Source organism: Paramisgurnus dabryanus, chromosome 18 (assembly GCF_030506205.2).
Source record: "Paramisgurnus dabryanus chromosome 18, PD_genome_1.1, whole genome shotgun sequence".
Taxonomy (NCBI): domain Eukaryota; kingdom Metazoa; phylum Chordata; class Actinopteri; order Cypriniformes; family Cobitidae; genus Paramisgurnus; species Paramisgurnus dabryanus.
The window spans coordinates 13,449,010-13,521,098 of NC_133354.1; the positions used below are offsets into that span (position 1 = coordinate 13,449,010).

The 72,089-nt window shown below is 36.9% G+C and overlaps 1 protein-coding gene across 1 annotated transcript; it reads left to right on the forward strand.

The window, feature by feature from the left end:
• The first annotated feature begins 2,397 nt into the window (after window positions 1–2,397).
• rai14 (retinoic acid induced 14) lies at window positions 2,398–42,307 on the forward strand. Its single transcript, XM_065286758.2, has 18 exons — window positions 2,398–2,731; window positions 3,401–3,472; window positions 12,158–12,288; window positions 17,147–17,235; window positions 17,333–17,397; window positions 20,239–20,296; window positions 21,739–21,809; window positions 31,207–31,313; window positions 32,636–32,823; window positions 33,536–33,561; window positions 33,919–34,005; window positions 34,163–34,252; window positions 35,539–35,658; window positions 36,149–36,250; window positions 37,280–38,791; window positions 38,878–39,030; window positions 40,694–40,759; window positions 40,839–42,307. The coding sequence occupies exons 2-18, from the start codon at window positions 3,437–3,439 to the stop codon at window positions 40,914–40,916; spliced, it is 2,979 nt and encodes a 992-aa protein (XP_065142830.1). The 5' UTR covers window positions 2,398–2,731; window positions 3,401–3,436; the 3' UTR covers window positions 40,917–42,307.
• Window positions 42,308–72,089: the final 29,782 nt, after the last annotated feature.

Consider the following 72,089-nt stretch of genomic DNA (forward strand, 5'->3'; position numbering starts at 1 on the left):
ATTTTGTGGTAAAAAAAGGTCAGAAAGAAGATGCATTTTAGGTCTTTTTTAAATCTTCAAAGTTTATTAATGCATCTTCATGCAATGTGTCCACCATAGGTATTGGGACTGTAAAAACAAAATTGCTCTGTTATGTCATGTGACACTGTGTACTTTTACCTCATATTCATCTTTTATTATTAAGACACTTCTTGAGTCCACAGTAAAAACAGCAATTTTGCCTTTATTGTCCTAATACTTATGGAGGACACTTTATTTCATAATAACTTTCTAAAATGTGATCATCTTGTTATACAGTTTACATCTAGAGGGTGGATAGTCTATTATGGCATGGTGAAAATGGTGATGGCATGTATAATATTGTGTCAGGTATAGGCCAAAGCAAAATGTACTTAATGGGGTTTAATTGTGTTTCCTTAAAGTGAATAATTAACATGTCATGACGGAACCAACATGACTACTTTTAGGTTACACCAACTTAAGTGCTTTCATTTAGGATTAGGCTAGATAAGAAAAGGATGCTAAAGGCAAAAATGCAGGTTGCACCTCTGGCAATCCCTTCTACAAATATTTCTGCAAGTGCAAATCTCAGCAGATAAGCTTCATTAAAGAAACACCTGCCAATCATCTCCATATCTGTCAATGGAGGGGTCAAGTTGGAAATCATGGAAATCATGAGTATGCTGCAGATGCAGCATTTAATAAAGGAACATGGTGAACTGTGCAAACCTTTGGGCTCTTTAATGAGATATTTTGAGCCTAGGAAATCTTATGATGAAAAGCTGACCCTCATCCCACTGGTTTGTGACATACATATTGGCGTAAGTGCATTATTGCCAGCTCAGTGGAATCTACTGTACATGCAACTTGACGTGAAGTGTTGGTTTATGTTAACTGTACCCTATTTATAACAATAGGGTGAGAGGTGCTGAGGGCAAAAACTAGTATATTGGTAAATAATGATATGTTTGGAACAAACAATATGAAACAAAGAAAACTGCTTTTCCTCCTTGAAGAATAAAATAATTATGCAGAATCACATGGCTTTGGTACAGATGCTAATTATTCAGTACTGTGTAGACCGAAGATGCTAAGTTTTATTTTGCTTGGGGCTGTGTTGATTCTAATATGTTTTTCATTTTAAAATAATCTTTTCATAACAATGCATCTAAATACACTCTGTTAAAATGTATTGTTTTGTTTTTTCATTTCTCTGTCACTTGAGGCAATATAGACCACCAAAGCAAAGACCCACCACATCAAAGAGGCATGGGATGGGTGTTTTTCTTTTGGTTTTGTGTGACCACAAATGTGTTGAAGCTTTGTGCTGTGCTGCTGGTCAGTCTAGTACTTAATACTATATCACCACAGAAAATTGTAAAATGAAAGCCACAATTAAACAAAAAAGTAACAATGCTTTTGAGGTTAAGCAAGTGATCTTTCAGTAGCAAATTTATTTTTTTCAAGAGATTCACATTGTTTATGTGTCACATAGGCCTACACCGTTATATGAAAATACAACCTGTAGTGAAATGTAAATCTGGGATACCTACTCTATAGACTGTGAAAAAGAATAATACATATGATGAATGATCGAGGCCAAGAGAGAACATAAATAACCAACTCTAGTAAATTTAAGCCTATGCTTAATTTTTGGAAGTTTTGTTTAGGTCGCATTAAGAGCATCACTTTTGGCCTCTGTTGTATGTTTTCAGGGCTGTACTCTTGTAGAGGTTAAGGTTAAACTTGACCGCCGCGCGGCGCTCTCACTCGAGCACAGCTGCATTGGGTTGTAGGTCATTATCGAGTTTGTCCTCACGTTTGGCTTTAGACCCTGAGGACACTTGTGGTCCCCATTTAAATTAGGCTACTGCATATCAGTATGTCACCACTTCTATAAACAGCATACAGTACAGGATCGTACAGATATTTGCTCTTGGGCAATCGCGGATGTTTGTTAATCCTGATATGATAAACCTTGTGTATTTAACATGCCTTTACGTAACCATGGTGACAATTTCTGTCATAACATGTTCTGTGTGGGAAGCATCCAAAATATCTGTAATCGGAATCTGTAAAATTGTTGGCGAACACTATGCATAGCATTGAAAAAAGTGTGAGGTACAGTTAAATAAAACACGTCTAGTGTATGCCCATATTCAACTTGTTGGAAGTTTAAACACGTAAGAATACTAACAGGTTATAAAGGAAATGGGTTTACAGAAAAAAAATGAAAAATTAATATAAAACAAATAAATACAATATTGACAGTATTTTATTTTTTTTAAATGTAAAAGAGTCTATAAACAACAACAACAACAACAACAAGACATCAGCCATAAATACCTTTTAATAGTTTAAAGTTACTCTCTATATATTATGTATTTTAAATGTACCATATAAAAGCATAAGATTCACAATAAAATAATCAACAGATATGATACAGTAAACTCGGCAGTCACGAGGACACCTCGATGGTGACGTCACTCTATCTGCCCGGGGAACAATCAGAGGCAGCGCGAGGCGAGCCCCGCTTGAATGGATTTTGTCGGTGAATAACTTTGCTGCTGGTTTCTTCTCACTAGCCCACTTCTCACATTTACAACCGTTTTGTTGTTATATCCAACAGTCACTTAAATGTATCTAAAGCCCTAAATTCAACTGGGAAAAGTCTGTTAGCAACAATCCCCTGAGGTCTGTTTGTTTGTGCGGCTTAACTTTTGCAAAGTGGGTAAGTGCAGAAAGCTTTTATTTTTTCTTACACATTTTAACATAGTTTTAATTTCACGTGAAAACTTAGTAGAACGTGTCATGTAGCGGTCTAACGTCATTTTCTACGCTACATAATAAAGTGTATTTTCGCTACATTGCTACATTAACGTGCCAGTTTTGTTTACAATCATCATTCCTGTCAGCTATAACTGGACACAGTGTTGCTATTGTTTCTCATTGAAGCGCGCGCTTCTGTCCTGTTTGCTTTTCTTATCTTGTTGGTGGCTTCGCTCCATCTAAACATTTCGGTTTCCTGAGACTTCCCAAGAAGATCCAGGAATACCAGAGAGTACTGTTTATGTTTATTTTTTGATATCAGCAAGAGTCTGGACTTCTCACACCCTCTTTAACTTTTTGTACAACTTTAAAGAGAACACTTTATGCGTTAACACGTACAGTATAGTCACACAGTAGTCTACACATCTGATTCAAGCATAGTGAATGGCAATAACACTGCTACTGTAACTTGATCCATCTCTGTGTTTTGCCTCCAAAGATTTCGTCCGGGTTTTTTGCCATTAATAACAGTGCAGTTCTGATTCTTAGTTTCCGCTGTGTTAAGCTACAGTTTGCTTTGGAGTGTGTGTATGTCTGTGTGTACAACTTACCAAAGTTTGATTTTATCCAGGACTTTTGGGATCAGCTGAAATCTGAATGGACTAATATGAAGAGCCTGAAGGCAAAGTTTAGGAAGAGTGATGTAAGTACAAATATAACTTGACCTAGTGTCCATCTGATGATGAAAGAGATTGGTTTGAGAAGTGAGTAGTGTTGGTCCTACACAAATTTTGTCTAACACTAGATTTAATAGATATAATCTAATACCAGCCACACCGTATCTTCACATGTAAGTAATGTTTTTATGAGAACTATGTTTTGGATACCTGTTTTCATTTATTTGAAATGTAAGGCGATACTTCGTTGAGTTTCTGTGAGTTTTTTTTTAAGGACACGGCAAGTGAATGACTCACGATCAGTCACAATGTCTGAAACTTTAGTTTTATGACTGACTCATGACTGGGAGTATAATCTTAAAACTGAGAATTGCCTCACTGCCAAATAAAGGAAAAAAAACCCCAGGAACTTCCTTCCACCAGATGTGATTCAGCAGTCATTTCTAAACCAATAGTACAACATCAGTTCCAGTCTACAGTATAGGAATGTGCTCAAATGAGACGTTATTGTATTTAATTGCGTGTTTTGGCTTGCTAAATCACTACTGCTTACGCTGAGTAAGCAGATAATAATAATTGTGAAATTGTGTGTGATCATCAAACCACTGCACTAAGCAGGGTGTTTTATACTTTCTGCCAACCTATGGTCACAATGGCATTTTCAGCAATGTGCATGTTAAGACCAAGCTCACCATAGCCACATTTACAGCTCGTAATAATGCAGATTTTTCTGCTTGTATGGAGGTTGCAATGTTTTTAATGTTTAGTAAATGGTGGTGTAGGTTGCACAATCATTTGGTTGCCTAGGAACAATGCTTTGCCATAATTGTATAAAGATATCAAATTGCAATGCCTGGCTGTTGCTGAAGCATTGCAAAGATGTCTTTTTGTGCACACTTATTTAAGATGTGGTAAATAAAACTACACCAGAGGATTGTGTTGTACTGTTGTAAAAGTAATCGAGTCGTTTGTTTAGTTGTTATTCAGTTTGTTTGATTTGGGTAAACAAGAACCTCTAAACACCCTTCGCCAGTGTTTGTTTTTGTTGCTTTTAGCTGCCTTTTATCATCACTTCTGCCTGTAGTGTTGCTTGTAACCCATATCATCACCAATCAAGCATCTTGTTTCAGTACTTGGCCATAAACGGTGTTCTGTGGAAGAAGAGGTGATTACAGAACAAGCGAAAAATATCCTCTTGATTCTATTTTAGGTTTTGTGTGTCAGTTCACAACTGTACAGGAATTTTCATGTAAGGCCAGACTTTCATTCTTGAGCAGAACAGGGGATCAGAGCTGCCAGGATAAATACTTATAAGACTAGCTCATTGCCAAGTTCTTGTTATAGTGATATTACTCTATCAACAGTGTGTTGTTACCCTATTTGAACATTCATGGCGTACCGGCGGCAACAGAGCAATGCACAACAGAGACAGATAGAGAGAGTGCTATTTGCATGTTGGCATTTGTGGCATGTTCAAGTCAAGAGTATCATAAAATCCCTTTTCTAGCCTCTTGTTCAGGGTGGCATAAAATTCCTCTCCAGTGTAAGTTTAAAGTTACATCAAGAACAGCTTGCTGTAGAACAGATGTGTTTTATCTTAGTGGGATAGCAATATTATTTGACTTCTTTCATCCACTTAAGGGGACCAGAATAGACCTTTTGTGCAAACAAACCAATCGCAGACACATAGCTAATTTTGTTATGTTAACATGATGAGAACTCTCTTTTATCTTCTCATGGACTCACTTGAGAGTTGAGCATATTTTACTGGAGGGTCTGCTTAAGTCATTGAGAAAACATTTGGAAAAGCTGCTCTACTACTGCCCAAAGTTTTTAAATTTACGCTTCACATAAGACTAGATGTTAGCCAACAATGTACTAAAGGCTTACATTTACATTATTATTAATAGGGTTCCTTATTGTCTTAACTTATTAGTTACATTAAATTAGAATACACAATATGAATACAATGCAAAATAAATGTTTTTTTTTATGTATGTGGTGTATCTTGGCTGCATGCATTGTTTGCTTATAGCAAGGGACTGCATATTACATTTGAACAAGAAAAATATAAAAAGAGTGAAAGTGTACAAGCAGTATATTTTTATAAAAGGCCATGCACTATTATTCTGTTTACTAGACAAAGATGTTTCTAGTTGTTCTGATTTGTACTCGGTTATTTGTAGGAAGTTGATAGTAATGAAAAGGAAATGAAAACGACCTTGATTTGTGTTTGTTAGTTGTGTCATTTTCCCTTTTGTGGTTTTCCTTGGCAGGGTTAATAGATAATTGTTTACTAGTGTTTAGAGAAGGCATCATTTAGCACACTTCTGGATATTATATGTAACACTTAAATTGAATATTAATTCCAATTTCCAATGTTAATGTGAAGTTAAACCTATTCAAATGGTTTCTTTACTGCCAAACCTTTTCTACTGCCAAAAGTCAATTCACTGCAAGGCTCCCAGCAGGCTGGATTGATCTTATCTGGAATGCAGTCATGTCCACAGCACTTAATTAGTGTCCCTACTCCAGCCTTTTTGTGCATTAACTGCAACCTTCAGCATGATGAAACCCTCTCTGAAATCTATCTCGAGCTGTCAAGGAAGATAAGGAGTGATTTTACTCCTCACACCGAACTTGAGACTGCATGAAAACGTAAGGGCATCACAGTTTTGTTAATAGTGTTTTAGTTTCACCCTAGGTCAGTTTATCTATTCTGGGAAAAAGTTACTTGCGGAGGAGGGAGGTACGGTTGTCAGGATGTTGATAAGGTTAGCAGTGCTCTCGGTGCTTTGAAAACCTTGTTGAATTACCTCATCAGTAAGATATGACTGCCAGGGGATTAAAAACAGGGTCTCTTCCATGTGAGGGTAAAACACAGAAACCTTTCTCACACTGTATGACCTCAAATGGTAGAGGCTAATGTCTCCTCTGCATTATTTATTTTGTGTGTTGAATCAGAGTCTATGCTATTTCACAGGCCCTGTAGAAATTTTCACAGTCATGTGTTCTAAAGTGAGGTTACTTTGGCCTAACAACAATTGTACAAAAAACGGAAAAGATCTAGAACTACTAAAGCAACTAAACGCTGTATTATGGGTGCTAGGCTAGTAGTTACGTTGTAAAGAAGTAATATGCGCCTGCGCACATACACAATCTTCTTTAAGCACGGAGTATAGTCAGTTTTTACTTGTATGCAAACGTATGTGCACGGTTGAACGCACAGCCTTCCAAAGTATAGTTTATGTACACTTTACACTTCGTATGTGTACACAGACGTACCATGCATTCGCATTGCGACAAAATGCAATGCATCTCCTGGGCTACACAGACTACATTCTCCTCTAGGTGCATGCTAAATGCGAAAATTTCAGAAATCCGGCAGTGTGTATACTCTTTACTCTTCTGATGACGAAAATGATCCATTTTTGGGTGCATGGTAAAAGTGCACTTTGAAACATGTTTTCAAAGTTTGTCGGACCCCAAAACACATATTTTTGTAAATGAACAGCAAAAATGCATTAGTGAAATGTGGTCATGTAAAATGCCAGTAAGAACACAAGGATGACCCCTTTCCCCTCGCCAACTTACTGTATTAAACTGCCTTAATGCTAATCTCTTTATCGTTTGTCATAGACTGACACCTTTCATACGTACAGTCGATCTCTGCTTAATTTAAACCTTAACAGGAGTGTATCATGGTCTACCCTGGTCATAGGTTACTGTCCCGTACCATTTCCTAAAGTAGGTTGCCTTATAAATAGCACCTTTTATTGACAGTGCCAAGTGTTAATTCTGTTGCATATGTTTGGTTGTGCCAACATCAAAGTGATTACTAAAAATAATATTGTTGAAAGTGAACCATTTGTCCAAACATGTTGCAAGATTTTATCAGACTGAGAAAATTCTTAGTTTGTCCATCGATTCATATCACATTTTAGAATTGTCCCTATATCATTTTACAAACCCTCTGTGTACTCAGTTTGTTTACAGGAGTATCATTCATTATGTCAAGTACCAATCACAGCTAAGCAGATAATCCCAGAAAATGCCCCAGACAACCAATCAAAGGCAATCTGGCAGCAGTGTGGTAAAGCGGATGAGAATGGGCACAGCGTGTATACATACTAAGAAGAGGGTTTCTGTATTAGCCTAGACCCAGCTGCCCAGCTTCTAGAGATTAACTAACGCTAGCCCCAACACATCTCTCCTCTTAACCTCAGCGCCTGAGTTGACATTAGTTGCAATTGCTGTACAGCACACACATGTGTCCCTAAACTGGTGCACTCTGTCTGCTAACCTTGGATAAGGAGCACTCAAAGAAACCGCTGTTAGAGTGTTTGTGTCATGTTTTAACAAAAATGAAAATGTTTTGCAAAGTGAGTTGAGAAAACGTACTTACCATAAATATTTCTTACTGAACTTGCATACCTGCAACAAACAGTGTCAGCTGCTGAAGCATCATAAACTGTAAGAGACAGCGATTTTTATTCGGGTTTATATACTGTTTTAGACCGTCGAAAAAAAGATAAAATCAGATAAAATGAGAAATCTGTTTTTCAGAATTCAAGTTTAAATCCAAAAATTGAACATCATTTTTTGATAGGATGAATTTAGTAAAATATGATCATTTTCAGACTTAGATTAAGTTGTTTATGTATGGCAGATCTATGTATGTTTGTTTGCAGAACATCTAACAAGTCATGTGGTTTTTGGGTTTTTAATCCTTATATCTAGTAAGACTAATGCAATACTCTACACCGGAATACTTCAGGCAGTTTCAGCTTTAGTTTATTTGCAAAGATGCATTGTTTCATACAAGGTTCATATGGTTGACATTAGAAGATCCTGAAAGTGTAACTACTAAGTTACTTCCCAGAGCCAGAGATACTTCCCCTTATATTATTCAGGTCTGCTATATTGTGGGCTTAGACAACATCTTTGTGATTTATTTCTAGGTTAATCCACAGTTGCACCGCTGGTCCAGCATTTTGTGGCAGAATAGGTATTGCACCAGAGCTTTGATCTTATATGGTGTGCTCATTTCTTAACTTTTTTTTAACACCATGGAGACTCACTAAAATATCCAGGTTTTGTATGAAGAAGGTGGTTTGTTGGTTATATGACTGTAGTGTGCATTTATAGTGTGGAAGGTGTACAATGGTTCTCAATGTTGTGTGAAAACATGATAAATGCCCCATTCCTTGTGGAGCTGCAAAGAGACTTTAACAGCTGTTGTTGTTTTTTACCAAAACCATAGACGTGAATCTGAACTGAAGAATTTCTCAGGTTTCATATCTCTGAAGCCGCTCTCCACAGTTTCGAGCATTCAGACCTTGTTAATGGTAAAAACACTGAATGGATATCCAGAGCCTCTGTTACAAGCACTTATTCCCTGTCCACTGGGGGTTTATCAATATGCCATATGTCTGAAAATCTAATAATGAGATTAAGAGGAGGATTATGTCTTCGGTGTACTTTCACCCTCCTGAACTGGCATCGCTGCTAGAGGGCTGGTTGAATGGACAAATACAGTTTGTACAAATTAGATTAAGATTTAGGATAGGAATACATTTTGAAAGGGGTTTGAAAATGTTATGCTTAAAGTAGCTTTTTTCATTTAATAATGTCCTGTAAAGTTGCTAAAATCTTTTTTTCACAATTAAAGGAACAACAATCAAAAAAGAAAAGCGAACCAAGTTTCAGCGGTACAACTAAATGTAATGGCTGAGATGCAGAACATTGTAAGAGCCAAGCTTGAACAGACAGGCGTGTGATAAGAGGTCATAGTCCAGTCTTTTCTCAAGGTGTTCTGCCTCAGCTTTCGAATTCGAGACACCATTAGTTTCTAAGCCAAGCATTCAAACAGCTAGTTCACATGGTCTAACGTGGTATATCAGTATTAGATACAGTTGGCTTATGTACAGGAACAGGCAACGCGAACCCATTCATCACCACTAAGTTTTCTGTTCTGCACATTTGGCACACGTCTTGTACATGAAATCCAAAGAAAGGCCTCATGTTTGATTTAGCATTAGGGCCGGTATAATGAAAACATTAGGCATGACATATCAAGTACAAAGGTCACAACTTGGCAACACGCCTACATTGTCTTGCAATATGTGAAGAAACGTTATCTAAATGTTTATTTAATTTGCGGGAGGTAAAGCAGTGTATATAAGCTTTTAATGATAGAGCAATTAAAAATGCAGTACATAAAAGCCCCTTTGATTAAATTATGATTGTCTTATATGTATTAACTTCCTTGCCTTGCACTGTCGTGGTTAGTTAACGGCATATGTTTATGAATAGATAACACAAATTAAAATGAAAACTGTTTGATGTAAACCACTTGTTTTGCTTCAAGCCCTATATTACTTGACTGAAGTTGACTTTTTATCAGATTAAAGTCAAATGCTTACTCTGAATGATGGGCGGAGGTAGTGTTTGTGCCATGCGTGTCTGTTTTCCAGTGGTTATTTACTCCTACAGGCTCTTTTGAGATAATGTTAAGTGTTTCCTGTTTGTGCAAAGACCCACCATGAAAAAAAGAAAATCTCTAGCCTATGGCTGAATCTTGCTTTTGGTTCTTCAGAAGGCTTAATGTAAATTCTCATTAAGTTTTTAATATTCTATAGTCCCAAGTTTTTAATGTGTTACAAATGTCACATCGGGGCAGTGTTCCCACAGCCAATAATATACAGATCTGTGTGGTCAATGAGAATAATTTTTGTTTAAAACTGAGACGATATCTAATCATTTTTTTTTTTAATGTATTAACTAATAAAGTTACATTAGTTTATAGTAATTCTAAAAATGAATTAATGAATCGCTAAAATGTTAAATGGAGAACAACAATGTACTTGGATTTTGCTGGGGCTGTTTTAAAGGCATGGCAATGACTTTTGGCATGCTTGTAAAACTATCTAGCTGTGTGTCTATGCATGCAAGTTCAACAAGCAAGCCCATCATCTGCTCTACAAATAATACTTAAAACAAAATGAAAATATGATCTAGATTTAGTCATCAGAGGGATTTTCACAGAGCCATATCGATTTTCCCGACTCATCTGTGTTGAAAGTGGAGTATCAGTCAATACATTCTTCAGAAAATCACTGCTAATGCTGTTTGAGTGCCCTTAAATGTGGTGGCATAGAGGCTCAATCAAACCCTGCTTCTTTACAAATGCCTGTCTTTTACAAACGTTCTTTTGTTTTGTGGTTTGATTTTATATGGCATTAGCTGATTGCAGATAGTAGGCCAAAGTCAAACAGTTTCTAGATATAGTGCTTGGTTTATTCTGGGTCGTGTAGTATTACATACACAGCATTTTAAAAGTAGTAACAGACTAGCAGCGGCCTCTGTGTTTTTGTCGACTGACCTTAGGTTGCTGCTTTAGTGCCTCGCTTTTGCTCGACTCGATTGAAAGCAATTACTGTTTAGGTTTTTATTAAAATCTGTCAACCTTTTCAGTACTTCTGATTTTTTAAAATGTGTTCATTGTCAAGAACTTTCAAAGAGGTTATGTTGGGTTCTGCTTTTAACATAACTTTCTCTGTAATGCACAGCACAATGACACATTTTTTAAATGTTTTTTTCTTGGTTAGCTTTGTTTTAGCTGTGAATAAGCCCTTTTAAGGAAAGTAGTTCATTAGTTCCTGTATTGCCTGTGAGGTACAAAAGAACTGGAAGAACGATTCATGCCACAGGCATTTTATTCCCTATGGGAGGGCTGTAAATTTTATGTGAAATTCAGTTGCTTTTATGAGTTGTTACATATGCTGGCTTTGACCAGCTTCTTTTGTGTGGATTTGTGGGTGTAAGCATTGTCTTTTTATTTCATTTAAATTTTTCCCAAATATGACAACCATTGGGTCTCATTCACTAAGCATGCGTATGGACAAATTTTTTCATAAACTTTGTTTACAGACTTTTTAACTTTTTAGACTTTTCATAATACTAAAATTTATTTTAAATGTATTCAAAAATGTAAGAACAACTTAGACCACACACACGCAATAATCATAAACAAGGAAAAAATATATAAAATATATAACACAGATATATATTATAGGGTTCTTTTTCCTTGTTTATGATTATTGCGCCATGTGGTGTTACGTTTTTGCATACATTTAAAATAAATTTTCGTATGAAAGTTTTTGTTGAATCGTGATTTGTAAGTTAAAACGTCTGTACGCACATTTTACGAACAAATTTGTGCGTACGCATGCTTAGTGAATGAGACCCATTGTTCTTTGAGTTTTGATTTTTTGTAAGTGCTCATAAAGCTTGCAGATAAAGACAAATGTGAAAGTGGGTTGAGGACATTTATGGTTGGTTAACAAGCTGAGGATGTTGCAACTGTAAACTTGAATGTAAAAATTTAACTTGAATGTTAAACTTGAACATTTTAATAAAACAACAAATAATATTACAAGACTTTAAACTGGTGTATTTTTTTTACAAAAAGTTACAAAACCAGATTCTATATAGGGATGAGAAAGGAGTTTCATATTATAGGATGTAAGTAACGTACCAGATTCCATACTCTTATGTATATAAAATATAACAAAGTATGGGCACAACATGTGACTTAAACAAAAACATGAGGTCTTGTGTTTTGCAATACTAGTGAAAATACTTTGCAGCATTTTTCTGTTATTCAAGAATGATTTAATAATAATAATGTAAACTTTTTTCCTTTTTAGACCCATGAATGGAACAAGAATGATGAGCGTCTCCTCAGTGCAGTGGAGCATGGGGAGGCTGACAAAGTCACTTCCTTCCTCTCGAAGAAAGGAGCATGTCCCACTAAATTTGACAGCGAAGGCAAATCTGCGTGAGTACCGGGAACTGTGTACTACAGAGGTTACATTACACGCTCTCTTTCCTATTGATCTAAACACTGACCTCTATTTTCTGCAGTCTATTTGTGATGTGCATAAAATGTGTTTGTACTGTATGTGAGTGTTTAGAGTAAAGAAGAAAAGAAGTGGATTGTGTTTTTTCATTCTTTCATCAGTGTGTTTATGTAGCAGCGGAAATTAAATGTTAACCAAACCAGTCATCCATCGTTCGCATGTCAGCTTTTTGTTACATTCCATTTATTTAAGCATTAATTTCCCCTTTTATAATTATAGGCGCACAGATGTTTAGATTTGAATGTTTCAGTTTGTTTATGCTGGGCATGCAGTTTAAACATTTACATTTTATGCGTTTAGCTTTTTTCCCAAATCCATTTGCAGTGCATTTAGGATGCATTTAATTGGTTTGTATGCTCCCTGGGATTCTAACCCATAGTCTTGGAATTCCTAGTGCCATGGTCTACCAGTTGAGCTGTGGGAACCAATTATAATGTGCAATGCAAATTTTTGGGATCTAAACACCTAAGCTGGTTTCAGAGCTCTTTATGGTTTTTATTCACAAACTTTGTTTTGGTGTGTTGTTTGCTCAGAAAATGTAGAAAGTGTTTCTAATTATATTTTTTAGTAGTTCAAAGCAGTTTGTGTGCTGTGTTTCTTTGTCTTGGCAAAGACAAATAGGATTATTTTTTATTGCAGCCTGAACCTGAATAATTACAACTTTATGTCTGCATGTTTAAAAAATATGTCGTAAAATGAATTCACCAGATTTAGTTTGCCAGAAGGAATGTTTAGTTTGCTCTGTTGTGAGTTATGTGTTTTTCTTTCCCTTGTTCAGAATTGAATAACCTAATGCAATATCCTTAAACTGGATTTTGTTGTAAGCTGTGATTTTGATGCCTTCACAATGCTAAGGTGTTGTATGGATTGGCAGAGTCTTCCTATGCATTAGCTAAGTTTTATTGGGTATTGTTAGGTGATTGCTAGATTGTTGTAGATAATTTCTTATAAATTTATATTAAAAAGGTTCACCCCTAGCCTCTATGATATTTGTGTACATGCATATTAAGGCTTGGGTTCATCCTTCCATCTAAGTCCATGAGATTAATTTGTCTGGTTTTGTCTGCCAGGTAAAATTCAGAAGAGTTTCAGCACAATTTCAGTTGCAATGAACAAAGTTTATTAATTGTTTAAGGTATGAGCAATAGCAAAAGTCATAGCAATAACCACTCGTTTTTTTATGCGATCCTCATCAGCTATGACGGACAAACAGGAACGTTCCCATGAGCCACACATTAGAGATGAATTGTTATAAATGAGCTCCAGTGAATGGAGAGCAATAAGCTTGATCTCTGTACTATGTAAATAATGAACTCCGAAGCTGTTGACCTGAATGAGTCTCCAGTGTTCTGTATGAGGATGACTTGAGCGGAAACGTTCTCATAGGCTCACAATAAATCCTTATCTGCTCATTTGAGGAGTTCATTGTACTGAAGCGTTTGTTCTTCAGAGGGTCCACGAGCCAGAGAGGCGCACACAGAACACAGAAGCTCAGTATTTGCCAAACCTCATGTGATTTGGTAATCATATGCTCTGGTGACCATGTCATTTACCTTGTGAAGTATTGTGAGAGAATCATCATATTATCATCATAGAAAATCATAAGTTATGTATGTGACCCCGCCTGTGAAAACCTGGATTAAAGGGACATTCCACTTTATTTGAAAATTTACATATTTTCCTGCTCCCCTTGAGTTAAACATTTGATTATTACCATTTTGGAATCCATTCAGCTTCATTCAGGTCTGGCGCTACCACTTTTAGCATAGCTTAGCACAATCCATTAAATCTGATTAGACCATTAGCATCACAAAAAAAAATTACCAAAGAGTTTCGATATTTTTCCTGTTTAAAACTTGACTCTTCTGTAGTTACAATGTGTATTAAGACTGACAGAAAATTAAAAGCTGTGATTTTTTTTTAGGCAGATATGGCTAGTAACTACTCTCATTCTGGTGTAATAAAAATCAATGAAAATAGTCCCCTTTGTTACTTTCAATGGCAGGGGACTATTTTCGGGCAGTGCGTAATATCACTACGCCTTATGCAGCCATGTTACGGCAGCAAAGTCACTGATTATTACACCAGAATGAGAGTATATTCCTAACCATATCTGCCTAGAAAATCGCAACTTTTTATTTTCTGTCGGTCTTAGTACACGATGTAACTACAGAAGAGTCAAGTTTTAAATAAGAAAAATATTGAAACTCTTTGGTTATTTTTGAGGGCGATGCTAATGGTCTAAACCAGTGGTTCTCAATCCTGTTCCTGGGGACCCCCTGCTCTGCACATTTTGTATATCTCTCTAACCCGACACACTTTGCTTAGTTCATGGAGCTCTCATCTAATGAGCTGATGATTTGGGTCAGGTGTGTTAGATAAGGAATACATACAAAATGTGCAGAGCAGGGGGTCCGCAGGAACAGGATTGAGAACCACTGGTCTAAACAGATTCAATGTATTGTGCTAAACTAAGCTAAAAGTGCTAGCGCCAGACCTGAATGAAGTTGAATGGATTCCAAAACTGTAAGAATCAAATGTTTAACTCTAGCAGAGTTGGAAAATAAGCATATTTTATTTTAAAGTGGAGTGGAGTGTTTTTTTTTTTTTTTAATTTATTTTTTAAAGTTCACCTTGATATCTTTAATACTGACTGAGTAAGGCCATTTGATGAGATTTGATGAATTTGTTCTCGAAAATTGTTTTTGAGAATTTTCCAATTAAAAACAAGCTTATATTTATCACTGAGGCACAATTGAACCATTTTTTGCCTGTCTCATACCTCCTGAAAGCTGAGATTCTCCAAAAATGTCCACAAAGCAGAAAAACATTAAAATTATTGTAGCAGGTTGCACGTTTAATACTCGCTTCAGTCTCATATTCAGACTCTGAATTCATCACGCACCAGCATCCAAAAATTAAATTTTTTCAACATGTCATGCAGCAGCTTTAAAATGTATTGGAAATATGATGGTTATGTTTTCTGAAGTTGAGCTGTTCCTGGAATTTTGGAGATGACATGAAAAATATTTGCACTAAAATAAAAAGAACCGGGCTGAAGCCGCAATATTTATGCCTTGCCCTGCACTGACCCGATTGTCACTCGTGTGATTTTTGGTTTTCACTTTCTAATGATAGAAAAGAGGTTCATGAAATGAATGATATAGGCCTAAGAATTATGTGTAAAAAAATACAGTAGCTTTATGGATACATCTCTGACAAATCAAAAGACTCTCCACATGTAATTTCCAACCCACATGGCTTTCTCTATTCCATGCAGCAAGATGTTAGGCAACCACAGTCACCATTAACAGTAGTATTAACATTAACATTTAAACCTGTTAACTACTGTTTAATTTCCCTTTTTGGGTGCTCTGGATTTTTAGGACTACTGGGTAGTTTAAACTGAGTTCGCTTAAAGGTCCAATTTGTGTTCAAAACTGTCTCCCTATCTTACCTTGATATACAAAGATAATCAGTTATACTTTACAATAAGGTTCATTAGTTAACATTAGTTAACTACATTAGCTAACATGAACTAATAATGAACTGCACTTATACAGCAATTATTAATCTTTAAGGGTGTCACGATTTCGATTTTAAATCGGTTTAAATGAAGACTTTGATATTCGTCCTTTTCTTTAATGTGTAAGAGATTGTATACTTTTCATATTTTTGTGGTTATCAGCTGTAAATATGTACGCAATTTAAAGTATTTATGTTTGTTACCGTTAAAATTGTTTTGTGCATTGTGCATATTCCAGTTGTTTTCTTTTATTATTATTATTATAATTTTTTTTCTTTAATGTATTTTGTCATTGATAATTTCTGCTTGTGATTGTTATATATATTTTTTTGTGAATGAGGTATGATCATGTGACGCCTAATTACCTGTGGGTAAGTTTATAAATAGTGGTTTATCAGCTGGGTTAATTTGTCTGATGAAGAGCCAGCGTGCTCGAAACGTAACCTGATGCCATGCATTGTTTTTAAACAATAAATATTTTTGATACTTTTGGAGCTTTGGTGTTGCTGACTTTGCATTATTATACTACTACGTTTTTTTGGTCGAGCACCCAATTTAAATTGATGTGCGTGCTTTAGCCTGCTTATAAATCGAAATAGATCGAAATTAAGTCACAACCTTGAACTTCGAATTAAAAAATGGAATCGTTGATGCTGCCATACATTAACTAATGTTAATTAATGAACCATATTGTAAAGTGTTACCATATAATCTCATAATAATAATAATAATAATTGATAAGTTAAACTGTCAGGTACGATCTTGCAGGTAATGGCAGATTGACTTAATTTCCCTTAAACCAACAAAGATGAATTTTCATTTCATAAGTTTTCATTTACTCACCCTGGTATGTTTTCAATTCCACATAGCTTTCCTACAGATTAAGAATAGTATGGTTCTAGACAGTTTCCTAGGTGACAGATATTATTCACAGTAACTTATTTTCATATATTCATAGGTCTGAGCCAGTTCAATATTAACAATTCTGGATTTTATACTATATTTTGACTGCTTTATTCTCTGCTTTGTCCTTCGGCCATTACAAAGAATGAAAAAGAAACACTGCAGTGTAACTTATTCACACCCGATTGCTTTACTATTGCTAGAGGACAAACAGCTCTACTTGCAGCATGTTGTCAGCCTCCACTTGTCTTTTAGTTATTTACTGTATAAAACCTACCAAAGTTTATAAATGATCTAAAAACCACGGTGCAAGTTTTACCAGAGTTTGTCTTCTCTTCTCTTCTCAGTCTACATGTAGCAGCGGCTCGAGGTCAAGCCGAGTGTCTTGCAGTCATTCTTGCTCACGGAGCTGATGTTTCTCTGCAGGATGCTTCAGGTTTGTTTAAACAGTACAATTATGGTAAACATTTTTTCTTGCATTACGTCAGTGAATCTTAATGAAAGAAACTCATGTTTTCCTCTCTTCACTTTAGGTTTTACTGCTTTACACCATGCTGCCAAAAACAACCATCCTGAGTGTGCCAAAAAGTTGATGCAGGTAATGCGTTTCAGGCATTCAGTTGTGTTTCCAGGACTCTTATTTTTCCAAATAATGAAGCGACAAGCATTTCTGTAGTTGTATGCACACAGATGGACTGAATGCTAATGAAAGCAACAGCCATGTGCATCTCCATGCTATGTGTGCCAGTTTTTTCATAAAGCAGCAATTGCACAGCGTGCCCTCAAACATGGCAAGTGTGTCATGTTTAAATATGTGTGTAGGCAGGTTGGGCGTTTGAAGACTCCCCAGGGTCTCCTGATGCACCTGTTACCTACTATAGCCTCTATTGTGGGCGGCTCAAGTTTGGCTTCATCTGATTCTAGCAAAGCTGCACATATCTCACTGATGTTTTTACAAACTGTCAGCTCTGATCACCAATGGGTGCTAGTATAGATTTTAAAGCTTGTCAGTTGGTGAATATTCATGAATATGTAAGCCCACAACAAACTAAATGAAATCTAAAACTTTTCGCTGGCAGCATAGTTCCAGAGGTTTTATTTTGCCCAATAGAGATCCACCTTATGTAAATGTAATAGTCATACAGGGGCTCAAAAGTATTTAGACACAAAGTACACTTGAATTTTTTTTTTTATTAGATTAGATAATATACACTCACGTAAAGGATTATTAGGAACACCTGTTCAATTTCTCATTAATGCAATTATCTAATCAACCAATCACATGGCAGTTGCTTCAATGCATTTAAGCGTGTGGTCCTGGTCAAGACCATCTCCTGAACTCCAAACTGAATGTCAGAATGGGAAAGAAAGGTGATTTAAGCCATTTTAAGCGTGGCATGGTTGTTGGTGCCAGACGAGCCGGTCTGAGTATTTCACAATCTGCTCAGTTACTGGGATTTTCATGCACAAAATGGTTTAACAAAGAATGGTGTGAAAAGGAAAAAACATCCAGTATGCGGCAGTCCTATGACCTCTAGCATCAACAAGGCATTTTCGCCCAGAGGAGAATGGGCCGACTGATTCAAGCTGATAGAAAGGCAACTTTGACTAAAATAACCACTCGTTACAACCGAGGTATGCAGCAAAGCATTTGTGAAGCCACAACACGCACAACCTTGAGGCGGACAAAAACTGAAGACCCCACCGGGTACCACTCATCTCCTCTACAAAAAAAAGAGGCTATAATTTGCATGAGCTCACCTAAATTGGACAGTTGAAGACTGAAAAAATGTTGCCTGGTCTGATGAGTCTCGATTTCTGTTGAGACATTCAGATGGTAGAGTCAGAATTTGGCGTAAACAGAATAAGAACATGGATCCATCATGCCTTGTTACCACTGTGCAGGCTGGTGGTGGTGGTGTGATGGTGTGGGGGATGTTTTCTTGGCACACTTTAGGCTCATTAGTGCCAATTGGGCATTGTTTCTTACCATGTCCACCCCTTTATGACCACCATGTACCCATCCTCTGATGGCTACATCCAGCAGGATAATGCACCATGTCACAAAGCTCGAATAATTTCAAATTGATTTCTTGAACATGACAATGAGTTCACTGTACTAAAATGGCCCCCACAGTCACCAGATCTCAACCCAATAGAGCATCTTTGGGATGTGATGGAACGGGAGTTTTGTGCCCTGGATGTGCATCCCACAAATCCCCATCAACTGCAAGATGCTATCCTATCAATATAGGCCAACATTTCTAAAGAATGCTTTCAGCACCTTGTTGAATCAATGCCACATAGAATTAAGGTCAAACACAGTATTAGTATGGTGTTCCTAATAATCCTTTAAGTGAGTGTATATTGTATTAAGTGGCATCATCAAGCAAATTATATTTAATTTTACTAGCCAGTTTTGCTCTTATTTTTAACTAGCTGGTTTCAAGGTCATGTTTGTAAATTGTTTTGGTTGTTAATATTTTTTTAATTATATTACAATGACATTCATACAGTTTTAAAGGTGACTCAATTGTGCTGGCAATTCTTGAACCCACCATATTTTTTCCAGTAGTGTTCAGTGATTACATATGTTGTTCATTTTGCCAAAGTACACGTTATACTTTCTAGGCATTGAAGATGTTGCCCTAGGTTACAATGCAAAGTTTTGAATCATGTTGTTCCACCAAACAAGTCTCATATACTCTATATATGTTTCTCAAGCACAGCCCAGTGTTAAATTCATTAGCCTTTTCCCCTGGAGACCCAGTGAAACAGAAGAATTAGCTTTTCCTCTAATGAAAGGGACTGACAGTAGCAATTCTGTTGGATCCAGCAGTCATAAACTCAATCTCCTTGCTCGACTTCCCAAACACAACAAATACTCTCATGTACTCAGTGCTTTGGGATTGTTTATGTGATTTGATGCAGAAAAAATGCTTGCTAGGCTAATTTTGCCTAAAGTATGACAGATCATAATTTGGAATGACAATGAGGCGCCATTTGGTCTTTACTGGTAAATTAAGATGCAATGGTTTCTAACAACTTCTCGGTTTTTGAGGGATGAAACAGGAAATTATTTACATTGTAAAGCAATCACAGTTTAAAGTTGAGCGGTTGATTACTGGCAGGCAGTAATCACAGTTAATAGGACGTCAACTAGGCACATTTTAAAGTCTGATTGGTTGCTGTAGTCAGTCACCTCTCCTGTGATAATGCCTGTCAGATAAATGTGCCTTGTGCCTCTTTATCCATGAACACTGGACCGACATGCTGTTAAATGCTTAACAGAAATGAGCATCATTAAATGGCTATGTGCAAAATGAAGCTTTTTTTAACTGAAATGTTGTAATTGATGTAAAATAGGCACAGTTGTCAAGGATGAAACTTGGATCATGGATGATTTGTTTTAAGCAATCCTTTGTGCTTTCTTTTGTAGAGTAAGTGTGCGGTTGATGCTGTGGACAGTTCGGGGAGGTCGGCTCTTCATCACACAGGTGAGGGATCAAAATCTCCTTGTTTTACTGAATTTAAAGGAAATCCAAAAACAGATTGAATCTGCCCTAAAGAGGACATTTCACAAGACTTTTTAATGTCAGATATTAAAATGTCAAATAAATGTGAGATTTCGCTCAATATACCATATAAATAATTTATTATAACGTTTTAAAATTGTCACTTTGTAGGTGTGAAAATTTGCCATTATTGGGTGTGTCCTTTTAAATGCAAATGCTGATCTCTGTACTACATGGCAGCATTGTGGTTGGATAGTGCAGATTAAGGGGTGGTATTATTATAATAACAACCCCCTGATGACATCACAAGGGGAGCCCAATTTCAATGACCTTTTTTTCACATGCTTGCAGAGAATGGTTGACCAAAACTAAGTAGCTGGGTTTTTTTTTTTCACATTTTCTAAGTTGATAAAAGCACTGGGGATCCAATTATAGCACTTAAGTCAGATTTTTATGATATGTCCCCTTTAAAGGAATGGATCATCCGAAAAAGAAAATTCTGTCATTTTTTACCTACATGATGTTGAATGACTTTCTCCCACATGACACAAAAGATGTTTAGTTTTATTCTTTGAAAAACACACTGCTTACTCTTTTAATATTATAAAATGAAAAAGGACTATGGCTGCCAATTTTCAAAATGATAAAAAATTATATCCCACTGGAGGTTAAAATCATCTGTGAAGACTGTGAATCACTGAATATATATGAGAGATCTCTTTGATTTTAATGTTTCCTGTGATTGGTGTCCCCATGCAGATGCACTCTACCGAAAATTAACCCCACGACTATTCAGCTGCTTCTGCACTCACAGATGCAGAATGACATGTTATTGCGGGCCATTTTTACAAAATTGAAAGATAGAGGGCAAAGTCACACATCATGTTTTTATTCATAAAGAGTGTTCATTTAAAAAATTGCTCCCTTGCCCGATTTTGCTCTCTGTAGAAATAGTGAGGTGTGAAAAAGTGACAGCTGTTAGTGCTTTCCCGTCCTTCGGGATTGAACGGGGGTGAGAAGCAAAGCAGATCCAAAGAGATTTTAACCACCTGCGGGTCAAAAGCCTGCTGGTAGGATATCATTTATTCCCCAAAGAAATCCCATGGCCAAAACATGGTTTCATGCCGAGTACAGAGTACAGAAAAACTTTAACCTGTGAATAGGATGCATTCATGCCCATTCACATATGAGAATGACTGCTTTTGTGATTGGTTGAGACTAAGACAATGCGTCATTTATTTTAAAGGGGGGACTAATGATTGTTGGAGAACACTAATAGCCTGATTTGGTCTCTGTGGGAATGCTTGAAAAATGTTCACATTAATTAGTCTTTAAGAAATTTGTCGCCCAGATGTTATATTCTAGTTTGTGTGTCTGCGGGGATAAGCTGCTGTTTCTTATTATCTGCTCTGTCTGTCTCATAGCTGCCAACGGAAACGTCGCGATAGTTCAACTTCTGTGTGAGCACAAGTGTCACGTCAATCTCAAGGACGTGGTATGTATGAGTCTAAGATTTCTCTTTACATAAGAGTTATTTGAACTGTGCTGTGAAAATATCTTCTGGCCTTCCTAATCTCGCTCTGCATCTTAAAGCTGCCTGTGGTCTACCTCAAACATGTGAAATGACAAACGCATAGTTTCTCTTTGACTCTGTTCTCTAGAAGTCCGAATCTGTTTTTGGTGTTTGGCTGAATAGACTATAAAACCATTTGAGGACACTGTGACAGGGAGGTTACTTCTAAGATCGTATTTTCCCTTGTACCACATTTTTGTTTGCTTCTACAGTACACTTTCTTTTATTCTTTTAAAACGTTCACAGTTTTGTTTTCAAAATTGGTCCTGTATAAGTGCACTGTACTACTAGTATCAGAGCCGGCGCCAGACCATAACTAACAGGGGGCCACTTGGCTTCCAACGGGGGGGCACGCAATAGCAACAATAACTTGCAAAAACAAGAAATTAAAACAACAAATACAGCAAGCACACACTCATACAACTGGTACAGACTGTCAGCTCATTTCCCGTATAAAGTGCAAAAGACCACAAACTATGCGCAAAACTATTGAACTTCGACCGCGGTGTGAGCGCAAGCTGAGCTCCGCTGCGCCCGCGCTTTGCTTGACGCAACAACAAACCGCCCTCGCGCGGCGCAAGCCATTGAAATGAAAAAGCCGCTTTACCATAATCACGTCGTAATGTTGTTAACGGTCTATAGCCACACTTCACATTTAAGTTTATGTAATTTAAAACAACGCTAACTTACCTTTAAAATAGCTGAAGACGGCTTGTACGAACATTAAACTTCTTTAAAACAGTGTCATGTAGATTCGAAATTCCACCCCGACCTCTAATCTGAGTTTTTTTTGCCAGTCTGTGTTTGCATGACGTCAGATGAAGCAGGCGGTGCTGGTTCGTTCTAAATGTTCGAATATCCATATTTTACACAATCCATAAAATGCCGCGAAAAAACACGTTGCTAGTATTAAGTCACAAATATGCTTAAGACGTAAGACGGGTGAGACGCAGCAATACATCCAATCAGAGAAACTGTTCTATTTTAATTAAAGAAAACATATATCAACTATATTTTCCTCATTTGATTACTTTACAAGTCATGAAACATTCAATGTTTAATTTATTTTAATTATTCTTGATATATATTAAATTAATAAAAATCTTTGTAGGGGGGGGGCACAACAACCTGTTTGGGGGGCACTGCCCGCGAATGCCCCCCCCCCTTGAGGCCGGCCCTGACTAGTATAAGACTTTGTTTTTACAGTACACTTTGTAAAAAGTAGGGTCTCTTGGAAAGCATGCACAAAGTATTTACATATAAAAAAAAACATACAGTTCTGTGCAAAAGTATTAGGCCACCATCACCAGCTATGTTGTTTTAGCAAAGTTTTATTGTCCATCCATATTTATTTTTAACTCTTTTTTTTTTTAGATTCAAACAGAAAATACAGGAAATATGTACACAAAATTAAAAACAAAAAAATTTCTGAAATAAATGTCTTCTTCAGGCATCAGTCAGTATTTAGTGTGACCTCTCTTGGCACAAAACAACACATCTTGAGCTTTTTTGAGGAGACTGAAGTCCTGAAGTCATTCAATTAGAATTAGAATTAGAAATTAGGATTTAAGGATTTAGGGAAGTTTACCCTAAATACACTTCAGCTTATACTTTTTACACTGTTTTTAATACTAAAAACACATTTCCTGTATTTTCTGGTTGTATTCTAATAAAGAGACTGAGAAATAATTATATATGATCACTAAATTAATGCAAAAACAATAAATCTAATGGTAGCATGGTGCCTTTGCACAGTATTGTATATATCAGCAAAAAGGAAAATGTTTTAAGACCACAATGTTATGTGCAGCATGATAATAATAAATACCAGAATAATTTTGTATAAATATATATCACACTGACCCTATTTACCTCTTTAATCCAATCATGTAGATCTAAAGAATACGACAAATATATTCAACATGCATAGAATTTTTGGAGCCTTCCCTACGGTGCCTATTTTAATGCAGTAAATAATCCACAATTATTCTCCACAATCCTTTAATATCCCTTAAAAATCCTTTAATACAATCCTGTTTAGTTTTAGTGACCAAAAGGGTACTTTTCTGACTGTGGTGACACTTAAAGGCTCCATGATGCAACTGTAGAGAAATGTTTACTGAATGCATCAAATATTTTGTTGTAATGCGCATGTCAGAATAGATGACTGAAAGTAAGATGCAACAGCTAAACTACCTGTCACCCCCCCCCAAAACTTGGATATTACCAATTTGAAACTGTTTGACTGTTTTCAGGTATGTTTTATCCGAATTGACCCCATTCATGGTCCTGATCTCACTGTTCACAATTCTTCAGACGTTACACAGGTTTTTCTAAAATATTGACTATTTCTTTTAATTTTTCCCTAAGAAATAAGTCACTTTATTTAAGAAGTGAACAAAAAATTTGTTGCAGTAAGCTAAACAAAAACATATATACATAAACAGATGTTATTTTTTGTTTGTATTATGCCTTTTAGTTAATACATTTTCTCAATGCCAACAAAATAATACATTAAAACAAAGTTTCTGAAAGTGGGGTTCGCCAATGCATGGGAATTGCAAGGGGAGTTGACACAAATGATTATTTAATTATAATTAAATTATCAAATGTAATAAATAAATATATAATGTAAAATCAAAATAAAACACAAAATATTTTGTTTGTTTATTCTGCATTTCATGTGACCATTACTACAATATATCAGAAAACTGTGAAAAACTATCTGCAAAATAGACAGATATGATTAATGTACCAATAAATGAAATGACCAGATGAAGGTCCAATAACAGGTAATAATAACAATAACTATGTAAAATACCACTAATAAAAACTTTAAAACGGGTAAAAAAAATTGTTGCATTACTGCAAATGTGCTATTAAATTATTAAAATGCTTACTTAAAATCTCAGGAAATCCAAACATTGTTCTAAGATTTTTAGATCAAATGAATTTTAAACTTCTTTTCTAGTCTTACGTTAGACTTTATTCTTGCCATATAATATATATCCTTAGAAGCTGGGATGACATTTAAAAGAAAAGAAAGAAGAAAGAAAGAAAATCTCAGGATGTTCTCAATCTTTTAGACCAAGTACCACCTCAGACAATATTCCACTCTCCAAGTACCACCATAACGACCAACATTAAAATACAGAAGTGTAGTATGCCTACAGCTATGCACAATTAAAAAAATTGTATTCCTAATTAGAATATTCATTATTGTCAGCCACTAAACATTGTTATTATACAGTTTAAACATTAAAACTGCTCTGTGTCAATTTATTACAGTTTTTAAACACATTAGTCACGTCTTTTTTGATTATTTGCATGCTTATTGTAAAACTTAAGAATATAATATTATTTTTGTTAAACATTTTTGTCATCATTTACTAAACGCCACAAAGTAAACCATTTAGATTTGAAAAATTCGGTCCCTTTGTGCATTTAAAGGTAAATACTCCTATAGAGATCGACCATATTTGTTTTATAAGTTGTGATAACTCATCTCTGTTGACATGACTAGTAATTCTGAGTTGATTTAACCAAAAATTTTAGGGCAGCAAAGTATTTTTTATAGTGTGATATTTATGCATTTTCCCATTATCGGATATCGGTTTTGTAATATCGGATTGACCGTTAAACGCAGCCATCTTGTGGCCGTTTTGACAATTGTGCACAGGACGCCACAGTATCTGAGGACAGCAGTTATGACGGCAGAGTGACGCGACTTCATTAAAAGGACTCTGAGTATACTTTTATTAATCAACTTATTTAACATAACAGACATTAATGCACAGATGAGATGCCTGATATGCAGTGTATGCAGCTTGGCTGAAATAGAGACGAACTCATAGAGTCACGTAAACTGATCCATCAAATACTGTCCCAATAACGGTGCAGCTTTGCATGAATTAAACATCCATGAATGACTGTTTGATGGAAATAAAAATGCTGAATTAAATTTGTTTTTTGTTATTTATGCTTGTCGGTAGCCTCGTAAAATCACGCTCATAAATATTGCTGTTCACTTACTGTGTTGAAGGCTAAAGCAGCCATCCACCACATGTAGCTAACTTTTAACAGAAGTTATATTAACATTTACCAAATAAACGTTATTTTGCTAAAAAGATCTAAAAAAAACATCTGCGGATAATAATGATTACAGGTAATGCGTGAGCATAAAAGCATAGGTCAACAGCAATTTCATAAGCTATAACAACAAAATATTAATTATTCTGACAAAAATAAGAAAAGTAATTCAGTTAAGAAATTCAATGACACATAAGCTGTTTTGTTTGTTACATTCCTGACAATGTATTATTGCAGTGAAATTATTCATTAAATTAATATTATTCTCTTTGAGACACCTCTATTTATAACATTGCATGCAAAGAGGGAGTGATTGTTATTATTATAAGGGTTTGTTCAGTTCAGTAGTGTTGTAGTAATTGTGTCAAAATCAGTAGTATTACAGTAAATAAAAATTGGCTATCTGGCACATAAGCATCCAAATATTTAGTATCGGTAACGGTTTTAAAAAAATCAGTATCAGTAGTTTAAACATTTAATGCCGATTTTTTTTTTTGTATTGATTGCTAAACTTCACACAGCAACATTTGCTCCTTGAATTTGAAGTGGATACTTTAAAGTTACTGCCTTCTCAATCCCTTGTGTCTCGAAAGAAAGCAATGAGGTTTGTTTGTCTTTTGCATACAGTACTTGTTTTGGAAAACCATCAGTCACAGCCTCGCATTTCACACATGCAGACACGCTTTGTGGCATCCTTCCTTCTCATTATCTCTTCCTTCACCGCTCTTCTTTCCTCTGTGCTGTTATAACGGGAAGGGTGGGTTGAACTTGGGCCTCGTGTTGAGGACAGCAAGCAAGTTTGTTTACCATTTAATTGTTCAGACTGAGTTTACATTAAATTCAGTGATTCCTCTGGGTACCACTAGTTGGTAGCCCACATAGCACATTGTGGGAACCACTGATTTACAGTAGGTCAAGGGGGATTGGCTGACAAAAAGACAGAATGTTTTATCACATAAATTTACATTGAACCACTGGAGTTTACAGCTAACTAATAGATCCCACTTTTTTATTTCTTTGTGGAAAAGTGGTAATGTTACATGTTCTTACTTTTCTATTATCTATCTTAATAATTGACACTTTACTGGTCATAATGTCAGCAGTCACGATGACATGAACCATTTATTTAGTCTGAAGCTGTAGACTCTGAAGCAGAGGGTCTGTGTGGGAGGCATCATGTCCTCGAGCTGTGGCTCTCACATTTAGTCAGCAATGACTGAAGGGGCTTCAGCAGAGAGTTAGAGATTTTGAGTCAGAGTAGATGTGAGTAAGAGGCTGCTTCTTTTACTCACTGATTATCTGCCATCCTCTTCCTCAAAGGCAAGCTTAGCAAATTCATGACTTTCGCCCACTCAGCCTGTTCCTTTGAACGCATACCTGCTTCCCTGTTGACATTGTAAACTCGAGTGATGTGACTTTTAGTGCAAAAAATCACTTGACTCTTAGGCTATTATTGGAAATGTTGGACAGCGTGTTCTGTCTTTGCTTTTGACCCTTTAAATTTCATCTTGGAGTTTTCTATTCAGCCAGAAATTGAATAGAATTTCTTTCATCCACACACGGTATAGCCGGAGTCTTTGGCTATACCCAAATATGAGAAACCTGTTTACTCGCCCTCTTGTCATTACAGACCTTGTATGGCTTTTTAAGCTTTACAAATAATATTATGCTCTTGTGTATTTTATGAAGAAGGAATTGCATTCCAAGAAAACTCACACTTGCTACTTTTTGTCCTGTTTTCCTCTTCAGCCGCTTTTGAATCGCTATAGCCATCCAAGATGTTTCCAGATTTTTTTAATAATGATGCCAAAGTGGGTTCAGATTTGATGTATTTAGATATTTGTAATATTTACAAGGTTTTTGTACAATCTTTCTGAGCGAGAAACATTAAATGGTTTCTCAGCAAATATGAGGTTTTCTCACTCTGTTTAGTGTTAAAGGATTTGTCAATTTTCTTAAAAAAATCCAGATAATTTACTCACCACCATGTCATCCAAAATGTTGATGTCTTTCTTTGTTCAGTCGAGAAGAAATTATGTTTTTTGAGGAAAACCTTTCAGGAATTTCTCATTTTAATGGACTTTAATGGACCCCAACACTTAACAGTCTTAATGCATTTTAAAATTGCAGTTTCAAGGGACTCAACCCCAAACGAGGCATAAGGGTCTTATCTAGCGAAAGGATTGTCATTTTTGTTTAGAAAAATAAAAAAGATGCACTTTTAACCCACAACTTCTCGTCTATCTCCGGTCCTATGACATGCCAGAATGACCTCACGTAATACATCATCAAGGCAAGAGGTCACGGATATTGTATCAAAACTATGCCCCAGTGTTTACAAGTGTGGAGAAAGGGGACCGTTTCCGACATTGTTGTATGTTGAATGATACTAATTAATGTCTTTGTGTCAGTTTATTTTTTATGGTCTGCAAATGTGCGTTTCATTTATGTAACACATGACCTTTTGACAGCATTATGCAATTACGTGAGGTCACGCTGGTGCGTCACAGGACTGAAGATAGATGAGAAGTTGTGGTTTAAAAGTGCATTTTTTTTTCTCGCCAAAATGACAATCGTTTAGTTAGATAAAACCCTTATGCCTCGTTTGAGATTGTTTTAGAGTCCTTTTGAAACTGCAATTTTAAACCGCATTAAAATTGTTAAGTGTTGGGGTCCATTAAAGTCCATTAAAATGAGAAAAATCCTGCAATGTTTTCCTTAAAAAAACATAATTTCTTCTCGACTGAACAAAGAAAGACATCAACATTTTGAATGACATGGCGGTGAGTAAATTATCTGGATTTTTTTTAAAGAAAATTGACTAATCCTTTAAGACTGTTATTACTGTTATGATTATTATATACTGAGCTAGGGCTGTAGTTTCTGGAGTGATGAGGTAGATAACCCTCGATAAAACCCAAACTAGCAATTACAAGCCCACCATTATTTATACAGTGTTTAATGAAAACGTATGAAGAGTTTTAGATGCAAAACCTGTCTTGCAAATGAGCATTTTATTTTTATCAAACCCTTAATGGATTCTGCCAACAAACCAGCATTTCGGGATTAAAGGGATTTTAAGCGAGAGTATTTGATGAATGTATAATACACGTCAAACATTCAGTTTATATGTGGCATTTAGAGGCTTTTGCATGTACATGCATGTATAGTTGACACCTCAACCCCCCCCCCCCTCCCCCCAATGTTCACACCAAATCTGTGCACATGATGTCAGCAAAACCAATCTTTGCTGCTTCAGTTAAACTTGTTTCATTAGTGTTACTCAGCCATTTCAAAGTTGGCATGATTGTACATGCATATCGGGTTTATGTTGTAAGCACACTTTCTGCAGAAGCTGTGTTTTGATGTGGTTATAAACTCATTAATTTTGATTGATGTTTCTGCTGTGGGAAAATTGCACACCGTCCGCTTGAAGGAGAAGCCAATGTCCATGTACAGTAAAATATTAAGTAAGTGTGAAACGTTAATGTTAAAGGTATAGTTCACTAATGAGGATAGGTCATTATATACTCGCCCTCAAGTTGTTTTAAACCTGTATAAATTTCTTTGTTCTGATGAAGCAACATTGACTTCACGAACTAGACGCGCGAATATGGCGGAATCGCGTCTACCTCATCGTGCGACATGCCTCATTTGCGCCGCGAGACCTCCATTGACACGTTTTTTCCTTTAATCCGCAGGTAAAATGTTCTCTGATATTTCTTGTTTAAAATGTTAAATGTTATTTTTCCTTTCTTTTTGAATATTTGCCAGACCAGACACCACTACTGCTTTATGACTATTGTGCTTTATCAATTCATGTTCCATACTTGATGCCATCTGAACTGAAATTATCTCCTGGATTGCATGACTAAGCACTAAAAGCATGCAAAGAACTTTTGAACCTTTTGTATATGTCTCAAACACACAGGATGGAAGATCTTAAATATTTGAGATGTGTGGAGTGGTTGTGTCTGTTCCTCAAAGTGACACTAAAACCCCTTTCACACAGCGCGTTGATCCCAGAAAATTTACATGAAATTGTCTGAGTGCTTTTTGTGTGAATGCAAACACATCATGGAATTGATCCCAGTATTGATCCTGGGATGGGGACTTGGTAACATTGGCGTAACATTTCCGGTATGCGCCCTGGGTGAACAAAAGGCAGGAACCGTGCCGTAAGGGGTGTATTGTAGTGAGGCGCATGCAGTCCCAATGTCATAGTAACTTACGGCTGATGCCTTGATTATTACGTCATGCCTTTATATTTCTAATAGCTACTGTTTCCTAGGTTCGCCTTTGGGCATCTGCGTCTCATTAATGATCAACTACTGTATAAAAGGGACACTGAAGTGAGGCATGACAGAAAGAGAGCAGACTGCCACCAGCAAACCAGTGTTTGGTTCTTTAGGTTTTTTTTACAAAGCATAATTTTTCAACTCTTTGACCAGGAGTTTTAAATGCAAACTAGCATTCACAACAAAACATGTCTGCAAAACTGTAATAAACAGAGAAACTGTTCACGCTGAATTTGAAATAGTTTGCCAGCTTAATGAAATGGTACACAATGTGCTACATGATCGAATCAAGAAAAAAATCACTGGAATTTCTGTGTGAAAGGGGGTTAACAAAGTCTCGATTTATTTACCCGTCATAGGGAAAAACCACACCATATTGTGAATTCACACACAGAGATCTGCCCCCTTGTTTGGTAACTCTGAAAGTATCTGGCTGCAACAGCATTTAAAGCATTACATTCTTCCTTTAAAGCAATTTTCCATGACATATAGCTGTTTCAAAATGCTCTAAATGTATCTTTTGTTGTTAGTTTTAATTCACAAGAGAACCTACAAAAGCACTGTTGAAATGCACAAATTCAGCCTTTGATTGTCAGGTTGAAACTCAAATTCAACCCTGTCTAAGGTGTCAGTTTTTCTTAAGCTGAAATAATTGGCAGATCTGACTGTGACCTCTGGGGTCACTGCAGGCGGCAATATTTTTTGCTTTGAGTTTGTGAAGGGAAAGTGAAATAAGAATGCCAAACAATTTGGGCATTGACATCATTTAAAGTTCAACACATCAGGTACACCTACAGCCACTAATAACTGCAGTGGCTGTAATTTTCCACTAGTAATGTACTTTCTATTCGATTTACTAGTACAGCCTCTTAATATGCAAATAATGGCATTTACGGGCAGACGGTGCTGACTTGTAGGTCTTTTTCATTTAGGATGGAGTCACACCCCTGCTTCTGTCGGCCAGAAATGCAAACGCAGAGGTCTGCCAGTGCTTGGTCAACTGGGGAGCTGATGTTAATGCCAGTGACAACAATGGCAGGTATGTCTTTGATCACCCAAATGCTAAGCAGTAGTTTTGACATGTATCATAAAATACAGAGTGAAGTGAATCACAAAAGCATAAAGCGGTCACAAATTTGTCTGGCTTTCCCAAAAAATATTTTGTCTCTTCATTATGATGTTTTAAGCCACACGGATCATCCTCAGATTCATTAATGTTGGACTGAGCCCCAGTGTAACAGCGTTAGCAGTGCAAAAGGTCACGAGTTTAAAGAGCACCAATGGTCCGATTCACGATTTTACATTTCCTTTGGTGTGTAAGTGTTTATTAGTACATGTTAACGATATGCAAAAGGTACCTACACCAAAGTAAACGATGACGCTAGTTATCGTCTCCAACGTAAGTCTCTTTACTTTACAAAAAACACACGAGCCGTTTCTCAATGTCAAGGATACTTCCTTGGCAGGACTAGTCCTTACAAGTCACTTCCTTCAAAGGCTGGGCGATTGTCCTCGTAAGCATTCGGAGAACACGTTAAATGGAACAGGCTAGGAAGTGCACATCATTGCGTGATTGAAAGGTGTGCTTTCGGTGCTGCGCGCATAGGATTGTGGGTGATTTCCGCGTGTGAAGAGCGCGAAGAATACACATACGCATCCTTTCCTGTATATGGGATATTTCTCGAACTTAGGACTCAGTCATTGGCTGAAATTTTCGAGGATCCTCGACATTGGAACAGTCCTTCGCCGGATGTCGATGACGTAGCATCCTCGAAATTCTGGCTTCCGAGGATCCTTCCTTGAAATTGAGAAACGGCTAGGGATTGTAGGCAACAGTTTACTTCTTGGGATTGGTTATGTAGAAGACCGACATTTTCATAATTCCTCCAGCCTGTAAGTTAACTCCTGTTAGCATTGCATTGCGACTGAATCTTTCAAACATGGTAATAAGCATCACATTTCCGGCTGACGGCAGAGATATTCAGGCCGACCACACCGTACAGATAAGCTGGCCAATCAGGAACACAGAGCTTTTTAAATCCGTGTGTTTCAGAAAGAGAGTGCTACAAAAATGTACGGTATGTGGAAAATAATGTGTTTTTAACCACAAACCATGCAAACACATTATACCAAATACACAAAATAAAGTTTTTTAGCAATAAAATAGATGCACTTTAAACCCATACAACACGCATATACTGATAAAAATGTATACCTTGTAAAGTCACTTTGTATAAAAGTGTCTGCCTAATGCATAAAATCCAAACCTATATATAGCACAAATGTGCTGGCATTTGCGTAATTAAAGTTTGGTGTAGATGTGTAACCTATCTAAAGTCAGAAAATAAATGACCTTTGCAGAACCGCAGTGATGTTGGCCAGCGAGAGCAGCTGTCCCGCTGCTGTCGAGCTGCTTGTGCACAGTGGAGCTGACCTGCAGATGGTGGACTCACTGGGCCATGACGTGCTATATTACGCTAAACTGGCAGGAAGCAGCGAGGTGCAAAACACCATCAGCACGGCCCTCCAAAGACAGCAGTCTGAGTCAGGTATTCTCATATGAACTCCAGTGTGATTCTAGTTGACGTCATTTTGCGGTGATGGTGACATTTTAGATTGTTATTGCTTAACTACATTCTCATAACATTTTATTTTTGAGAGTTGCTTATGATTCAACATTGAACGTGTGTGGCATAGAAACTTTAATTGAAGAGTGTTGTGGATCATAATGGAAAAACACAATCATCACAGTAGGGTAAAATCCATTGAAAAACAACTGAACTGGTTCTGTGATTCAAAATACCTGGATCAATAAAAATCTTTATACCTCACCTACCCACCTGAACTAGCCCTCAAACAGAACAAAAACTTTTATGTGTCAGCCTGTTGTAAGCGACACACCTTTAGATAATTATTGAGCTTCTTCTTTCCCTTTACAAATAACTCCTGCAAAACGTGTTGTGGGTAAATGCAGACACACACAAAGTCAATGTTTTCTCGTGTCAAACTATATCTTACGTTTACAGTTTATTAGCTCAACATTGCCATCTAGTGTTATTAGTAGAAATTTTACTTGTTTGCAATTGAGGAGTACTTGCAATAAATGAAAGAAGTAATTTCTCAGATGTGTTGTGTAAAAATGAAGAAATTAAAGATTAGCACTGCGTAACGAATGCTAGCACAAGCCAATGACATCACATTTACATTTTTTGCATAACCTCACTCCCATGTTTTCCCTCTTTTTAATCTTTTTATGAACAGATACAAATTCCCCAAGAAGCCCTCAGGTAAGCAAGTTAATTTCTTTCTTTCATCTTAATACCCTCAGACCTTTTCGTTTTTTTAATTCCCGAGATGTTTTATCAGTAGAAGCTTAAAATTCGCAATTTAACAGAACGCTTAGGTCACTCCTCACATTACCCACCTGCTCTTTCGAGAAAAGCACAGATGTTTGTGGTACTTTTATTTACTTGCACAATAATTAAAATACCCACAATGCACCTGTAGAAACATGGGCTGACACATGATTCACCCTGTAGTGATAAATTCTTCTTTTTTCCCCAACTAAGTATACACAGTGTTTATTTTGCTAACCACTTGAACACCTTGCTTTGCCTCTCTCCTTATCACGCACACAATATCAGCATGGTCAAATGGCTAAGTTAAATGAGGACAGAAGCTCCACCCCCAAAAAGAGAAAAGCCCCTCCTCCTCCCATTAGTCCAAATCAGGTAAAGCCATGCAGTGATTAATCTGATGATCTTTTCTCTATTTAGTGACTTAAAATCATTGCATGACAGTATATAAATTAGTTATATTTATTTATTTTACGTGTATACCGTATAAGGGTCAGGCTTTAACGATTTACTTGTTTTTTTACTTTTTTAGTCATCTGGCATTCTCTCTCCACCTTATTTTACTCCAACTTCAACTCCTTTGTCAAGTAAAAGTGATTCATCCAGGAGGTTCAATTATAAGGTAAAGTATTAAAGAGTAGTTTAAAAGCTGTAGTACCTGTAAAACATGTATACTTTAATAATTAACGAAGTTTCAAGTCAGCTTAATTTCATATTGCACACTTTTAAATAATTTAATTACATTTTATTTATATAGCTTTTCACAATTGTTTAACTCATTTGCCGCCAGCCTTTTTTTTTGCCGTCAGAATTTTTGGTGATTTTCACAAAAGTAAAAAAAAACTTCCAGGAAAATGTTCTTCTAAAAATATAAACATACAAATATATCAAATTAAAGAACAGACCCTCTGCTTTCAAAAAAACAAAACTGGAAAAAATGTATTATCCTATCTTTTTTGTTCTCTGCTTATAAACTCTTAAATACGGAGCCCCTAAGGGGAAGTGGAGCAAAAACTAAATAAAGTTTAGTTTTACGTGCGCACGCGAAACTAAACTTTATTTAATTTTAAAACTAGCGCATTTAGTTTTGTGTGAGCACATGAAACTACACTTAAAAAAAAATTCTGCACATAAAGGTTTCGCGTGAGCACATAAAAGTGTCACGTGAGCACATGAAACAAAAATTTAGATTTTTTTACTTCAATTTCACCTTAGGGGTTCGGTACTTAAATATGGGTATTTTTCTTCAAAAACATTTTTTTTTCCGCAAAAAAGCTGAAATAATTGCATTTTTGTAAAGAAACTTTGTTTAGATCAGATTGAGAATGATTATCAAAACGTAAACGCAGTGTAAAATTTATAAAACTTTTTACTTCAGTTTTTATAAATTAGGGAAGTCCGCCATCTATTGGATAATTGCGGTATTACAGATAACCCTAAAACCTCATCAGTAACACATTTTCTTGCAAATGTTTTCTCTTAAAAGACGGGATATCTCATCAATGGCGGGTAAAGAGTAAATTGTTTCAAATCAGCTTACATAGAAAACACATAAAAATCAAGGCACAACTAAAGTAGCATAAGAAGGTACAGAAGTTGTCACTGGGACAGTACCCTTTAAAAGGTCCTAATATGTACCATTTAGCTATAGATATGTTCCTTTGAGGTACCAGTATGTACCGTTGAGGCCTACTAATATGCACCATTTATGTACAAAATTTACTTTTTAAAAGGGTACGACCCCCAGTGACAGCTTTTGAGAGTGCAGTGCAATACATACAGTATCAGCTATATGTTAAACCTAGTGAGCTGCATACCTCTTCACTAGGTGTTCAACCCTACCTAAAGTTCAAATATTCAAGTTCATTATTTAATGACCTGGGCATTGTTTACTTCCTGTTTCTTAAGGAGGAGGAGCTGAAGAATGCTGAACTGAAAGAAGAGATCGAAAAACTGCACGAGGAAAAGAGCATGCTGCTCGAGACCATCGAAGATCTAAAGCAGATTGTGGAGCAGACTGAGCCCAGGGCAAGTACACCACAGCCCTTTAATATTCCTTCATGTGGCAGCGGCTTTGATCTTCAGACACTTTTGCTCTCTGGAACCCATTTTAACAGCTGCATATTTACTGGCACTGGCCAGGTGAAGGACCTTGCTTTAGGGGACACGAAAGCAGACCTCATCCACACCACCGGTCTTTGCCTCGATTGTGCGGTTGTTTAAGTTTGCTCATCATGTTTGAATTTCAGCCGGTGACTCAAACCCATGGGTCTTTTTTTTACGTGACCTTACAGAGTCTCGAGTACACTTCTAAAACCTCAAAGACCAAAGTCGCTGTGTTTTGTGTTCGGTAATGATCTTCTTCAAACAGGCACTTGTGTTGGGGGAATGCTGCGGTTGCATGCATGGTTTTCTCTCTGTGTAGTAACAAATCACAAGGGAATCAGTGAGTTTATAAGACCCAATAAAGTGATTTGTTATAAAACAATCTCCTGTTGTACTTCTGTTTTTGAAACAGACACAGCACGCAGGAAACGCAGATGCAACGTTGATCACAACCCTGCAGGCAAAGATAAACTCTCTCTCCCTGGAAAACCAGCAGCTCGCCCAAATAATAAAGGTACGTTATTGGGAGACAATTGTGATGTGATGCTTTCTCCTGTCCTAGAGTAATGTGCAGAATCAACTATAAGCCTACATCTTAAAAAAAATAGAAATGGCTTTAAAGGATTAATCAATTTTCTTAAAAAAAAATCTAGATAATTTACTCACCACCATGTCATCCAAAATGTTGATGTCTTTCTTTGTTCAGTCGAGAAGACATTATGTTTTTTGAGGAAAACGTTCCAAGAATTTTCTCATCTTAATGGACTTTAATGGACCCCAACAATTTAATGCAGTTTAAAATTGCAGTTTCAACTGAGTTTCAAAGGACTCTAAACGATCCCAAACGAGGCATAAGGGTCTTACGTAGCGACCTCACGCAATGCATCATCACGTCAAGAGGTTACGGATGACGTTTTGAAACTACGCCCCAGTGTTTACAAGTGTGGAGAAAGAGGACTGTTCCGACATTGATGTATGTCGAATGATATCTAATTAATGTCTTTGTGTCAGTTTATTGTTTGACAATGTATTGCTGTAAATGTGCGTTTCATATATGTAACACGTGACCTTTCCACGGCATTACGCAATTACGTGATGTCGCACTGGGGTGTCACACAGCCGGAGGAAGAAGAGAAGTTGTGGTTTAAAAGTGCATTTTTTTTTCTTGCCAAAAATGACAGTCGTTTCACTAGATAAGACCCTTATGCCTCGTTTGGGATCGTTTAGAGTCCTTTGAAGCTGCAATTTTATACTGCATTAAAACTGTTAAGTGTTGGGGTCCATTAAAGTCCATTAAAATGAGAAAAATCCTGCAATGTTTTCCTCAAAAAACATAATTTCTTCTCAACTGGACAAAGATAGACATCAACATTTTGGATGACATGGTGGTGAGTAAATTATCTAGATTTTTTTGAAGAAAATGGACTAATCCTTTAAACATTCCTCTGTTTGTTTGTATGACCTTGTATAATCGTAATGAGTATATAGACAAAGATTTTCTAAAAGTTGGTTTTCTAAACATTTGCTGTTTCTCACCGATTAGAAACGTCCAGCTCCCCAAGGACAGGAAGGCCAAGAAGGATCCCGTCCAAACAGCTTTGAATCCAATGCCTCATATCACTCCACCCGTGCAGATTTTGAGCTCTCCAGCGACGCGCACATTCATGCAGGTGATGATGATGATCTTTCTGAGGTTTCTGCTGTGAAGCTCACACACGAGGTGGAGGAGACCACAAAGACGAACAATGATGAAGAAATAAGACTGCTACGGGAAGCACTGGAGAACCTACAGGGCAAACTTCTGGAGTCCAAAACCGAGAACCGTTCCCTTCAGGCCAGACTCAACACAGACTCTCAGACAGAAGCTGCGTCAAAAGGCATGACTGAACTACAACGTGGCCAACAAGAACCTTTGCAGTCTCTTAAAGAGGCTACAAATGGACAGGAAGACAATGTGCTGCAGAAGTTTCAGTATTTGAAAGGCTGCCTGGAGCAAGAGGTGAAGGAACTGAAAGTAAAGTTGCTCAAGTCACAGGAGGAACAAAAGCGGGATGCTTGTTTAATACAGGAGCTTCAGGCTCAGATCCAGAGAAGTCATTTGTCCGAAGACGAGAGTCTTGAAATAAAAAATACCTATAATACTTTAGTGGAGAATATTAACCAAGAAAAGACACTATTGATTGAAAAGTACAAGGAGGCTCAAGAGGAGATCAAGATGCTCCATGAGGCTCTCCGAGGCACTGTGCCCGTCGAGGCCGCCGCCAAAGACTTTGAGGAGATGAAGGCAGAGCTCGGTGAGATTATTGATGGGCTGCAGAGGCGACTTTTGGAGCTTTCGAAATCATACAGCGAGGCCAAAAGCGAGCTCAGCGCTGCCCGCAACCAGCTGCAGGCCAAACCTTTGGAGCCTGTGGACAAGCCTGGCGTGGCTTGTGTCACCAAGGAGGAGCATGAGCAGAAAATTCAACAGCTGACATTCAAGATGAAGGACGTGCAGAATATTTCAAAGGACACGGAGGCAAAGCTCCAAGCGGCACTTAAAGAAATTGTCCAGCTTAAACGAGACGCTGAAAACCAGGCCCAGTCAACCGTAGCCATTGCGGACCACACCCAGGTCGTCGCATCCCTGGGGAACGCCATCAAGAACCTAGAGGCTGAAGTTGAAGTTCTTCAACAACAGCTTGTCCAGAAAAACTCCCAGGTGGTGGATTTGCAAAATAGGGCGACGGCTGAGAAGAATGTCGCTAGAGATACGTTATCCCGACTGGAATATGAGCAGATGAAGGAGAAACTGGAGAGGGAGATAAGTGACCTCAACCGCATGCTAAAAGATGCTCTTAGGAAACAAGATGAGATGGCACTGGAGGTGACCACGGCCTGGCAGGAGGTGAAGAAAAGCAAGATCGAAAAGGAAGCAGCACAGGAGCTGGCTGTCGGCAGAGAACAGGAATGTAGTGCCTTACAGAACAGGTGCAGAGAGGCGCAAGATATTATTGTTCAGATGAAGAAACAGGTGGAGAACCATGTGTTCTCAGAGAGAGAGAAAAATAAAAAGGTGAAGGTTTCGCTCGCTAAACACTACGGTTCTGTCTCGTGAATTGGTTATATCAATGATTCTTATTTTGTTGAATACTTTTCTAGATTGATGAGCTTTCAAAGGAGGTTCTCAAGTTGAAGGAAGCTCTGAACAGCCTTTCACAGCTGTCATACACCACTAGCACCCCTAAGAGACAACAGAGCCAACAGGTGGATTCACTCCAACAGCAGATCAAACAACTACAGTATCAACTTGCTGTACGTCACACGCTTGTCCTCTCTCTTTGCTTTTCTATAGGAATAGATGCCATAATCTGATCAAGATCAAATAAAAAGTTATGAATGCTGATTATTTTAACTATAAGTATTCCTCAAGTTGTTAAATGGAAGTCATTATTTGTTTATAAGGGAAATGTTTTAAATATTACCCCATTTAATAACCTAGTTATGTAGACAAGTGGTTCTCAAACTGGGAGTCGCGAGATGATGCAAGAGGGGCCCCAGTTTTATCACATTTTATAAAATACATTAATTTATCATGATTTGTTTATTTAAACTTTAGAAAAATAAGGCTAATAACAAACAGCACTCCATTGTATAATTTAATGTTTTATTTAATTATAATATTAAAGGAAAACACCACCGTTTTTCAATATTTTACTATGTTCTTACCTCAACTTAGACAAATTAATACATACCTATTTTTTTATTTGTGCACTTAATCTTTGTACAGCACGTCGTGAATGTGTCAGCATTTAGCCTAGCCCCATTCATTCCTTAGGATCCAAACAGGGATGAATTTAGAAGCCACCAAACACTTCCATGTTTTCCCTATTTTAAGACTGTTACATGAGTAGTTACACAAGTAAGTATGGCGATTTTTTTTAAGCAGGGAAAAATGAGAACTATATTGTATGGAGGAAGAGCACTTAGTTTACAGGAATATTGATGGATGTTTGAGTGAGATGGGTAGTAGTCAGGAGTGATGATGTTAATGCACGCTGAGCTAGTGCTCCTCCACCATATAGTTCTCATTTTTATCTGCTTAAAAATCGCCATGTTTTATTTTATGTCACCATACTTACTCGTGTAACTACTCATGTAACAGTCTTTAAATAGGGAAAACATGGAAGTGTTTGGTGGCTTCTAAATTCAGCCCTGTTTGGATTCTAAGGAATAAATGGGGCTAGGCTAAATGCTAACACATTCACAACGTGCTGTACAAAGATTAAGGGCACACTTTGAAAAAAGATAGGTACACTGAAAAAAATAAAGGCTGGATTTACATATAAAAATGGATGCAAAAATTATACACTATATTTTTAAGTAAATCCAGCATATTATTTTTTACAATGTATGTATTAATTCGTCTAAGTTGAGGTAAGAACATGGTAAAATATTGAAAAAAGGTGGAGTTTTCTTTTAAGGTCAATGTTTTATGTCATAAAATTTATTTGGTGGGACCGCGAATGGATGCACCATACGCAAAGGGGGCGGTACGCAGAAAAAGTTTGAGAACGACTGATGTAGACCAACCTATATTTAAGGGAGTAACATTGATCTCTTCCATATAGTTATATTGTTAAATTTTACATGATTACATTATTCATTTACTTTAAGCAGTGTTTCTCAAAATTTTTAGGATGTGCCCCTTTGTGTAGGGTGCATCCCTTTGCGGCCTCGCAAAGAAACTTAATGATGTAAAACAATCTCAAACTTAGAATTAACAAATATTAGAATTATTTAAAAAATATTAAAGATAAATTGTTGTGCTGTTGGTTAGTAACCTTATTTTTCTGATGTTTAATTACACAGAATTTATAATGATTTAATGTATTTTATAAAATGTCTTAAAACTGGGGTTCCCCTGGCACCATTTTGCTCTCGCATATGAAAATGATGTACTTTTTGTCTTTTATAGGAGTCCAAGAAACGTCATCATGAAATCGTCTCGGTCTACCGGATGCATCTACTCTATGCTGTCCAGGTATGAATTAATTTCATACAAATTTTTTTTACACTGCCAATTAGAACATGACATACAAACTGAAATCCTTTCTTTTCAGGGTCAGATGGATGAAGATGTGCAAAAGGCACTAAAACAGATACTTGTAATGTGCAAAATGCCAGCAGAGGCCAAGTAAAGGAGTGAAAAACTGGGATCTAAGGAAGTTCAAGTCAAGGATTCATCCTTAAAAACGACACATTTGTTATGCAGTGCAATTGCAATTGACACTGGCCTATTCTAGGTATTTTGGTTAAATATTGTAAACCAAATCCTTGGTCATACATTACCCAACAAAGAAACACAGTCCACAGTTCGTGATTGTCTAAAATCTGTTTTGAAACATTGCTATTTTTTATGTCGTCAAAAAATGTGTATCAGTATTTGATTATGCTACAATGTAGCCAAATTAATTTTGTTAGTTCCAACAAGTTATTTTTCCAGTCAAAGAAATGAATACACAATTCATCCTGTGTCAGTATAAGGCCATGCACCTAAAACGACTGTTTACTTAAATGCACCTGCAGTGGATTCTTAAAGTATAGATGCTGTGAAGAGGTCGATGTTTGTTTTAGGACATTGTGACCTTTTGTTTTTAAACTCCACTGTTTCACGCTATGGGCTTTGACAAATGCACTTTCTTTAGATCCGCCTTTGTCCATTACAGCATTTACCTGCCATGTTCTGTCCATGTGCCTCGGCTCATTCTTAAATTTTGAAGTACGTAGGATTTAAAGCTGCACTACATTATATTTCTAAGCATTATAATTGGATGAACTAGATTACTGCACAGTATAGTAAAATATTTTAGTTGTGAGGTTGAGGTTGTAGTATTTCAGTTGTTCTGTCACAGCACATACTGTAAACAATTAGTGCACTTACTTTATCAAAACAACACTTTTAAAGATGGCATAAAACAGTGATGGGTGTGATCTGGCCTAGCACTACAGTGTAGTTGTGGTTTTGCAACACATACGATATTAAAAAAAGATGGGATGGTGCTTCACTATTTAATGTGAAAAGAAAAAATTGACATGTACTGTTTTATGACAAACACTCCCCTACATCAAAAGGTACTGAATTATGTCCCATAAATAGGATTTCTGAGAGTAAAAAGCATGCCTTCTCAGTATTAGGATATATTCAGTAGCCATGCACTCATGTGTAACTCACCTGTTCGTTAAGTTTGTTACTTTTTAATGTACACATACTGTAGTCTGTTTGTTAGAGGGAGTGCTTTCACACAAAGTGCCAATTAACGTACGCATTCATTATAATATACAGATATAGAGAGACACTAGATTGGAGAATAAAAAACAAATCATACACCCAAAAACATGTATAATGTCTTGAGATAATAAATACAAAAAATGCTGCCTGCTCCATGACAGTTTTTGTACAAGCTGAGCTAAAACTTTCTCATCAGTTCATAGTCCGATATTTTGTTTGTTTGTTTGTATTTTTGTGTTTTCTATGTATTTGTTATTAAGTCAGACATTAAATTGTTGGCCAAGTATTTTTGCTTAGTAATTAAAGTTGTTATTAAATGGTTCTTATTTTGTCATTAATTAAATTAATTAATTAAAGCACCTTTAATAGATGCTTTATTGTTGGGATAAGTATTAAGTGTAGTCAACTGTTTGTCACCAAAATGTTTTTGATGTTTTTCAAAAGTGAACAAAGCTTGTAGTAGCAGAGTCCCAGAGAGGGATGCTTGGTTTGCAGTGGTCTTAGATGTGATCCCAGCTGATTTCTGGGTAATGTCTACTATGCCATGTCCCCTAAAATATCCTTTCTGGCTCCTTCTTTGTCCACAGGGCATATTGTGCCATTCAACCAAATGGACACCACATTGCTGAAATCCAGTAGTTTTTAGTTTGATTATAATGTGTGGTTATAAAATGCTGAGAAATATTTATTTTGATGATGAGTAGTTTTAGGACTTCCAGCTAGAGTTGGCAGATGTTTGAAAAAATAATAATAATTGCATGTCCCTTTATTACACTGAAAAAACATAATACGCTGGATTTAATAATAATATATTATTAGTTGTGCATAATTTTTGCATGCACAATTTGACATGGACATTTAAGTAATTGCAATGTTTTAAGTAAGTTTTACATGCAATTAAGAAATTTAATAAATTGCTTAAAATTCCATGTAAAATGTACTTTAAAAAGTGCATGCAAAAATTATGCACTATATTTTTAAGTAAATACAGCCTATTATTTTTAGTCCACTGCCTAGTTAGTTATATTTACTAAAATAATTCAAGAAATTTCAACCAAAAATTATTAATTTAATTTCCTTTTTACAAATTTTAAATAATACAGTTTAGTTGAATTTACTAAATAATGTGTTCATTTAGAATCACCTTTTTTTTTTTACTAAAATTTGGTTTAAAAACATTTATTTATATATATATATATATATATATATATATATATTTTTTTTTATAGAATTTACTATCATTTTTTACAGTGTATAGGCTCAGGGTGTTACTCCAGTTTAGTAAGGAAGTACCTTTTTTGTCCACTAGATGGTGCTGTGGAACAATATTCTTGAGGACATTTCTTGATATGCACAACTGAATAATACATTACCAAATAGGCTTAGATTCACACTAACATATTAATATTTACTTGTAGACTTATTTTAAAAACCTCTGTCCACATTTAAACTGTCTTGAATATTAAGCTCTAGATTCTAGTATCAAAATTCGTAATTTGCGCATTAATGTTTAGGCCATCTAAACTGTTTTAGAGTCATATATGTATATGTCTAAATAGTCGAAAAAATTCACTCCATACATGCTTTTAAAAATAAGGATGATACAAGGTTCTTCACGGCATTGCCACAGGAGAACCATTTAGTTTGTTTTTTATTTTCTTTCTAAATAATTTTTGTTTATGAAACAAAAAGGAAAACCTGAAACTTTTTTATGACATTGTGTAGCACCTTATTATTAAGAATGTAATTTTATAAAATTGTAAAATAACTATACATACTGTATAAGCAGATCAACTCATCCATATGGTAATATACAGAACATGATTCAAAATCGCAGTTTAGATACCAAATCAAATTTGAATACATCATACAATATAAGCAAGTGTCAGCACACTTTCCCTTCAGACAGCCACAAGCATACGCTAAACCTCCCTGACAGCCTCCCTAACCTAAATGAATCCAGATGTAGTAATTGTATATCAAAACAGACGAGGATAACAGTATTAATGACATCATACTTCAAATCTGGACCTCCGAGTCCTCCCCAGATCCCATGTTCTTCTCTTTATAGGACAGAGCTGGACACAATGAGCCGACGTGAAACTTAAAGCAGCTTGGGGACTCGTGAACCTCTCAACTCTAATGGCTTCTTTTATATTCAGTCACACCTGACTCATTGGAAATCAAAGAATGAAGGCACCTTTCACAAGTGACTCAGAAACTAGCAACCTGGGAGGAGGGCGACCATGTTTGCGGCTAAGTGACAGAGAATTTATGGGAGCATTTATAGGTAAGAAATGGAGCACGAGTAAAAGAGGTGAACACTCGTCTATGAGTGGCTTATTAAAAAGGTGAGAAGTGAGTGTACTGTCTGGAATGGGGAATAATTGTGCTCTTAAAAGTAACTTCAAAAGGCCAGTCATGTTGGTGGAAAACCGTTAGGGACATGTGAAGGAAACCCTGAAAGGAAATGGCTTGTGAGAGCTTGCCTTTCTATCGGCATGTGGTGGATCAAACTGACTGGCGGAGGAACGGCAGACACCATATGTCCTCGTGTCCATCCCTCACTCTAAAAAACAAACGGTGCTATATAGCACCAAAACAATTGCTTTGGATCGTAACGATAGAAGAACCATTTTTAGTGCCATATAGCACCGGTGAAGAACCAGTGAAGCACCAGTGAAGCACCTGTGTAGAACCATATAGTGCTATGTAGAACCATATGTGGTGCTATATGGCCCCTATATGGTTCTACACTGGTGCTTCACTGGTGCTTCACTGGTTCTTCACCGGTGCTATATGGCACTAAAATGGTTCTTCTATCGTTACGATCCAAAGCAATTGTTTTGGTGCTATATAGCACCGTTTGTTTTTTTAGAGTGCTGTTTGTGGAGCTTCTGAAACACATTTGTCTCCCTGATGTTAATATGGGGCTCATTGTGATGTATATGGTTAATTGCAAAATAATCTATAGGTTAAGTTTGCTATTTTTATAAGGCATACATCCAAAACTTAAACTAATTTCATATGTACACAAAAAATTGGTGTGCGAGTAATTGATGTTAAAGGGGCTGCAAACCGGGGCCCTATGTAAGTGTAGGATAATATCATAAAATAATTTCACTTTAAAAGTTTATATCTTCTGTATGCAAATGTTTATTCATACCAAAATGCTTTTTGCATAGTTGTGTTTGACACATGAAAACGTCTCGGGTTACGTATGTAACTGTTGTTCCCTGAGGAGGGAACGAGACGCTGCGTCTCCCTTGCCATACTTCCTGCGTCCCTGTCAGATAGGGATCTACTTCCTGGCTCTCGCGTGTCGCGTCACCCTGGCTGTTTCTCAATATGCGTTCTTCAGCGATCTAGCGTCCTTGTGTCCTCGCTCTACGTCATCATTAACGGTCAAAGTTCAATTACAATTCTCAAGAACAGAGGACGCGTGAAAATACCCGGATGAGTTCTTGATATCCAGGGGTGCGTTCCACTCCAGTTTTAGACACACACTCGCAAACTTCCCTAAGCACTTCCCCTCGGGGGGAATCCCTGTCGCCATTTTGAAGTGCGTTCCAGTTCGTCAAGTGGACGAGGGAAGTTTGTATGGACAGACCCTCGCTCCCTCGATTTTGACCAAGGGAGCGAGTCTGCTTCATATGTACACTTCATGCAGCTTCATATCCCACAATGCAACACGATTGTGACGTCACTTCAGCAACTCGCGCTTTGCACATGGAGGGGGCGGTCTCCACTTTCCATGTGATCAAGGGCTTAGGGCGATCCATTTGAACCCACTTCAAGTGTTCTAGCAGTAGTGGGCACTCATACAACGTAAGCAATGACGTACATCCGAGTGAACGAGACTGAGGGAAGTTAGCGAGGGAAGTTCATAAAAAAACAAACTGGAACGCAGGGAAGGATGCATCGAGTGCAGACTTGCGCGCTAAAATCTGGGGAGGTCACGTGGCCAACAGGAAGATCACACACATCTCAATTCTCACAAGTGCGCTCTGTGTTCTCGCGACCTTCTGAGTTCGTTCTTCCGAGGTCGCCTTGCAAGACCAGTCTCCACGAGAACACAAGTCCGTTTTTGCGTTCTTAGAATTGAGAAACAGCCACTGTCTTTGTCATTAAGCCTCACCATTGGTTGAATTTGATATACACATTCAGACGCACTTACCCCTGGAGGCATCCCCAAAGTGTCACCGCAGTGACGCAGCGCGAGTTTCCTCAAAAGGGAACTGTAACATGTATCTTAAGGTAACACGATGTAACCTTGCTCTCACTTGAAATGTGTCCGAATTGCCATGAGATAGCATTGGTTCTTACATGTGCACTGTTAAAATTCATTGTTGCACTAAGATTTTTAAGTTTAATCAAATTGAAAATCAATTAATTAAAATTTTCTTGTAACTAATAAAGAGCCACTTTGAATTATAAAAATAAAGTTAAAATAACTTTTAAGCTAATTCAACTTTATTTATTTATTTATTGCAACTCACCACTAGTCAAGAAGTTAAATGAATTGTAAATGAAATTGAATAAACAAAAGTGCAACAAGTATTCCAGAATGCCTTACAAAAGTGAAAAGAAATGTATTTGTATCGTCTTTGTTAAAAGTCATGATCAATACCTTGCAGATAAATGAGTCAGTTTGTTCCAGTATATCCCAGTCGTCACAGTAAAAGAAATGCAGTAATATTTACCAGCTGTAAATCTATTTTAGAGAATATTAGAGTCTTATGGTAATGCGTGGTGGGCTGTTACCCGAAATACTTTCTAGTAGACCTCTGTGGGTGAATACACAATTTCACTTATTACAGTAGAAGATCCTGTGAGGTCTGAAGTTGGCAAACAACCAAACTTTCCTTCTCTGTTGCAATGGGGATTGGAAGTTTATTCATGGCATTATAAAAATGTTGTTATAGATTCAGTGGCTTAGAAAAATCCATTGGAGGATTACAAAACTAAGTGTGGGGGTTTTATTGTGGAAATCTCACTGGATTTTGGCCACTGTTGCGTATACTGTGAAAGCAACAACTCCAGCTGTGTTCAATAGGACACAACATGAGATACAGATCTAGTACTGTTTGTAGTTTTGCCGACATCTCATCCGTGTTTCTGAGGTTGCCGTAAACAAAAGAGATAAATGTTAACTATTGTATGAGCAGAGAGATCGTAATGCTTCTGTAACAGATTCATCTTGATATACGCGACTCAATTTTTAGGCCTGTTTATTTACACAAGGCACCAACAGTAAGTGCATTTATCTCAGCCACTACACTGTAAAAAATGAAAAGGCCTAGTTTTAGGTGTTGTATTAAAGGAGCTTTATATAAGTTTTTTACTGTACTATATCAAGACAAATACTATGATATATTTGTAGATATTTAGGAAACATGCTATGTTCACATATCTGTTTATCAGAAAAACAATGCTGTAGCCATAGTACTTGTTCGTTGTGATCCCCTCACTGCCAGTTAAGCCAATAGTGTATTTTGACAGCTCAGTTGAAAGTTATCACTGTTGCTTAAAGGGACACTCCACTTTTTTTGAAAATATTCGAATTATCCAGCTACCCTAGAGTTAAACATTAGATTTTTACTGTTTTGGAATCCATTCAACTGATCTCCGGGTCTAGCACTTTTAGCATAGCTTAGCATAATTCATTGAATCTGATTAGACCATTTAGCATCACGCTAATAAATAACCAAAGAGTTTGAATATTTTTCCTATTTAAAACTTGACTCTTTTGTAGTTACACCATGTACTAAGTAAGACCGACGGAAAATTAAAAGTTACGATTTTCTAGGCAGATATGGCTGGGAACTATAAGTACTCTAAGTACTATAAGTACTCTAAGTAGCTCTAAGTACACAATGTAACTCCACAAGGGTCAAGTTTTAAATAGGAAAAATATTGAAACACTTTTTGGTTATTTTTGAGCACAATGCTAAAAGGTCTAATCAAATTCAATGGATTGTGCTAAGCTATGCTAAAATTGATCCCGCCAGACCCAGAAATCAGCTGAATGGATTTTAAAAACTGTAAAAATCAAATGTTTAACTCTAGGGGAGCTTTATTTAAAAAAAAGTGGAATATCCCTTTAAATGAGACCACAATGGACCGATCAGACATGTGACCTCCGGTGGACACAACCTCCAAAATGAGCCACAGATTGAGGTATAATTATCCACACAAGCAAGTTTGTAATTTGCAAACAACAAAAACATTACAAATGTAAAATTTTGCAGAATCAGTAGCACTTCTGCATGTGTCTGGCACCCCAAGAGGGGGGCGGAAAGTAAACCATCTCCAATTTTCTGAATTTAGACTGCAATACCAAGTTTAGAGGTCATGCAGCTCCTTTAATGCACACTGTAGTGTTAAAAAAATGTGTTGGTTAAATAAAAAAATATATAAGTTACCAGCTGCCTCATTTATAAAGAGTGCGACCGCACAGATTTTATCGTAAAGTGCGCATATATAAAAATCCATGGCAAAGTCCATTGTTTATAAAATCTGTCTTTGACGTGAAAAAGTGCTTAGCGCCACGTCGGGGTCGTTTAAATGCAGACACTAGAAAATATTTAGCTGCGCACAATTTCAAGATCATTTGTGATTTATAGATGTCACATCTATACCCGCATTTTCTGTGCACACATTCGTTTAATGAATCACACGTACACACTTTTGAGAAATGATCGTAACATCAAATTTAGGATTTTTTCTACGCAGCATTTTATAAATGAGGCCCCTGGTTGCCTTAAAATTTTGAGTTAATTCTACTTAAATATATTAGTTAACTAATTTTTTTTTAAGTTGAATTAACTCAAAATGTTAAGGCAACCAGGTAACTTACTTTTTAAAAATCATAAAAAATGCATAAAAATGTAGCCTCATGCTAGCTTTAGTATATACATACACAAACTTTTTTCAATAATGTACACTCTGAGTGTTTGATTATGTGAAATAATGTGGCGGTCACACATGTAAAGCACATTAAGAACACATGCTATCTTAAAGGCACAATATGTACGGTTTATAATCTCCATTCGCTTGGAGCTTTAGTAACTCTCTGGAAGCGCTTGTATTCTTCAGAGAGATCTTCAGAGATTGATTACAAATCCTCACTTAGCACCTCATCATAGATGAGACTTATTACTTCACAGACTTACTCTAGCGGCCAAGTCATGGTCAGTTTTACTGCTGCTAATTCAACATCTGAAGGTTTTTAAATTTGTATTAATTGAGTTCTTGACTCTTTGACAGGGATCTGACAATGATTAGAGAAAAAAACGAATGGTGTTTGACATGTGAGTATTCAGGAACCTTCTGAGCTAAAGCTCACTTAATGGTAAACCAAAATAAACACACGCGATAATTGCAGTATTTTTATGGTTCCATTTAAAAAAAAACGGTACATTGCCATTAACTCAAATTTCACCAGCTACATCACCTAAAACAGATACACCTTTAATGACTTTCCAAATGTCAAGGCAAGGCACGTTAACAAAAATGCATGTTAGCATATTTTGCTTACTTTAAAAAGGGGACTTTCTAGTATTTTGTGAAACAGGATTCATGCACCAGGCCCATGTGTTTCTCATGAGAGTGTATAAGTTATTTAGAAACTGGAGTCCCAGATGCGTGTTTCTTTCCTTCGGCTGCAGTTTGCCTTGCTTTTATTTCTTACTGGCATAACCCAGACCAATTATGGTAGCAGTTTACAATAAGAAAAACTAATGTACTAATACTACAGTAATATTTTTTAATCAACTAAGTAGATTGAAATTGGGAGAGTCTATCATTAATTGTGTTTTTTTTGTCAAATTCCTGTACACCACATTGACTTTATGGCCTACAGAAAGAAGGACTATGGGATAATAGCAAGTAGTTGCAAATGTTGTGGTGGACGCACAATAGGAGTCAATGTGAGAATCAGATACAGTTGAGCAGACTTTTAAAGGGGACATTTCACAAGATTTTTAAGATGTCAAATAAATCTTTGATGTCCCCAGAGTCCATATGTGAAGTTTTACCTCAAAATACCATGTAGATCATTTATTATAACACGTTAAAAAAGCAGATTAAGGGCAGTATTCCCTTCTGACATCACAAGGGGAGCCAAATGTCAATTACTTATTTTAATTTTTTTTGTTACACTTGTTTCTCTAAAACTTAGCAATAGTAACATATACAATACATTGTCATCCTGTGAGGGAGCGCTTTCATCAGGACAGAAACAGCTTGTACCATAATTGCTGCATGTGTATTTATACTTGGCTCTTTAAAGGGTTCAGAAGGTTAAACCATGCCAAAAAAAAATTATCCCACAGCAGAGCTATTTACTCAGACATGGTCTTTATTTTTGCAGTTATATGTCATGCCATGCATTCCGCTTGATAATTGTTAATACCAATTACTAGTTTTTCCCCCAGTCGCCGTCTTCATGCTTTCTTGAATGATCAGTGAAGCACGTATGAACCGGTCCATTCCCACACTCTTCAAAACAGGTGCGGCTAGGTGTTTATGAGCAGCCAATGATTTCACTAGGAAAAACTGCTTCATGCAAGACAAAGGTAAGTGAACCCCTGTTGTGTTCACAGAAGCACACACTACCCATTTAAAGGGGACATATCATGAAAATCTGACTTTTTCCATGTTTAAGTGCTATAACTGGGTCCCCAGTGTTTCTATCAACCTAGAAAATGTGAAAAGGAACAATCCAGTAATTTAGTTTTGGTAAACCATTCTCTGCAAGCATGTGAAAAAATAGGTCATTGAAATGTGGCTCCTCCTGTGATGTCAGAAGGGGATAATACTTAATCTGCACTATCCAACCACGACACTGCTCTTTAGTGCAGAGATCAGCTCATTTGCATTTGCAATTGCTTTAAATCCGCTTAATACCGTCAGATATATCGTTTGGCTACCGATTCTGCAAAGTCCAGAATTGGATGAATGACGGCAAATGAAACAACTTTGTTTCACATAACGTTCAAACTTGAGTCCCTTGTGAGTACTTGGACCTGAATACAATCCAAATGTGGCAGTGACATGGATTACAGCGCCCTCTAATGTTTGGTTCAGTTTCTTTATTTTTACAATCTGACTTTTATCATTTGTAATGTTTCTAGTTGTATATTTTGTACATTTGCAACTGTTTGCTATGTCTTGGTCAAAGAAGTGGACTTTTTTTGCAAGTGGAGTTTTTTTCGTCAATAACACTTGCATGCACTTAGAGGGTTTTGCAGCAAAATTTGTTTAATGCCAATTAAATTACTAAAATGGCTTTTGTGAAAATACGGCATTTCAATTATACTGACTAATAATAATAACTAATAATTTCATTGTCATTAAAGTGAAATCACTGAAACTTAAAGGAAAACGCCACCGTTTTTCAATATTTTACCATGTTCTTACCTCAACTTAAACAAATTAATACATACCTAACTTTATTCAATGCGTGAACTTAATCATTGTACAGTGTGTCGAGAATGTGTTAGCATTTAGCCTAGCCCCATTCATTCCTTAGGATCCAAACAGGAATGAATTTAAAAGCCCCCAAACACTTCCATGTTTTCCCTATTTAAAGACTGTTACATGAGTAGTTACACAAGTAAGTACTGGCGAACAAAATAAAATGTGGTGATTTTTAAGCGGATAAAAACAAGAACTATATTGTTATTGTTTCCTTTAACAATAGAGCCTGATAAAAAACTAAGCTCATTTACAAGAAAACATGTTAGATGGGGTGTGCATCTGAACTTTCCTAATGTTAGTTTTGTATTTTTGTTAATGTATTTAAATCAATTCACTGTAAACCAGTTCATAGTTTGAAATGTAAATGTACTTCTGGATGGATAAAGATGGAGACAGTAGAGAGTGATTTGGGAATAATAAACTGTATTGACATTGACTGGACTTAAACCTGTGTCACTCACATGAGCACCAAGGCTCAACATGTCAAATGGCGCTTTTCCATTGCATAGTACCCCACGGTTTAGTTTAGTTTGGGTCGGGTCAGCTCACCTCACTTTGGCGTGGTTAGCTTTTCCATCGAGTTTAGTATCACTTCGGAGTGGGAGGAATTATAGGCGTGTCGTTATATTTACGCTGCCTACTGCTGTGACATCATTCACGTGAGAGCGTTGTTGTACATTCCCATACATTCATTTATTTCTCAGTCTGCCACAAAATTAAAATTGACCACCACAAATAGATGTTTGCACATCGCGTTTATAACTACCTCTGTCTCACATGACAGTTTCTGTTCAAACACCCGACCCGTGGCGTCAGTCGACGGCGCTCCGCTGAGCCTCATTCAGTTGCATTTAAGCTTATATAATGCGGACGTGCACGTCGCGACTGTGCCGCCACAAACTGCAAGTCTGGAAAAAACTGTTATGTGTCCCGGATTCTCAACCTGCGGATGTTTTTCATCGCTAAAAGTGTGTTTGGAAACTTATAGCAGAACACAGATAACAACATGTTTGCTTGAGACAGCGCAAGCTAGCAGTAAGCTAAAGCTAATATTTACATTATAGCGATGACGTGACGATTCTCTCAGACCAATCAGTGATCTACAGTGTTTTCGCGTCACGTTTGGTATCAGCTCGGGTCGCTTGGAACCCCAACCGAGGTGGTACGAAAAAAAGTATCGGGTACTACGTACTGCACCCAATGGAAAAGCTCCCAAAAGTAAGCTGACCCGACCCAAACTAAACTAAACCGTGGGGTACTATGCAATGGAAAAGCGCCAAAAGAGTCCTGCAATGTGGCAGTAGACAAGAAGCTGGCTTTCTAAATGCTAAATATTTGCCTGAGCATTAAGTTTCTCTTCAAATTTGGGCTGCTGATACTGCTGCGCTAGCTATTGGCAGTCTCTGTGCATTTCAAAGCAATGGCTATTCAGTCTTTCTTTCAAGTTTCACCTTTGATTTATGGGTCCAAATCATTCTCTCACACTGCAGAGTTTAAGTTTATTTACTTGGCAGGGACTTTCTTACAAAAAGCAACTTACAAAAAGTCCTGTTTATACCATAAGATAAGCCCTGTTTTTCACATTAACAGGTACGGGCTGCACATTAACACTAGAGAGTGAAATCTCTAGTACTGAATCCCGTGCAATTAAATGTAATCATCCGACAATACCAGGTCCATTGAACCGTGCTAAAAATTAAACATACCAGGCACCGCAAAAATACTATAATAACCCTGGATGTTTGACATGCCGACCGCCAGTAATAATGTAGTTTGGATTTTAGAAAGTCAGGACGAAGAGAACTCTGTGCAAGATGACTAATCTGTGGCCCTTGGATGTTTTTACAAAAAGATAAATGAAATTAAGCAACGTCAAGTCTCGTTAGTAAATGATGAATCAGGTCGAAAATTTCGCAAATACGACCCGGAGCGGTTTCCTGGAAAATCTTGACATCATTTACACAGCTGGTCATGTAAACGGATCATCCCGAGCTTTTATTACACTTGAGAGTTTCCTACAAGTGCTCAGGCTTTACCTTAGTATCCATCAGAGAGGTGAAGACCTGGGTAGAGTCTGGGTAGAAGATAGACACAACAAAATGTGAGATGATATTTTAATGACGTTTCCCAATGTTATTTAAGTGCTACATGTGTTTTTGTCATTAAGTTTTTTTTTGGCATCACTAGAGAAAAAATTCCACCATGTGGTTATCCATGTGAAAAACAACTCATTTAAAATGTCTAAGGTGTATTTGCTTAAGTCTAGATGCGTCCAGTATGTTGACTAAGAGAGGCTAGATTAAAACAAGAATGTGTTTGAGTTATCCCAGAACAAATCCATGACTTATATCTTTCCCGACAGGATGCATCTCTATCTCTCCCACAGAAAACCGATACTTGTGACTCTGCTAACCTTTTCGGCATATTTCACTCTCTGCCACCCACAGCATTAAAATCACATACTTTGACCACTAGCTGCAGAAAATCGACAAATGCATAAAAATTTCTGAGAATTCTGGAGGTTTCCGGCAATAAATGAATCTAGATGGGTTTATGAGTGCCGAGATGCGAGGAAGCCGACCAAACACTTCAAAGCAGATTGTGCCCACTATGTCCTCGTAAACGGTTATACAGCCAAACTTCCAGGGATGAAGATAGTGCTTGAAAAGTGTTTAAAAGTTAGAGATAAAGATCAGTGTCCAATAAATGACCTTCTCAGAGGTCTGGTCACAGAAAGATGTCACAAATAGAATGCAGCTTTAAACACTTAAAAGAGATAAACCAGGGAGAACGTTTTAGAGAAACTCACTTACTTTAGCTTTTAATGTCTAATGTTATTAATAACAGACAGTTTAACATCATTTGTATCATTTGAGAATATTGAAAAGCTACAATAATACATGTATAAAAACATATGGGGCAAATAATACACAATAATGGTCCAAAATCACATGGCAGCCTTTCAGTTGAAATATGATAAGAAATGCACTTACATGCCCATTAACTTGTCAGAAAAAAAAATGTTTTTTAGCTATCACTGGGGTGGTACCCTTTCAAAAAGTACACCTTTCAAATTAGTACCTCAGAGATACATATTGTTACCAAATGTATACATGTCTGTCCCTTAATAGCAAATACTAAAGGTGCAATAGAATAAAAAACTGTATTTACCTAGGTAGTGTTGTAGTCAAGACAACCTAAAGCGTGACCAAGTCATGACCAAGACTGGCTGAGACCGAGACAAGACCAAGACTTTAAAGGGTCGAGACCGAGTCAAGACCAAGACCATTGCAAGTCACTGCATTAACCATTTAATCTGAACTGTCTTTCCATGGCTTGCCATCCACTTAACACAATTGAGGTCTTTTTAGTTATAAAATTAGAAAAAGTGTCATTGGGGGAAACTTAAACAATGCTTAATCAATGCCAACATCATGCCAAACCTGAATAAACTGCATAAAATGAATGATAAAAAATAAATTTGTGATGTGCACTGCAAAAATAAAAAGATTTTCAAGAAAAAAATTTCTTAGTATTTTTGTCTTATTTTCAGTAAAAATATCAAAAATTCCCAAGACTACCCAAGAAAATAAGTCTAGTTTTTAGACCAAAAATATCACATTTAAGTGATTTTGTGAACAAAACAAGCACAAAATCTGCCAATGGGGTAAGAAAAAAATCTTGAACCTTTTTCTTAAACACTAAATTCAAATGTATCCATGATTAATAAATGTTTATGTTACCAACAGGTCACTTTAGTTTTTTTTTATTGGTATTTAACAAATTTGAGTGTCTTTCGGTGCAAATACCTCTTTTTAACATCCCGTTGATCAACCAATTCTTCTTGCCTGCACTTAGAGGACTTTGCTGAAAATTCTAAAAGTTTCATGAATTCTGACAACAAACCTATATTACCGAATGGCCTGGTCTGCAGATGTGAAGCAAAAGTATATGTACGTGAAAAGCGCATTCGTCAATATCATTATCTCATTTTTGACATCATTTTGACATTTAACATCTGAAAGCTGGTTATATCATTATAATGCATATAATTGCAATATGCCTGTAATTTATTAGAGGATTTGTATCTCATGCTGTACTCAGTTAATGCTTTCTGACCCACAGTGTCGAAATCCAACTTGAAATATTGATACTGATCCTCATCATCTTTCCACACTGTGAGTATGCCATGCTCCGTCCATGCTGTTTTAATTTCCACTACTTAACAGTCCATCAGTTCTTCAGATAGTGAGGCAGCTAAAGTTTATTTTTTTTACTTTCAGGTCGGTTCAGGGATTTAGAAATTAAATGCATTGAGATTTAGCATTGAGATCCACTGTCTGATGATGGTCAGTTTTTCCCCAGTACTCGTCTGTGAATGACAGCAGTGCTGTTTTGTGTTTCACTGAGGTTTTAAGGTCACTGGTTTTCTTGTTTGTGTCTCCATATAACCTCACTTTAATGGGCACAATTTGGTGCATATTTGCCATGTGAGAAATCGACAGCAATGACATTTATTTTGATTTTAAAGCAACTTGTGGTGCTTCAAACTTTTCCACATGTAACTTAAAACATTCATACTAATGGCGAGCTATCACAACATTGCGCATACCGACATTGGCTCAGCAATGGTGTGAACATGGGACATGGATGTCTATTTTAACCAAGGAGGTGCTTTGGGAAATAGTTAGAAAATAGACATTGTTATTTTTGCAATTAAGTATGTCATAAGTGGTGCAGAAATTACAGTACATACTTCACCTTTACATACTTTATTATTGTATGTTCAAAACAATGTCTTGATATTGAAGCAATGTTGTGAAGTCTACCAAAGAAAAACACTAAAACTACCTCCATCTGGTACATATTGTATAGATCCTTTAATGCTGAGTGCAGTTTTTTCTTTTTAAATTACACCAGGCGAAAGTACATCAGCACACAATATTATACATGTGTGGTCGCCTACCATTGTAAAGTGCCAGAGCAAATGTTTAGTGAGATGTGTGCCAAGATCTCTCATCACACAGGGGAACATGTCAGTTTACATTACATTACATTTATGCATTTGGTGTGCTTTTATCCAAAGTGGCTTGTAGTGCAGCACATGAAGCCTCCTGCATCCATCTTTCTATAGTCGTTCCCACCATAAAGTAACTCGGACACAATGGTTTAAGATACCTCACCCCATGAGTGAATAGTTATGATGGCTCTCTGTGGTCTTCACTGACAGTACCAGGCAGAGAATGTCAACAATGGAGAGAGATGGGATTGAGCGGACCTCTCTAAAGTAATGTTCACATTGGTAGAGGAGTGGAGACCTGTCTGAATGACTAACAGTCCTGTCTTTCTGAGACAATCCAGGAGGCTTCTCTATCAACAGCCAGATTTCTGTTTTCTTCCAGAAACAGAGGTCTGTGTTTTAAGGCACAAAACATTCGTAGGTCGAAGCAGCTGGCATCCACACCATTTATAGGTATGAAGGCAGCCATGCGTGGTTTACCTGACAGCTGTAGAAAGATTATGGTTATTGAGTCATACAAGTGTACTGTAATGTACAGTAATATGTTATAACCTTAAACATGTCTTCTCGGTTCAGTGTCGAGTCTTTTTCATTGCTTTAGATCATATACAGTAGGGGTGAGCGGGGCACGAACTAACGCAGGGTTAAATGTAACATGGCTAATCTGCGCTTTTGGTCTTTTTCTCTTCCTGTCAGGAGATGATCGCCTGTGAATTTGTGGAAATCAAATGACAACTTTTTTTGTATGCAGCTTAAAAAAGCAATAAGCTCCAAGAAGCAGTGGGTTACCAGTGCATTTTATAACAGCTAAGGGGCGTTGTTAGGCACGACGCAAAGTGGAGTTATAAAATGCACTGTAACACCACTGCTTCGCGGGGCTTATTGCTTTTATAAAACGGTTACTTCATATGCATAGCAGGATTTCATAAAATAAAACACAAGTAAGTTGTAATTATATTAGTACAAATATTACTCTTCCGCAAAACAAAGTAGTTCCAAAGAATCAAGTGTGGCTGCAAAAGAGGGCAGATCCCAAGCAACACAGACACAGCAAAGACACAATGAAAATATGATTTAAGACTGTGGTGTTTATTTCTATAAATCAACATTCATCTAATTTATACATTAACATTTATATCGTGCAACTGTTGAAGTGATGATCAAATACATAGCTGCCAACTCTCACGCATTCACCGTGAGACTCACGCAATTGACCCTATTCTCACGCTCTCACGCCACACATCCATTTTCTCACGCAGGCTCGTGCCCACCATTGAGATTCCCATTGAGTTTAATAAAAGACATTAAATAATTGCCTAATATAACTGTAAATACTGTAAAACGCCTATCTCTATCTGGCGTTCTTTAAACAGCATAAAGCGCTCGTCAAAGTGAAAATGATGCGAAGGCCAATCAAATCTAAGAAGGTGGAGTTATTGCTTACAGATGCCGAAGCGCCAGCTACAAACTACAGAGAGCGAGTGCGCGGCTGCGCGATGGTGAAAGAGCAACGCACGATGTAAGTAGCTAAACCAGTGCTCGCAGTACTGACACTTTTATGTTTTAGCGTACCTTCACTGTCTTTTGCAGGCCACCACTTCTCATGTTGCTGGTACTTTACTGCAAAGAGTCAAAGAGCATTTCACTTTATGTGTCGCTGCGCAGGAAGTTCGGCATCGAGGACATCAGAGTACCGCGAGAGCAATTCGAAATGTTACAAAAAGAGTCCTTTACCTTTGCTCTTGCGTGCCTCTGATGTCATACGCCGATCAGTCAGCTCCGCACCAGTCGAACACCAAAGCGTCAAGGTCTGGATGAAAAGCAGAGACCTGCCCGGATTCCACGCACGCAGATACCCTCAGAAAACAGCAATTTGAATCAACCATCATTCGCGTGTGCATGTTTGCAAGCAGTACAAGCCTGCGTGATGTTTGCTGTGACCGGTTTTAATAAAAGAGAAAAAAGTCAATTGATATTTGACATCTAAAAACAATAATATACGAAATATAATTATATGGTCTTGACATACACATTATCTGTTGCTTTAGTTTAATATAAACTACTCATTTGGTTTATTTGATTGTGACAGTCCCTCTATCACCAATCACAAATCATCACTTTACGCTTCTCTTTCTCAGTGGATAAACTGAATCAAAGCTGCTGTTATCTGCAGTTATACATTTTACAAAGACCAGTAGCATATTCATTTGGCACTTTTATCAGAAGGAAAGCATAATAGAAGTGTATAAAATAATAGTAAAGACTCTAATCTCAGGCATTTAAACTCAGTAAAAGCTTTTATTTCAATTTAATTTCTAAAATATGATTCGATTTGTATTGTTAACCATTTTAACGCAGTCTTTTCCAACTATTTAACACAGAAATAGCTAAAATCCACACTATTATCAATTGGCAAATGGTTAGGACTTATATAAAAAATTATTACCACATTCTAGTCATCTAGACATTCACGCGGAAATTCGTGTCATGGAAGGGCTTCTGCGACCCTATTCGCTTTCTGTAATCACGTCACTACTAGAGCAAGCTCCTGATTGGTTAACATGGCGCATTTTCCCGCCAAAGTTCAAATGTTTCAACCCGCGCGTTTGCCGGGGCAACGCTCAATTCGTGCAAAGTAGACTCACGAGTGAGGCGGAAACGCGTCCACCACACTTTACGGCTCATTCACGCCGGGAAACCTCCGTCAGCACATCTTCACATTGACTTAACATTGAAAACACTCGCACTTGACATCTCTACCGCGGCTGATCTGAACGCAGCATAATGCTACGCACACACCAAACGCGGCCATCACTTTACTCGCCCTAGATTACTTGCGGGATTTGACCGTCATGCAAATTTTTCGCTCGAGATCAATATATTTTCAACGCGTTTGAGGCGAATAGCGTTTTTTTCCGCGCTAAACGCGACGCCCATATAACGTTATTCGCATCGCCCCACGCAAGGACGTGTCTGCTCGCCTCTTTGCATTGACTTTGTATGTAATCTACTCACGCAAATCGTTGAACTCGTGACTGGTGTAAACCCACGGTAAGAGATCAGATTCAGAACTTACACTGTGTTTTTAGTGTTAAGTGAATGCGTCAGTGTTTATGTTGAGTAAGATCGCTCACCTAGTGGATAATTGCTGAAATATGGATAACTCCTCAGGAAACTTTTTCTCTTTATTGAGCAGATGGCTCAGCAATATTTATTGCCATCTGGATATCGCCGTTAATTGTGTAATTGTAGAAAAAAATTAAAATATGATTATGATTTAATGATTTAAGAGTTTATTTTCATATATCAGTACGTAGCAACAGTAATACTTATGTAATGCGGTCTGAACCGTGGGGTTACCGGGATATTTTATCACAGCTTGGAACGCGTTTCAACCAATCAAAATGAAGGACAACAACTGCTGTTTTATAATAATATTTTTACCATTTACATGTGTGTAAAAGAGTTTATATTTGTTTAAATTTTATGCATTTCCAGACACTTCAGAGTCACTTACAATACATTTAAGCTATCAGTATGTGTGTTCCCTGCTTTTGAACTCATGACCTTAACCAAAAACATGAGAAAACAGCTACAGTCTAGATTTTAATAGGAGAACAGTAAGAGTTGTAGTCATGCATCTCTCTCACCTTTACAGTTTTGTGAGAGATCGCCTGCTGACTCAATCTTATTATTTCTGCTTTGTCACAATTACTCATTTAATTTAAACTGTACCTGGGGTTCTTTCACGAAATTTGACTTTATTGGGGATGTGACGCATTATGAATAACTTTTTAATGTGATACCTAACTTGCTTGTGCCTGTTCTTTTACAGTTAACACATTGTATATTATTTTAAATGAGGAGGTTGTCAGTTTAATGACTAACTGCATAGGTCTATTGTTTTCAGTGGTTTGGCACACTCGCCCCTCTTCCCACATTAGAGAGGAGCAATTTGCTTGTGTAATTAACACGTGTCGATAACTCCATCACTCTCATTATGGTTTTCGCAGAACGGGCCCGTGTTAAATTCACAGCTCTGGTCCTGTTTGGTGCGTGTCTGTCGGTTCACTGGGGTGACATGTGGCTTGCGTATGACCATCAAAGGATATTTTGTGCCATATGGAGGAATCATCGTCTTCTTATCTCTCTCATCATCAGAAGATATATTTAGGGGAGGATATGTGTGTTATATGGTCTAAATCAATATTAAAATATAATCATTGATCATTAGGTTCCAAGCAGACTGGAAAAGTGAAAATGGCTGCCACAGTTAAAGAAGCAGTGGATGCTGTGGTTTAAGTTGGTTCGATCATAAAAATTTTTTTTTAAAGTTGCGTAGGTTTTTTAAAGTTAGAGCACAATTTAATTTGTTATATGTCCCAATATGATCTGGTGTAAATGTGTGCAATTTTTTGTGAACTTTGTATATTGTACTCAGAGGAAGTGCTCAGATGAAAGAGTTTAGATTCTTAAAGAAAATGTTACGTTATAATGAAAAAAATTACATTTGCACCACATTTGCACATGTGTTGGGTTTGTGTATGTGTGTGCACAAAAAAAATAAAGGTGCTACAAAAGTTCTTCACAATGATACCATTGAACCATGTTTGGTTCCCAAAAGATCCATGCACATAAAGGTTCATAAAAGAAGCATTTCTTTCTTACCTTTTAATTGTTTAGTACAGTGGCGGTCCGTGACTGCTCATCTGAGGGGCGCAAATTCAAAATAGGTGTTCAGTGTCATGTGTGTTGCTTGTGTTTTCAAAATATGTGTTCTGCGCATCAAGTGATGCTATGTGCATCACGTGTTTTGTCAAAATAAGTGCCTGCTGCACATGCGTCAAAACCGTTTATGATAAAAAGACACTCATATTTAGAAAATACACGCAAGTCACTCCCTTAACAGTAAACTCTGATTACACATGAGATTACGCGAATATGTGGCAAATGTGAGCGTCTCTTTTATCATAAACCTTTTAGACGCATCTGCAGCAGGCACTTATTTTGACAAGACACGTGATACGGGCTACATACATGTTGTGACGAAACTTCGCGTTGAGCGCCCTAGAAAAAAGAAGTCACCGTCCGCCACTGGTTTAGTACCTTTATTTTTAAGAGTGGGATTTTGAACCCTACTGATTTTGTGATATATCGTTTTTGGTGCCCATACAGATTTAGGGCATAAGGACTGCACTGTTTGCATGTTCTCTTGCATGTGTCAGCCTGGATTTATTCCAAGGGCCTCATTTAAAAAATTGATCGTAAAGTGTGCACACGCAAAAATCCTCGGCAAAGTCCATATTTATAAAAACTGTCTTTGACGTGGGAAGTGTTTAGCGCCATGTCAGGGTTCGAGCAGACGTACACACTTTTGCTTGTTTGATTGCTGCAGGTTTTTGGAAATATAGGCCATTATTGCTGCTTGAAAAGGGTTTAAACATTGACAAGCACTCTTTGTATGTATATGACATTAATAAGACATTGATTAAAGGCAGATATTTGAAACTGCTCAGGTGCGCACAAGTTCAAGCTCATTTGCGATTTATATATATTTCACATCTGAAAGAAAAGGGTACTCGCCTTTGCTGCATGTATGTTTAGTTTATAAATAACACATTTTTGTACGCATTTTTGAAGATTTCTACGCAGCATTTTATAAATGAAGCCCCAGGTTCCTCCCACAAGCCAAAAACATGCAGGTTAGGTGAATTGGACCAACACTATCTCACGAGAATTTGTCGATATTTTATGAGTTGGCTTAATGGAATGAATTCATACGACCACATTCGTAGGTTCTTGTACGATTTGCCTTAACCCCTGTTGGGGTTAGGGGGTAAGAGGTTTTGGTTCCGTCTTTATTTTTTTCATGAGAATCGTATGTTTTTGCATGATTAACTTTGTATGAATTCATGAATTGGACATGTCAAATTGCCATTCCCCCAACTTGTGTGGATTTCCAGGTAAAAAAGAAGTACACTTCCATAATATACTTAAAGTGCTCTATTTTCGTGCACTAATTTAGTACTTAATATACTAAATATTCTTCTTTGGTACTTCTTAAGATAATCTTAGGTACCATGCACACCAAAGCTTTTATGCCAGCAGCCGGTGTATGTTTTCACTTGTTTCCAGTGGAAGCGTGGTGCTTTTCAAAAAAGCCAGCAGCTGTGTTTTTTTTTCCGGGGGCCAGCGCCGAGAGTTGAAAATTATTCAGCTTTGGGTGAAAAGCTCAGTTGTCAGTTCTCACACGGCCGTCCAAACACAGTGGAGGGGGCGGGATGAAGATCACGACAACCAACTGGCATCATTCAACGACTGATAAACAAAGCAGAACAGATGAAAGAAGTTTTCATCTGAAAAAAGCGGGAAGTTTAAAAAGTTTTGGTGTGCACAAGCCCTTAACCTGATAAGGAACACTGTGCCGTACACGGCACACCCCCTCCCTTGCACGTGAGGCTGCATTACGTCATTGTAACTTTGAAGCATTAAATCTTCAAAATATACGGTCATGCGGCACATCGTTGTAAAGCTTAGACTTTCGGGATTCCATTAAGCGCACACAGAAAGCATAATATGATTTTTAGCAGTCATAAAACTGTAATCTAGTTGTTAGTTACCTGAACCGGGCGGCGCCGATTTAGGATATTTACTTACCTTCAAAATCTTTCCTTTATCCGCTTCGGTGAAATTGTCCAAAACAAATTGTTCATAAATCCCCAAAAGTCCAAGGAAATGGAATATCCAAGCCTTTTAATCCAAAACGATTTGTTCATCTCACAATCTTGAAGTTTCTGACCGAATTACGATATAAATAGTGTATACAATAAGTTCACTAACAGACATTCGTTCGAATCTCACTTTTCATTCATGATTTATAATGAATATATTCGGATGTCATGTTTATTGTGCAACGTCTGAGGAACAAATGCGCCCCCTTGTGGAATTTCAGCCGTTCCATAAGAGGCTACCCGAATGCCAGCTGTTTCTCAGCTGAGTGCCATCTTTCTTTAGCTGAGCCCTTTTGGTAGCTCTGATTCAGCTGTGAGCCGGTTGGATTCTGTGGTAATGTCCCGCCCCTCCTCCAGTGTGATTGGACGGCCGTGTGAGAACTGACATTGACGAGCGGAGCTTTTCACCCAAAGTTGAATATCTTTCAACTCTCGATGCTCAACCGCAGAGCGCCGGTGCAGAAGAAAACCGCTAGCTCCTGGCTTATTTGAAAAACGCTGAGCTTCCATTAGAAACAATTGAAAACACGCGTTGGCCGCGGGCATAAAAGTTTTGGTGTGCACGCCCCCTAAGAACATTTAAGTATCGTTATGTGTGTAATTTTGAGACACCATGAAAATGAACTAAAATGTGCTTTTAACATTATCTCTGTAATAAATGTATCCTAAATAAATGTTTTAAATACATTTTTAGTACATTTTAGTGGTGTCTTAAAATAGCACATATAAGTACACTCAGATGTTTTTAAGATTATCTTAAGAAGTATATTTATAAGAAGAATATTTTGTATGTTAAGTTCAAAACCAGTATGTGAAGTACATTATGGAAATTTACTTTATTTTCACCTGGGTTAGATTGTGTATAAAACCGGTTCTCGCCATGAATATGGAATTGCATAATGAATAAATAAATAAATCTAACAATAATACTAAAAAATAGGGTTAGGGTTAGGCTTCGGTAACATAATCACTTAATTACTCAAAAGCCAATCTCAAATAGATGTGCAAACTTCGCAAATACACACACGCACATCCGAACAAGAGAGTCAGCTGTACCCACAAGGTCACCTAGAACCTCATCGCGACCGTTTTAAGTAAATGAAAAAACTGAACTATTGGTAACAGCATATAACAGAGTATTGCATTTCACTGTAGCCTGAAGGGAAAACTGGACACACGACCTCCCTCTGTTGTGCTCTCAGTGTGATTAATATAGCACAGCATCTTTTCCTTTGCCTCAATGAAATAAGCACAGGAACTGATGAGAGCCATTTTGCATCATCACAATGTAACTTTCAATCAAAAGGAAGTAAGTTTCCAATTTTTTGGGATTTTGGTTCCAAATGAAATAACATCCGATTTCAAAAAACATATTTTTGATTGTGCATTCCAATTAATATCAATCAGACTGAAGTTGGTTTGTTTTAATTTAAGCCTTCATAATGAATAAAATACAGCTAAGTAACCCAATAAACATAATAACATATTAATAAACATGTTTTGACAAAAATGTTAAAAACGGAGTGTATTTCGTTTTGGAACCAAACTCTTTAAATATACTTCGAATACTCTAAGATGTAAAGGGGAAAACAAAGTGTATTTTTGGACAGAATGTGTTTGCGAACGCAGTCAAGATATACATTGTTTATATTTTGGACATTTACAAATATTTAAATAACAGTTTGGGCATGGAAGAGAACCGCTGTATTATTTTTATTACATTTGACTCTCAACTGTTTATATTCTTAGAAAAGTCACACCATGAAATCAAAGAAAACCAGCCAATAATCTCTCATGCAATGTTGGGTATCCTGCTCTGGTCCCCATGGTAAAGGATAGTCTGTTTGTTCCTGTTTGTCAGACAGTGCATATGGAGGACAGATACTCCGACCATGTTCTCAGCTCTGTCATCACGGTGCAGTAAGTCCATTAGTTAAAAATAAATAATAGGCTATTGTGAAGATTTTAAATGAAGTTTTGTTTTTCATTATCTCTGCCTTTTGTAATATCTTCATACATGAGTTATATACATTTGAAGTCAGGAGCATTTAATCAGAGCTTAAATTATCATATTTGTTTTTATATTACTAATGAAAAAAATTAAATATATATCACCTGTTGTTTAGGTTGCAGATGGTAAACACTACACTACTGTGTGTTTGGTTTAGGTCAAGGGAAAGAACATATGTTTCTGTCTGTAGTAACCTGAGGCAGTCATTGATAGAGTGATCATGAACATATTGACACCAGTTCAAGTGTGACATTCAACCTCCTGCTTGGGGAGGGCAAAGGTACTTCTGGTGTCATTCTGTCGATTAGCTGGCCGATTCCTTGACTCTAGTTTTTGTGACCTTTGGATGACTTAGTTTGTGGCCTTCTCACCCTCACAGACCTTCTCTTGTGAGAGTATTAGCTTTACAGTGGATTTCAAAATTTGTTAAAAGATACAAAATAAAGCTTTTACAAATTTGACTATCAGCAAAATAAATGAATAACAAAATAAAATGTTATTTGATTCCGATCATTTATTATTTGGTTCAAATGTTTGCTTTACTGACAGCATTCATTTGAGCTTGCATGAACTCCACATGTCTTAGGAGGTGAATCTAATTAATCCTAATACATAAATAATTTTATTATAAAACCAGAACATCTCTTAAAGTCTTTTCAGTGATTTAAAGGTAGGGTAACACATTTTGAAAAATGCTAACGGTAGCCGCCTAGCAATGAAATCCCGATCCCACCCTCAAGTCAAATCGCTCTCCAAAGTCACGCCTCTTTCCAAACACATGAACACGCACAGATCAGATGGTCACATCTCATGTCTCATTCACCAGTGAGAAAACCTTGCAGTAAAAAGTGAATAACACTTCCAAAATAACCAACATAAACAACTGGTTTACATCAGAATTAGTTTAAGCACACGTTCGGTTGTGTAGACGTAGTAACTATATCGTTATGCTAATCCGTAAACGAACACAAATTTCATAAGCAACACAACGTTTCATCAAAGTATAATATCTGAATCCATCTCAATACAAACATATCGCGTACCTACCTTACCAAAATAAACAGTGCAACGACCCTTTCAGACCCTCTGCCTCCTGCAGCTGTTTGCATCTCGCGGTAAAGCAGTAAAGTTACTGATGTTAATTTGAGTTTTTGCTCTTGCTGATCCAGGCAGTTTTTGCTGTTGTTGTTATAAAAGATGCATTTAGTTTTGTTGCTCCTGTGTAGGTTGTCAATTCAGCAGAAAAGTTTGGTGTTCTCGCTGTTTACAGACAGAGCGCACGTGAACGCGCCGATGACGTATGGTATCTGCGTGGACTCGCTGCGCGGTGGGAATTCAAATTACGCTTACGTATGAGGGACATAAAAGGAAACGTCCGTTCGGACCGAAATCTATGATTTGTTGAACATTTTTTGGTCCTACGCCTTTCACAGATGACATAAATTTTTACAAATACATTTAAACAACTTAACACAGTGATTGCTATCAGGATGCGAGGAGACTTTTAACCAGCATAACTAAAAATGTTTCAGGATCAAATCTGTTACCCTACCTTTAAAGTAACAAAACAGGAGACACTTGACTGGTGATGTTATCAGCATACATCAGTGAATGTGTCAGTTTGACAGGATTTACACACTTCTTTGTCCTATAAGGCCATGGGAATATTTTTGTAATCGTCTGCAGTCACCTCCCGGTAAAAGACACCTGGCACTCATTTCCTCACTTCCTCTCCTTACACTTCATATGTTTTACTGAGAATTGAAACACCTGATAAAACGCACGGCTAACCGAAAGATTCATTTGTGAATTAAAGGCCTGTAAGAGCTTTATAAGAGTGGTGTGAAATACAATAATTCCCAAACAAGGGATTACATAGCCATTCAGTACTGCAAACAGGTTTTAAAAATACTAAGAAAGATTTTTTACAGAAATTATGAATATATATTTATTAGGCTACCCAGTCCCACGAAATTTCGTGATATAGTCACTTAACTTTTTGATTCTTTTTTTGTGATATTGTCACGAATTTCCTCGGTTTTTCGTGATCGCATCACGAATTTCTGTTTACGTGTCATTGTCACGTACCGGTTACTCAACAGCTTTTTCCTATTTTCAAACCATTGTCGCTCAGTTTAGAGTTAGATTTGGTGTTTGCGTTAGGATGTCACCGCAAGTAAAAAAAATAAAATTTTCTGATTTTTAAAACATTGTCGCCTGGCGTTAGGGTTAGAGTTGGGTAAAGATGTAATTTTATGTAAATCTAACCTTAAATCGAAGCGACAATGGTAAGAAAATAGGACAAAACAGTTGAGTAACCAATAATGTGACAATTACAGAAATTCGTGATATGATCAGGAAAAAATGCAGAAATTAATGTGACAATATCACAAAAACAGAATCAAAAAGTTACTTGACTATATCACGAAATTTCGTGAGAATGTATTAGGACCAGTGACAACTGCTAACTTTTGTAATTAACATCTAAATCCTAATTTTTAGACATTTTATCATTTCTTTATCTTATTTGGTAGGGGTTATTGTAATGCAAAGGTCATGCGTTCAATACCCAAGGGGCACAAATAGCCTATGGAAAAAAAAGGTGCAAAGTAAGTCACTTTTATAAAAGTGTGCAAATGTACGTTTTTATTCACTTGTGTGCATGACAATTGTAGATAATTGTAATTTTCTCATACTATTATCATTATAATGAAACAATTTTATGACCTCACACTAATAATTTGCTGAAAGATCCAGATGGACTGTGTGATCATTTATTTATTCAGCTTCGCTTTCCCTGAAATTAAAACTAATCTAGCCAATGTATTATTTACTATTAGTGAACACGTACCTTATGCATATTTCAACAGCGGGCAGCTGGAGACTTTGTCTTTGAGGTGCTGATCACTTAGTGCTATTGAATGAGCTTGGGGATTGTGGCAGGTCACAGGTTCAAATACCCAAAGGTGAATGCCATGCACATACAGTAAGAACAATGACTTAAATTAAGGGTCTGACATGTGTTAAGTATTTGTAGAAATTGTACAGTATTGTTGTATTTTAGTAAATACAGATGCATGCAATTTGCATAATAAAAAGTCTCACAATTTGAACTTTGAAGACTGACAGCTGTGTTAAACTCTTCGTATAACTTGCTTAAAAACAAGTTTCAAAAGTAATATAAAAGTTTCATTTTCCATGCACAAATACTGCCATTTTGAAGTCCCTATGTTAAACCAAAAAGGAGATTTAGCTGTTTAGGTACTAAGCTTAGAGGCCCGATGCCATTCCTGCATAGAAATGCAGGCAAAGTATTGGAGTTTCCTCTTAAATATTGTGGTTGGCTCGTAAATTAATCATTAAGAAAATCTTGGATTAAATGAGAGCAAGATAAATGTGGGCTTTGAAAGTGGCCAGTATATTTACCCATATTTAGCTTTCAACATTGAACTTATGAACAAACAGTCCTTTGGAAGTCTGCTGCCTAAAACCCTCTCTTGAAGCTTGCACGGTGACACACCTGAGAGAGAGAGCGAGAGAGAGAGAGAGAGAGAGAGAGAGAGAGAGAGAGAGAGAGAGAGTCCAGGCAAAGGTCCCCACTGCAAAAAGGTTGAATTTCACCCCCTTTGAAGTAACAGAGAAGGATTCAGGCCCCTTATTAGCCAGATACAATCTACACACAGACATGTAAGTTAGCGATTCGAATCTATTGGGACAGATTGAATTCCGTTAAATAGTGCTGTTTTTTCGTTTTCTCAGGCTCTCTTGGCTATCTCTTATGAGGCGGCAAACAATGAGAAACACTGCAGGACATTCAGTGGCAGAGGCTGGCTGGGGAAATCCTCTGGCTGTCTCAGATTCTCTCCTTTCACAAATCCCTCCATAGATAGGTTATCTCTGTGAATGGCGGTCTGTAGCCTCTGAGTCTCTACTTAAAATGATAATGATTATTTGAGAGCAGAAGAAAAGGGAAGCCTGGTCAGCACGTTTTACATTTACAGTTTTTTATCTGGCCATACCAAATCAAATAGTGACATATTTATGGGATCACCCCACCTGATCTCACAGGAAAAGTAACTATTTTAGAAGGGGAATTTTGTATGACTTTGTACAATGTGCATTGTATGAAAACTTAGGAAAAAAATTATCAAGGTCCACCTAACCTCACATCTGGACTCAAGCTGTCAATTGGGCAGTACCCTGTGTATGCCTTTGGTACTAATATGTACGTTTGAGGAACTAATTTGATGACTTTATGTGCAGAGGTGTACTTTATAAAGATTGTATGAATTCATACAGTAGCTGCCAATTTGCTAAAATATAAAAAGTTATGAATCAACTTAGAAAGTTTGGAAACACTTTACTTGAAGGGGTGTTCATAAGACTGACATGACACCTTCATTATCATGATACTGTATGACACATGTCATGAACATGAAGGAGAACAAGTTTATGACAACTGTCTTAAAGTGTCATTTGTTCAATAGGTTTTATGCCCAGCTGCATTACTTCCTGAACTTCAGCCAGCTCCTTGTTTCCTGTCTGCCATTATTGGACAAACTGATTAATCCAGGTGTGCCTGATTATTGTTGTTGTGACTACTGAGGTCAAGCACACCTGGATTAATCAGTTTGTCCAATAATGGCAGACAGGAAACAAGGAGCTGGCTGAAGTTCAGGAAGTAGTGCAGCTGGGCATAAAGCCTATTGTGTCATTTTTAATGCAAAGATGACATGGTTTAAATTGTCTTTATTATGACAACTTAACATTACCAAGACAACATAACTTATCACTTTTTTACCAGTGATACAAATTGAATTTGTCATTAAAATGTCATTAAGTGTTAATACTCTGTCAAATAGTTTTATAACGGCATCATGAATATTTTTCTTGACCTCAACTACAGTGGTACAAATATAATTTGTTATTAAAATATCATTAAGTGTTAAAAGTCATTAGTTTTATAACAGAGTCATAAATATTCTTCAGTTCAGAATGTTTAACAAAAATCAATCATCCAATAATAATAATAATTAAAATTGATAAAATTATATTTTATTGCATTTGGAGACCGATTCACCTAAAATTAATATATACATTTCTCAGACCGTGGTATCGATCCCCGGTATCGGGGGACTTTTAACGAGTACGAGTACTTTAGAAAATACCAATATCGGTGCATCCCTAGTTTTTTGGTCTATGTCAGAAAATTCACAACCCTCTGTGTAAAGAACAACAAGTTCTGTTAGTTGTCATTTTTTATGTATTGTGCACATACTGTACATAAAGTTAAGTATCGTTAAGCATAAAGTTAACTTTTGACGTGTCTGTTGCATTTTGTTAAGATATTTAAAATTATTTGACATACTATTAACACTTATTGACATTTAAATGACAGTTTAATGTAACTCTAACCTATAAAGCTAGGTAGTTTCGTACTTTTTTAAATTATTCTGTTATGTCGTGTTTATGACATATTTATGACAAGTTATGATGTATCGGTTTATGTCAAGTTGTCATAACAAAGACATTTCAAACAATGTCATCTTTGAATTAAAAATGACATCATTGAACAAATGGCATTTAATGACAGTTGTCATAAATGTGCATAAAATCTCCTTCATGTTCATGACACGTGTGGTGTGATGTCATGATTTTGAAGGTGTCAAGCAGTGGTGTAATGCAGGGTATACGCAGGTATACAGAGTATACCCACTTCTTTATTTAATAGCATGGGGTATACCCACTTCTACTTTTAAAAAATGGGGGCATAACTTAAAAGTATAAGTATAAGTCAGTCTTATGAACACCCCTTCAAATAAAGTCTTACCGAAAGTTTAACCATAGAAAGTTTACAAATGAAAAATAATTAGTCAAAATGGTGAAAGATATATCTTGTTATTAAAAAGTTTGACTTTAACATGCATTTCTGTTAATTCTTGCTATAGTCCTTACCGAGTTATTTAGACACCAATGTACAATGCTACCCATTCAGGTGAAATGAATTTCAATATTTTATTTAAAGTCCCTGTAAAGTCAAATTTGAAAATTGTTTCTTAACACATTGTAAATGTTAGAAATGTATTGTTGAAACCTGCCGCAAGACTGTAAACTATATTGTAGTGAAATGCAGAGTGCAGATTTTCTATGCGGGCCTAAAACAGTGGCTTGATGATGCACTTGAGCTACCATGCATGGCCCCGCCCCTAACACAATCACAAGCATCCATTCAGGTTGTAATGGTATTTGAAAGGTGAGAGAGATGGCAGCTTACCCATGAGTGGGCGTGGTTTCAGTTCCGAAAGCGGCAAAGGCCCAACGCTTGAGAGCACATATTTGCTTAATTTTGATAACTTATTTTATTAACTTGCCATTTTTCCATCATTTAAATTTGGTTTGGCGGTTAATAACACATTTTTCTTTTATGTGATAAACTCAGAAAACATTTAATATCTGACTTTAATTGTCTACTATTAAATGTCAATGTTTATTTAATTGCTGTAAGTTACAGTTAAGTTACCGTTTCTAGCTGTATTTAAACATCCTAAGTTATGGTAGCAGATGCGGAAAAAAATAAACTTTCAACAGTGGACATTTTGTTCAGACATTTTTTTTGTATGCTTATGTGAAAAGTGTTTGCACTTGGAAGTATCAGTAAATTATCCGCAAATATTATAAGGAAGCTAAGAAGTAAATGGACATACGGTCATCCATGTACTTTGGTCTTCCATCACATTATTCCAGGGTGGCCTCACATTCACTAGAAACAAGAAGCTCATGTTCACTACCACTTTGAAATCAATCATGTGTGACTTAATAACCACAGTTCCCAGAGTT

Excerpts from the sequence above, each read along its gene's own strand:
- rai14 (XM_065286758.2), top strand. The coding sequence starts at position 3,437 with ATGAAGAGCCTGAAGGCAAAGTTTAGGAAGAGTGAT. Across the intron at positions 20,297-21,738 it reads GTCGGCTCTTCATCACACAG|CTGCCAACGGAAACGTCGCG; the intron begins GTGAGGGATCAA and ends TCTGTCTCATAG. Across the intron at positions 33,562-33,918 it reads ATTCCCCAAGAAGCCCTCAG|CATGGTCAAATGGCTAAGTT; the intron begins GTAAGCAAGTTA and ends ACACAATATCAG.